The following is a 72089-nucleotide window of genomic DNA, read 5'->3' on the forward strand; positions in this document are numbered from 1 at the left end:
AAAATATAATCTAGCATAAAAATGACTTAATTTTGACCAAAAAAAAAAACGTATTTATAAATGATTTAAATTAATTTTATTCTGCTTTTGGCTTCATTTGGGTGACGACGTCCTTTAGCTTGTAGGCCATGGTAGCCCTTAATGAGGCCTTGTCCACACCCTGAAAACATCTCTGAACATTAGCTGAAAGTAAAATAAAACAAACATTAATAATGACATATTATTAGAATTATTTACGTTCACACTCTTAAATTCATAATCTATGAAAGAAATGTTATGAGAAAGGTTTACATCAAAACTGGAATAAAAAAATGATGTATTGATTTTAAGACTTAGATAATTATAATCATATCAAAAAGAGTGAGCACTTGCTTGACAAAGCTGGTTTTGCCACGGAATCTTGAACAATGTTTTGATTTCCTGCCCGTCATGGAGGACACCACCATCTCCTCCCTGGTGAAGAGCACCTCCATCATGTGTCCTTTTTGGGATGTGTCATTTTTGGGATGTGTCCCAAAATTGACATCTTAACTCAGTCTAAGAAATAAACCTCCCATGCCACTCTGTCAACATCACGGCAAATCTCATGTGGGTGCATACCATCTATTGGCACAATGGACAGTTCTTAACATCTCGTCTCGTGTTTTATGATTCTGATCATCTGGACCAGTCCAGTGACTGCTGTGAAAGGACAGCTGACAACATAGGAAAGTCTGTGTGACAGCTTGGAGAGACAGCTGACCGGAGGGAATAGACCCCACTGGGGCTGTCATGGGCTAGCTACCCATGTTGGCAGTCTCCGACGCTGTTTCCGTATGTTGGAGACACCCGCTAAGTGCTACTGAAAGTCAACAAAGGAACATACCCCTAGAGCATGCGAGAGCTGCGGTGCAAGATGGCTCAATGACTGATCACACGGCTATGGACCCAGGAACGGAAACGACTACGAGTAGGAACACAGCACATGAGACAACCATAACAGCAGCAGGACACACACTTCAGGTGTGCAGCTGTGGTTGGGAGAGAGTAACATCGGCAAGGGGGTTAAGGATCCATCAAGGGAGTAAAAGGTGCTTGGGAGAGCAGAGACAGGGACCTCGCGTTGACCAGTACTTCCTACGAAGCAGCCAGTCAAATCAGTCGAATGAAGCACAGCGACGGGACGCAGAGTTCTCAGAGCATCAGCACCCCTGTAACGGAGGAGGATAACACAAGCACAGAAATGCCGGTGGATGAACTCACCCAACCACAGAGATATCTAAAAGAGGAAAAGATCAAAGGGCACAGACCGAGTGTGAAGTGGCCCAAAGCTGTTGAAAAGAGAGAGTGGGAAACAATCATGGGCGACCTGACAAAAATCTTGGAACAACAGGTAGGAACAGCAGAGAAAAAGCTTGAAATGATGGGAGACATTATCTACCACTACGGAGAAGAGCGCTTTGGAGTAAACGAAAGGAGAAGTGGCAAGACGCCACCCCCGCCAGCCAAATCTAGGAGGCAGCAAGAGATCGAGATACTTGTCAGAGAGAGAAGGCAGCTGAGAAAGCAGTGGAAGAAGGCCTCTGATGCAGAGAGAGAAGGTCTCATGCTACTCCAAGCAGACATCAAATGTCGGCTGGCAACCTTGTGAAGAGCGGAAAACGTAATGAAACTTCATAGCAAGAAGGAACACTCAAGAACACGGTTCTATAAAAACCCCTTTAAGTTTGCCAAAGATCTCTTCTCAAAGGAAAAGTGCGAAATCCTAAAAACGCCAAAGCCTGAACTGGAAGAACACATGGAAAAGGTCCACCAGGACACGAAAAGGCAGATAATCATCCCACATGACATCCCACCTATTCAACCACCAGAATTCAAACTGGACACTGACCCTCCAAAATGGAAGGAAGTAGAGAATGTTGTCCGACGAGCAAGAGCGGCCTCGGCTCCTGGGCCTAATGGAGTACCATACAAGCTCTACAAGAACGCCCTGGATGTTCTACGCTTTCTTTGGAGGCTCATGAGGATAGTGTGGCAGAAGGAAATAATACCAAAGGCATGGCGAAGGGCTGGTGGTGTGCTAATCCCGAAAGAGAAGGATGCGACAGACATCAGTCAATTCCGACCAATCTCCCTTCTCAACGTTGAAGGGAAGATCTGTTTCAGTATAATAGCACAGAGGCTGTCCACTTACCTGGAAAGGAACAAGTACATTGATACATCTGTACAGAAAGCAGGCATTCCTGGTTTCTCTGGTTGCCTGGAACATACTAGTATGATTTGGCACCAGATCCAAACAGCTAAGAAGGACAAGAGAGACCTCTATGTCATCTTCCTTGACCTGGCCAATGCCTTTTGCTCAGTTCCCCATGAACTCCTCTGGGAATCCTTCAACATTTTCCATGTACCAGAACCCATCACTACACTGGTAAAGGCCTATTTCCCAGACCTGCAATTGTGTTTCACAATGGCAGGCTGTACAATTTCACCTCTGGCCTTCACTATGGCCATGGAAGTCATCATCGGGGCATCGAGATGGGTGGTCGGCGGTGAGATAACTAAGGAAGTGCTCCGTCTCCCGAGCGTACATGGATGACATGACTACACTGACCACCACTGCAGCATGCACCAGGTGGCTACTTGCAAAACTGCAGGATAACCTCAAGTGCGCCCGGATGAAAATCAAGCCAAGCAAATCTCGAAGCATCTCCATAGTCAAGGGACAGCTTAAAGATGTGAGGTTCTGCATTGGAGATGACCCGATACCAACGGTGTCTGAGCAACCCGTCAAGAGCCTGGGTAGATGGTACAATGAAAGCCTCTGGGATAAAGATCAAGTGCAGCAAGTAAGGTTAGGACATCGCCGACGGTCTTGAGAACATCAACAAGACCCTACTGCCTGGGAGGCTCAAGCTTTGGTGCCTACAGTTTGGACTTCTCCCCCGGGTAATGTGGCCACTCACCGTCTATGAGGTCCCAATAACAACAGTGGAGAAGATGGAGCGAACCATTACCTCATACGTGAAGAAATGGCTGGGTGTCCCACGATGCCTGAGTAACATCGGCCTCTATGGCAAAGGGGTCTTTGAACTACCTCTTACAAGTCTAACGGAGGAGTACAAGTGCTCTAAAGTAAGACTTCAGATGACATTGAAGGAATCCAAAGACCAGACCATTAGCAAGGCTGCACCTCCCCTACAAACTGGATGGAAATGGACATCATCCAAGGCTGTGCAGCAAGCAACATCAGCCCTTAGGCACCAAGACATTGTGGGGAATATTCAGCATGGAAGAGGAGGCTTTGGCCTGGCTACAAGCAACCCAACGTTCCATAAGGCAACAACATCTGAATGCAGGAAGCTGGTGGTCAAGGAGGTGCGCAGACAGGAGGAGCCTGCAAGAAGTGCAAAGGCTGTCTCTCTTGCTAAACAAGGGCAATGGACGTGGTGGGATGGCCTGGAGAGGAGAAAGATCAACTGGAGTGAGCTTTGGCAAATGGAGGCAATGTGCTTCCATCACCAAAAAACCTACATCAATGGTATGGCGAGGACCCGACCTGCCCCCTCTGCCCAGCTCCAGCGACTCTCAGGCATATAATGACAGGTTGCAAGACCAACCTATCACAAGGCCGCTACACCTGGAGGCACAATCAGGTCCTCAAGAGCCTGGCTGCAGCACTTGAGACCAAGAGGAGTGCAACCAATTCATTACCTCCAAAAACAAGCAATCCCGTCAAAACAACAACATTCATCCGGGAAGGACAGAAAAGGCCCAAGCATCCTCCTACGAAGCCAGAAACTGGACACCTAGCCATGGCCCGGGACTGGAAGATGCTTGTCGATATTGGCCAGCAACTCATTTTTCCACCTGAGATTGCTTCTACCAACCTTATGCCAGACATGGTACTCTGGTCCCTTTCACGAAAGGCTGTGTACATCATAGAGCTCACAGTCCAGTGGGAAAACTCTGTTGAAGAGGCCTACGAGCGGAAGAAACTGCGTTACACAGAGTTGGCAGCAGACGCAACTCAGCGTGGCTGGAATGCAAAAGTCTGGCCAGATGAAATGGGATGCAGAGGATGCGTGGCTTCTTCCACCATCGTTGCTGAAAGAACTTGGAATCCATGGACAGGCTCTGCGGCAGACCGTCAGAGCAGTTTCTCAAGCAGCTGAAAGAGGCAGCCAGTGGATCTGGATCAAACGGAAGGACCCTTGCTTGCCTACAACTTCATGACCCCCCACCCCCACCTGACAAACCAATTTAGATCCCTCCAACTTGAGGAGGGCATATGAGGTATGAGGTCAGCTGTAGGGCTGGCTCAGGGAAGAGGACGCCCTTGCCTTGCATAGTCCCGTGGGAAATCTTAATTGGTCTCTTTGTTATTTTGGTTTTAGTGTTATGTGTTTAATAAATTCATCATGAACACGTACCATGCTGCGCATTGGTCCTCCGATCCTTCATACTCCTCAGACGAGGACAACGCACATTACAGAATCACCCACCGCCAAAGGACCAAGCAGCGTGGTATCGGGCAGCAGCAGAAATCTCAGGACTCATGGACATGGGAGGAGATTCTGGACGGCAAGGGACCCTGGGCACAGGTTGGGGAATATCTCAAATCAAATCAAATTGTATTTGTCAAATACACATGGTTAGCAGATATTAATGCGAACATAGCGAAATGCTTGTGCTTCTAGTTCCGACAATGCAGTAATAACCAACAAGTAATCGAGCTAAATACTACTTTATAGACACAAGTGTAAGGAATAAGAATATGTACATAAAGATATATGAGTGAGTGATGGTACAGAGCGGCATAGGCAAGATACAGTAGATGGTATTGAGTGCAGTATATACATATGAGATGACTATGTAAAAAAGTGGCATAGTTAAAGTGGCTAGTGATACATGTATTACATAAAGATGCAGTAGATGATATAGAGTACAGTATATACGTATACATATGAGATGAATAATGTAGGGTATGTAAACATTATATTAGGTAGCATTGTTTAAAGTGGCTAGTGATATATTTTACATCATTTCCCATCAATTCCCATTATTAAAGTGGCTGGAGTTGAGTCAGTGTGTTGGCAGCAGCCACTCAATGTTAGTGGTGGCTGTTTAACAGTCTGATGGCCTTGAGATAGAAGCTGTTTTTCAGTCTCTCGGTCCCAGCTTTGATGCACCTGTACTGACCTCGCCTTCTGGATGATAGCGGGGCGAACAGGCAGTGGCTTGGGTGGTTGTTGTCCTTGATGATCTTTATGGCCTTCCTGTGACATCGGGGGGTGTAGGTGTCCTGGAGGGCAGGTAGTTTGCCCCCGGTGATGCGTTGTGCAGACCTCACTACCCTCTGGAGCGCCTTACGGTTGTGGGCGGAGCAGTTGCCGTACCAGCGGTGATACAGCCCGACAGGATGCTCTCGATTGTGCATCTGTAGAAGTTTGTGAGTGCTTTTGGTGACAAGCCGAATTTCTTCAGCCTCCTGAGGTTGAAGAGGCGCTGCTGCGCCTTCTTCACAATGCTGTCTGTGTGGGTGGACCAATTCAGTTTGTCTGTGATGTGTACGCCGGAACATAAAACTTACTACCCTCTCCACTACTGTCCCATCAATGTGGATAGGGGTGTTCCCTTTGCTGTTTCCTGAAGTCCACAATCATCTCCTTAGTTTTTTGACGTTGAGTGTGAGGTTATTTTCCTGACACCACACTCCAAGGGCCCTCACCTCCTCCCTGTAGGCCATCTCGTTGTTGTTGGTAATCAAGCCTACCACTGTTGTGTCGTCCGCAAACTTGATGATTGAGTTGGAGCGTGCGTGGCCACGCAGTCGTGGATGAACAGGGAGTACAGGAGAGGGCTCAGAATGCACCCTTGTGGGGCCCCAATGTTGAGGATCAGCGGGGTGGAAATGTTGTTGCCTACCCTCACCACCTGGGGGCAGCCTGTCAGGAAGTCCAGTACCCAGTTGCACAGGGCGGGGTCGAGACCCAGAGTCTCGAGCTTGATGACGAGCTTGGAGGGCACTATGGTGTTAAATGCCGAGCTGTAGTCGATGAACAGCATTCTCACATAGGTATTCCTCTTGTCCAGATGGGTTAGGGCAGTGTGCAGTGTGGTTAAGATTGCATCGTCTGTGGACCTATTTGGGCGGTAAGCAAATTGGAGTGGGTCTAGGGTGTCAGGTAGGGTGGAGGTGATATGGTCCTTGACTTGTCTCTCAAAGCACTTCATGATGACGGAAGTGAGTGCTACGGGCGGTAGTCGTTTAGCTCAGTTACCTTAGCTTTCTTGGGAACAGGAACAATGGTGGCCCTCTTGAAGCATGTGGGAACAACAGACTAGGATAGGGATTGATTGAATATGTCCGTAAACACACCAGCCAGCTGGTCTGCGCATGCTCTGAGGGCGCGGCTGGGGATGCCGTCTGGGCCTGCAGCCTTGCGAGGGTTGACACGTTTAAATCACGTCGGCTGCAGTGAAGGAGAGTCCGCATGTTTTAGTTGCGGGCCGTGTCAGTGGCACTGTATTGTCCTCAAAGCGGGCAAAAAGTTATTTAGTCTGCCTGGGAGCAAGACATCCTGGTCCGTGACTGGGCTGGTTTTCTTTTTGTAATCCGTGATTGACTGTAGACCCTGCAGAGCTGGAGGCAGTGAAAGCTGAGCGGCGGTGGTATGAGGAGGCAACATGGCAGCGCGGCTGGGACGAGAGGCAGCCCCAAAAATGTATTGGGGGTGGCACACGGGGGTGTGGCTAAGTCACGTAGGAGACCTGAGCCAACTCCCGTGCTTACCGTGGAGAGAGGTGGACCGGGCAGGCACCGTGTTATGCCGTGAGGCACACGGTGTCCCGGTGCGCAGGCATAGCGCGGTGCGTTACATCGCAGCGCCTCGTATCGGCCGGGCTAGCGTGGGCATCGAGCCAGGTGCCATGAAGCGGCTCAGCGCATCTGGTCTCCAGTGCGTCTCCTTGGGCCGGGTACATGGCACCAGCCCTACGCATGGTGTCCCCGGTTCGCCAGCAGAGCCCAGTGTGGTCTGTTCCACCTCGCCGCACTGGCCTGGCTACAGGGAGTATCCAGCCAGGTAGGGTTGTGCAGGCTCGGTGCTCGAGACCTCCAGTGCGCCTCCACGGTCCGGTCTATCCGGTGCCTCCTCCACGCACCAGGCCTCCGGTGGCAGCCCCCTGCACCGCTGGCAGAGTCTCCAGCCTGTCCAGCGCTGCCAGAGACTCCCATCTGTCCTGAGCTGCCAGAGTCGCCCGTCTGTCCTGAGCTGCCAGAGTCGCCCGTCTGTCCTGAGCTGCCAGAGTCGCCCGTCTGTCCTGAGCTGCCAGAGTCGCCCGTCTGTCCTGAGCTGCCAGAGTCGCCCGTCTGTCCTGAGCTGCCAGAGTCGCCCGTCTGTCCTGAGCTGCCAGAGTCTCCCCTCTGTCCTGAGCTGCCAGAGTCGCCCGTCTGTCCTGAGCTGCCAGAACCGCCCACCAGTCAGTTGCTGCCAAAGCCGCCTGTCAGTCAGGAGCTGCCAGAGTCGTCCGTTACTCCGGTGCTACCCCCAACAACAACTGGTCCCGGTTGCTGATGATGTGGATGTCGGTTAAGTCAGCCCCCTGCACCTTGGGTTAAATGCGGAAGACACATTTCGGTTGAATGCATTCAGTTTTGCAAATAACCAGGTATCCCCTTTCCCTAACTATTATTGTCTTCTGAAGTAATCAAAGAGAGCATGTTCACGAGAGACTACGGTGTTGGGAAAGCTTTTACATAATGAATAGAGTCCTAAGTTGTATAAATACAAAATATCTGACATTGTATTCCCATTTGAACATTGTTGCACTTTTTAAATTCAATTCTGCCTTTTTGTTGGGTGAATTAAGATTTAAATCTCATTGATCAACATCTCAGCCAAATATTACCCAATCATCCACATTGAAATGACGTAGTGTTCCCAGTGGGTTCTGGGTAGACTTGCTGGGTAGATAAAAAAAAACAAGTAGGCTACAGTTTGTTAACACCATTTGCTCTAAAATTCGCTCACTGTAAGCTTACATAATTCACATCACCACTGTTAGTTACATTGACCAATTCAAAAATATCAATTTTCTCTTGAAACTGATTGAGATCAAATGGTTGACATGCAGATTCTGCACTGACGTTTCGCTGATAAAACTTGAAGAATCCGCCTTCCTCGTTTACGATTGACGGTGATAAATGTGAATGGAGGTTGAGCACAAAAATGAAACAGGCAATTAGTTAAAAGGCAATTAGTTAACATTTAATTTCTGCAGCTTAGGCAGTTACAGCATGAATTATGTTAGCAGGAGACAAGGATTTAAAAATGTAACACACCGGTAGAGATATAAATCTGAATGTAACGGATGCCTTACTTGAAAAAGTAACTGTACTAATACCACAATATTTGAACACTCGTTACATGACTACGTACGCTGCATTCGGAAAGTATTCAGACCCCTTGACTCTTTCCACATTTTTGTTACACTACAGACTTATTTTAAATTGGTTTAATGAATACAAATCCACAGCAATCTACACATAATGACAAAGTGAAAACAGTTAAAAAAAATGTTTTGTTTGCAAATGTATTAAAAATAAAAATCAGTAGTACCTTCTTTCCATAAGTATTCAGACCCTTTGCTATGAGACCCGAAATTGAGCTCAGGTGCATCTTGTTTCCATTGATCACCCTCGAGATGTTTCTACAACTTGATTGGAGTCCACCTGTGGTAACATGATTTGTAAAGACACACACCTGTCTACATAAGGTCTCGAGACAGCATTGAAGGACCCCAAGAACACAGTGGCCTCCATCATTCTTCCTAGAGCTGGCCAGCCGGACAAACTGCGTAATTGAGGGAGAAGGGCCTTGGTTTGGGAGGTGACCAAGAACTCGATGGTGACTCTGACAGAGATCCAGAGTTCCTCTGTGGAGATTGGAGAACCTTCCAGAAGGACAACCATCTCTGCAGCACTCCACCAATCAAGCCTTTATGTTAGAGTGGCCAGATGGGAGCCACTCTTCGGTAAAAGACACATGACAGTCCACTTGGAGTTTGCCAAAAGGCACTTAAAGACTCTCAGACCACGAGAAACTCTGGTCAGATGAAACCAAGATTGAACTCTTTGGCCTGAATTTCAAGCGTAACGTTTGTAGGAAACCTGGCACTATCCCTCCGGTGAAACACGGTGGTGGCAGAATCATGCTGTGGGGATGTTTTTCTTCGGCAGGGCTGAGAGACTAGTCAGGATCGAGGCAAAAATGAACGGAGCAAAGTACAGAGAGATGCTTGATGAAGACTGGGGAGAAGCTTCACCTTTCAACAGGACAATGACCCAAAGCACACAGCCAAGACAACGCAGAAGGGGCTTCGGGTCAAGTCTCTGCATGTCCTTGAATGGCCAAGCCAGAGCATGCTTGATCCCGATCGAACATCTCTGGAGAGACCTGAAAATAGCTGTACAGTGTTGTGAGCCATCCAACCTGACAGAGCCTGAGAGGATCTGCAGAGAAGAATGGGAGAAACTCCCCAAATACAGGTGTGCCAAGCTTGTAGCGTCATACCCAAGAAGACTCGAGGCTGTAATCGCTGCCAAAGGTGCTTCAACAAAGTACTGAGTAAAGGGTCTGAATACTTATGTAAATGTAAAATGTCAGTTTTTCATTTTTAATAAGTTAGCAAAAATGTCTGAAACCTGTTTGTGCTTTGTCATTATTGGGTATTTTGTGTAGATTGATGAGAAATGAACACCAATTTAATACATTTTAGAATAAGGCTGTAACCTAACAACATGTTGGAAAAGTCAAGGGGTCTGAATACTTTCCAAAGACACTGCATGTTATATTACCCTGCTAAATTACATTTGTGTCATTTAGCAGACTCTCTTATCCAGAGCGACTTAGTGTATTTATCTTAAGATACATAGCTAGGTGGGACAACCACATATCACAGGCATAGTAAGTACACTTTTCCTCAATAAAGTAGCTAATCAGAGATAGAAAGGGCAAGGGGTCAAGAGTGGAGTCAGGAAAGGGAGGGGGGTTGAGGTGAGGAGGGGATTATTGAAGATACTCTGTGAAGAGGTAGGGTTTCAAATGCTTTCAAAAGATGGGCAGGGACTCTGCTGTCCTAACTTCAAGGGGAACCTAGTTCCACCATTGGGGTTCCAGGACAGAGAAGAGCTTGGAGTGGGCTGAGCGAGAGTTGCCCTCCTGTAGTAAGGTTGGAAGGGCCAAGAGACCAGAGACATCCACTACATCCACTTGTAGTGGATGCGAGCCTCAACTGGAAGCCAGTATAGTGTGCGGAGGAGCGGGGTGTCATGGCAAAACTTGGGCAGGTTGAAACCCAGTTGGGCTGCAGCATTCTGCATACGTTGTAGGAGGTTGATGGCACAAGCAGGGAGCCAACAGCGAGTTGAAGTAGTACAGACGGGAGATGACAACTGCCTGGATTAGGACCTCCGCCGCCACTTCTGTGTGAGGTAGATGTTGTACTCTACAGATGTTGTAGAGCATGAACCTGCAGGACGAGTCACTGGTTTGATGTTTGCAGAGAACGTCAGGATGTTGTCAGGGTCACGCCAAGGTTCTTTGCACTCTGAAAAGGAGACACTGTGGAGAGGTCTTTGAGTGGGCAGGCCTTCCCGGGAGGAAGAGCAGCTCCGTCTTGTCGAGGTTGAGCTTGAGGTGGTGGGCCGACATCTAAGTTGAGATATCTGCCATGCAGGTGTGTCGGAGAAAAGTAGTTGAGTGTCATCCGCATAGCAATGATATGAGAGACCATGTGAGGATATGATGGAGCTACCACGTCACCTGGTAGGAGCGGACTGCCAGGTAGAATGCAATCAAGAATGTGAAGATCCTGAGACTCCCAGCCATGAGAGGGTGTAGAGGAGGATCTGATTGTTCACTGCCTCAGTGGATATATCTTGGATGAGAACAGAGGAGAGAGATTCTTCTTTTGCAGTGCGGAGAGCCTCTATTACACAGAGAAGAGCAGTCTAGGTTAAGTGACCCGTCTTGAAGCCTGACTGGTTAGGGCCACGAAGATTGTTCTGAGAGAGATAACGAGAGAGTTGATCAGAGACAGAATGCTCAAGTGTTTTGGAAAGAAAAGAAAGAAGGTATACAGGTCTGTAGTTTGACTTCAGATGAGCCGAGTGTTGGTTTCTTGAGGAGGAGAGCGACTCTGGCCATTTTGAAGTCTGAGGGGATGCAGCCAGTGGTCAGGGATGAGTTGATGAGGGAAGTGAGGAATCTCAGATGGTCTCCAGATATGGTCTGGAGAAGGGTGAAAAGATATTGTATTTTATACCATCTATTGCATCTTGCCTATGCCGCTCTGTCATTGCTCATCCATATATTTATATGTATAAATATATGGATGATTCTTATTCCATTCCTTACTTAGATGTGTGTGTATTAGGTCATTGTTGTGGAATTGTTAGATTACATGTTAGATTTTGCTGCACTGTCAGATCTAGAAGCACAAGCATTTTGCTACATTTGCAATAACATCTGCTAACCATGTGTATGTGACCAACACCATTTGATTTAATTTGGGATTGGGTCTAGTGGGCAGCTTGTCAGACGGCCAGATCTTACTAATCGCAGGGTTTTATCTGGAGAGAGAAAAGAGAAAGAGGTCAAGGCGTAGGGACGTTCTGTGTGACTGAGACCAGTGTACTCAATAGGCTGAGTGAATAAGGAGCTTCAAACTTATTCTTCAAAGTGGTTGACAAAGTCATCCGCAGAGAGGAAGGAGGGAGGGTGATGGGGTGGAAGATTAAGGAAAGCTGAGAAAGTGGAAAAAGAGTTTACTCGATTTAGAGGCAGAAGCTTGAAATTTAGAGTGATAGTGGCTTTAGCAGTGAATACAGAGGAAGAGAAGGTAGAGAGGAAGGAGCGAAAGGATGAGAGGTCCTCCGGAAGTTTCTCAGCTGCCCTCAGCCCAGTTCTGTAAGCTCGCAATGAGTCACTAGGCTATGGAGCAGGAGGGGAGGGCCGAGCCGGCCAGCCGGGAAGAAAGGGGACGATGTCAGTCATAGGATGAGGAAAGGGAGGAGAGTACGGTCAAAGAGACAGAATCAGGAACAGGAGGGCAAAGGATTTAGCAGCAGGGAGAAATTATAGGATAGAAGAGGAGAGAGTCGTGTGAGAGAGAGAGCAAAGATTGCAAAGGATCATGGCCATCTGGGTAGGGTCTGAGTGGCTAGGGATGGAGGAAAGGGAGACAGAAAATGAAACAAATTAGTGATCAGAGACCTGGAAGGGGGTTGCAGTGAGATTAGATAAAGAAAAAAGAGTTATACTTATCACTCGTGGAGATATCAGGAGTCCTCTAGCTGTAGAATGAAGCATAAAAGTAATGTATTACTCTAACTGTAAGGTCTGCTTCCAACTCACACTCTCAAACACGTAGATCCCCTGAACGCAGCTCACTTTCCAGCCCACTTTCCTGTTCACACACCTGCATGTCATTCATCACACACTATTTAGTTCAGTTCCTTTGCACCCCATCATTGGAAGGTATTGTTTGTTTTGTGACACACTTCTATTCAGACCTCTGATTTCCTGTAATCTATTCCTCCCGTGTATGATAGTTTTGGCCTGCCTCACTAACGACGCCTTTTGCCTATTCCCTGCCTGTACCTCAGCGGATTTCCTGTTATCAACCTATTGTCTGATCTCCCAGATGACGTTACTAGCCTTTTCCCTGCCTGTACTGTTGCCTTGTTGGTCCCCCTGTGTATGACCTTCTGCCTGCCCCTGGACCCAGCTACCTGCCTCCTCCTGTGTATGACCTTCTGCCTGCCCCTGGACCCAGCTACCTGCCTCCTCCTGTTTATGACCTTCTGCCTGCCCCTGGACCCAGCTACCTGCCTCCTCCTGTTTATGACCTTCTGCCTGCCCCTGGACCCAGCTACCTGCCTCCTCCTGTTTATGACCTTCTGCCTGCCCCTGGACCCAGCTACCTGCCTCCTCCTGTTTATGACCTTCTGCCTGCCCCTGGACCCAGCTACCTGCCTCCTTCTGTTTATGACCTTCTGCCTGCCCCTGGACCCAGCTACCTGCCTCCTCCTGTGTATGACCTTCTGCCTGCCCCTGGACCCAGCCACCTGCCTTCTCCTGTGTATGACCTTCTGCCTGCCCCTGGACCCAGCTACCTGCCTCCTCCTGTTTATGACCTTCTGCCTGCCCCTGGACCCAGCTACCTGCCTCCTCCTGTGTATGACCTTCTGCCTGCCCCTGGACCCAGCTACCTGCCTCCTCCTGTTTATGACCTTCTGCCTGCCCCTGGACCCAGCTACCTGCCTCCTCCTGTTTATGACCTTCTGCCTGCCCCTGGACCCAGCTACCTGCCTCCTCCTGTGTATGACCTTCTGCCTGCCCCTGGACCCAGCTACCTGCCTCCTCCTGTGGTCCTTTACCAATAAACACCTGCTTCGCCCTGCGCTTGCCACCAGCTCTCTGTCTCCCATCGTGTTCATTACACTAACACATTAAAGCTTCACACGGGTCCATTACACAGTACTTGCTTTGTTACAGCATTTAGATGCTTTAGTAGGTTTACTGCAATATGATAAACAGTAACTTACTTACCAATGAGCTGCTTGTAAATTACTGTCAAATTCACGGCAACCCCTTTACAGAGATCAAAAGTCTAGTTTTAACCATGTTTTGAAACTATACAGTGTGCATCTACATTGACCTTGTTTACACATGTGGAGTAAACAAGTTTATATTTTGGGTTCTGATGGGGTACGGCTCTTCTGATTGGGGCACGGCCGTTGAACTAAGCTCATGGGGCATTTATAAATGATAATCTTCAAGAATCCACGGCTAATATATGATTAATTTCAAAGTAAAATAATGATGTACCAATTCTGGATTGCCCCTTTAAGGGTTAAACTGCAGGTATGAAAACGTATCAAATATGATTTGATGACCTCAGTCTTATTTGAGTGATGTGACATTTCAAATGAAGATATGATTGTTGCTGTCTGAATGTGGTGTAGTCTCTTCTTTCACAGCACATTCAGTAGACGGGAACAAAAACAAACTACCAGACAGCAAAAACAAGTGTGAAAGTTTATTGTCTACCACATTGAATAATAATAATGAAAACATATCAGATCTGGGGCTCATCACCTGCATGACCAGATGACGTTTCGACCAATGGCTTCCTTCATAGGTGAGAGAACAGGAGATGTATGAAGTCATAATGCCTCCTGTGTGTCTTTATAAGCGGCAGGCTGCCTGAGTGCCTGTCAGCAGGCTATGGGGTGGATGCAGGGTTTGTGATGTGCCTTGGACTGCCCTCGGTTGGCCCACTTGGCCAGGAAAGCCCTGATCTCCTTGGTACGGATGCAGTAGATGAAGGGGTTGAGTAGGGGTGGCAGCAGACTGTAGAATAAGAAGAATACTTTATTAACACACACACACACACACACACACACACACACACACACACACACACACACACACACACACACACACACACACACACACACACACACGGGCTGGAGCAATGGGTAGCTACTAGTGTAGCTAGTAGTGAGGCATTTAGGGGTTAATTGCCTTGCTCAAAGACACAACAGCAGGTGATGGCATCTAGGACACAGACACCAGCAACCCACCACTCCCAACCACATTTTTCCCTGGCAAACATGGGATTCAAACTGACAACCTTCTGGTTGCTGGCCCACTTCTCTAACCTCTAAGCTAGCTGCCTGTAGAGCAGGGTTAGGCCGATAACAAAGTCCTGGCTGATGGAGAAGTTTATGACGCTGCTGGTATAGACACAGCACCGGGGGACGTAGTACAGAGAGATAGCTGGGAACTACAGGTGGAGAAGGTCTTCCACCGACTCTGGATGCCAGGGGGGAGAAGGGAGAGGGCAAGAAAGGGACAGGGATAGGAGGGGAGACAGGAATGAAGGGGAGGGGGAGAAAGGGACAAGACGGGAGGGGAGAGGGGGACCGGAGGGGTTTATTTCAGACGGGGGAGGGAAGAAAGGGAGAGAGGGACAGGGATAGGAGGGGAGACAGGAATGAAGCGGAGGGGGAGAAACAGACAGGAGGGGGAGAGAGGGACAGAAGGGGTTTATTTCAGATGGGGGAGCGCCTGGATGGATAGCTGTTTTTGGGATAAGTGCACAACGGCAGAGGTGGTAATGATCTGACAAAATAGCCGGCATCGCCCGGCCTGGGACTTGAACGAGCAACTTTTGGGTTCCCAGCCCAACTCTCTAATCTGTGGTCTACCTACCTGTGTAAAAGGGTGAGGCCGATGCGGAGGTCAGGGGTCATGGTCAGGTTGGGGTTGATGGGTGTAGCGTTCACTACGAAGCGGGGGATGTAGTAAATAAGGATGATACAGCCCTGAGTAGCACAGGTAGAGAAGGTCTTCATCCTGCCCTGGGTTAGAGAGGGGAGAGTAGTGGGTTAGATGGAAAGTTTAGTTTAGATAAGAATGATACAGCCCTGAGGAGCAGGTAGAGAAGGTCTTCACCCTGCCCTGGGTTAGAGAGGGGAGAGTAGTGGGTTAGAGGAAAGGTTTAGTTTAGATAAGAATGATACAGCCCTGAAGTTATAATTTTTAGATAAAACTGTAGTAAATATATTCACGTCAGCAAATATTTGATTACAGCACACTGTTTTGTAATGAAGGTCTACAGTAGCCTCAACAACACTTTGTAGGGTAGCACCAGGGTGTAGCCGGAGGATGGCTAGTTTCCGTCCTCCTTTGGGTACATTGACTTCAGTACAAAATCTAGGAGGCTAATGGTTCTCACCTCCTTCCATAGAGTTACACAGTAATTATTACAACTCCTGGAGGAAGTCCTCTTGCAGCATGAACTGACATTGTCCACCAAATCAAAGGATCAGAGAATGAATCTAGTACTGAAAGCATAAGCTACTGCTAGCGAGTGCTGCAGTGCATAACATGTGGTGAGTAGTTGACACAAAGAGAAAGAAAGAAAAATCTTGAGCAATTTTGAACAAATGAAGGAGAAGCAAGAGAGAGAGAGAGAGCTAGCTATATTTCATTGTATTTTTTTCACTTTCACTTACTTAGCTAGATAATGAAGCTAGCTACTTTAGCCTACTCAAACACCCAGCTCAAACAAAGAGAGATGGTATGTTAGCTAGCTGGCTATGGCTATCCAACACTGGAACTCTTCCAAGTCAATGTAACCTTTTGATCTTATTAATTTATTGCCACCGGGTCCCTCCGATGTAACTGCTAAACTGCTTGCTGACTGTAGACTGTTGTGCATGATTGTACCGGGTTTACTAGCGTGTAAAATCTAGTAGCTATGTTGACTATGACATTAGCTAATATGGTGACAATAATGTAGGCGGTGTGTAGCAGTTAATGGTTATCAAATGAAGGATGGCTTGGATTTTTTTTTCCCCGTCTGGTCACAGACAGCTGATGTGTTGTGCAAGTGAAGGAAAAGGATGAGAGGAAGAGAGCATGTAGATGCGAGAAGGAATTATACAACAAGCAAAGTGATCATGCTGTTTGTATGTGGCTGCTATGAAAGTGATCTGTGTTTGCGTGTGATCAGGGATGTATTCATTACGTAGATTCTGTTGAAAAACATTTATTAAAAGGAAGTAAATGGAACGAAATGGGGATGAACATGGCTGAACTTGTCCAATAGAAACTCTTGTTTACAACAGTTGGACTAATGATTACACCCTAGATCAACTAGACGCAGGCAAGAGTGTGCAAGGTGGTATTTAATGTCACTGTCAGCTTGATTACTCCTATTTTTCTCTCGACCTGTGTAAACTTTCATTCATAGGCTATGTGGTAGCAACCTCCTGTTGGGTATAGGGAAAATTAGAGTATCATGTGTAGTAGCCTAAACCTATTGATGTTACGTTGAGCTCGTAATAGAAATAAGACCATGCTCATAAACATTTAGTGGTGGGGTCACACACCCCTCCTCACACACCCCTCTTCACACACCCCTCCTCACCCCTCCTCCAAACCAGCCCTCCTGCACCCCACACCCATCCTTACCCCTCCTCACACACCCCTCCCTACATACCCCTCCTTACCCCTCCTTACCCCTTCTCCCAACCAGCCCCCCTGCACTCCCCACCCCTCCTCCCACCCAGTCCCCCTGCACTCCCCACCCCTTCTCCCACCCAGCCCCCCTGCATCACCCACCCCTCCTCCCCATGCACACCCCACCCTCACACTCCACACCTCCGGAATTCTGACCTGTCCGTTAGCCATGCGCATCACGCTGACGATGATGTTGACATATGAGAAGACGATGAAGCTGAAGGGGAGGAAGAGGACGAACATGGATAGTGAGACGGATACTGTGCTCTGGGACGAGATGTCAGCACACGACAGCCTGTTGAGTGAGTGAGTGGGTGGTTGATTGGTTGACTGAATTTATTTGATCATTTAAAAAAAATACATATAGTGTATATACATCAAGTATAACAGTAAAGTCACTAGGAGTCAAAAGTAGTGCACTTTAAAGAGAATAGGGAGCAATTTGGGATGTGGGCACTGACTGGTTCATTGACACGGTGTTGCAGTAGAAGTGGATGATGCGGTTGGGCCCACAGAAAGGCATCTGGGATGTCTGGATGGTGGTGATGCCTGGTACTATCATGGCTGACACCCAGGACAGGGCTGTTAGGAGAGACATGGTCCTGTTGGTCATCAGCTCTGTGTACCTGGTAGAGAGGGAGGGAGGGGGGAGAGATGGGTGGGAGAAGGGGGCGAGGGGGCGAGGGGGCGAGTGGGGGAGAGGGGGAGAGATGAGTGGGAGAGGGGGCGAGGGGGAGAGGGAGGGAGAGGGGTGGGAGAGGGGGAGAGATGGGTGGGAGAGGGGGCGAGGGGGAGAGTGGAGGGAGAGGGGTGGGAGAGATGGGTGGGATAGGGGGTGAGAAAGAGAGAAAGAGACAGAGTTATCTGTGAGTTGCCTTCTGTAAAAGGTTGGTCGTTATCATATGAACACCTGAGAGGGAAATACAGATAGTTACAGGTAGATATATCTACAGGAGACTGAACAAGAGTATAAATGCAAAATGCAACAATTTCAAAAATGTTACAGTTCATATAAGGAACTGAATCAATTGAAATAAATTAATTTGGCCCTAATCTCTTCTCATGACTGGGCAGGGGCACAGCCACGGGTGGGCATAGGTGGGCATTGGCCCACCCACTTGGGAGCCAGCTCCACCCACTGGGGAGGCAGGTCCAGCCAATCAGAATACGTTTTTCCTCAAGAAAGGGCTTAATTACAGACAGAAATACTCCTCAGTTTCATCAGTTGTCTGGGTGGCTGGTCTCAGACGATCTCGTAGGTGAAGGAGCCGGATGTGGAGGTTCTGAGTCGGCGTGGTTATACCTGGTCTGTGTTTGTGAGGACGGTTAGACGTAATGCCAAATTCTCTAAAACAACTTTGTAGATGCCTTATCGTAGAGAAAATAACAATCAATTCTATGGCAACAGCTCTCCCTCTCCCTCAACACACTCCCTCAAAACTTGAGACATTGTGCTGTGTGACAAAACTGCACATCATAGAGTGGCCTTACATTGTCCCCATTGTCCCCAACACAATGTGCACCTGTGTAATGATCATGCTGTTTAATCAGCTTCCTGATATGCCACACCTGTCAGGTGGATGGATTATCTTGGCAAAGATGAAATGCTCACTAAATGGGATATAAGCACAAAATATGAGAGAGATAAGCTTTTTGTGCGCGCTCTCCATAGCAGATGTGAGCAAGACCTTTAAACAGCTCAACATTCGGGGCCAGATGGATTACCAGGACATGTACTCAGAGCATGCACGGACCAACTGGCAAGTGTCTTCACTGACATTTTCAACCTCTTCCTGACTGAGTCTGTATTACCTACATGTTTCAAGCAGACCACCATAGTCCCTGTGCCCAAGATAGCGAAGGTAGCGTAAATGACTACCGCCCCGTAGAACACACATCGGTGGCCATGAAGTGCTTTGAAAGGCTGGTCATGACTCACATCAACACAATCATCAAAGAAACCCTAGACACACTCCAATTCACATATCGCCCAACAGATCCACAGATTACACAAACTCAATCGCACTCCACACTGCCCTTTCCCACCTGGACAAAAGGAACACCGACATTTTGTGAGAATGCTGTTCATTGACTACAGCTAAGCGTTCAACATCATAGTGCCCACAAAGCTCATCACTAAGCTAAGTACCCTGGGACTAAATACAACACTCTGAAACTGGATCCTGGACTTCCTGATTGGCCGCACCCAGGTGGTCATCTGCAACAACAGATCTGCATTGCTGATCCTCAACACTGGGGCCCCTCAGGAGCCCCTCAGGGGTGCATGCTCAGTCCCCTCCTGTACTCCCTGTTCACCCATGACTGCGTGGCCAAGCACGACTCCAACACCATCATTAAGTTTGCTGACAACACAACAGTGGTCTGAACCCCGACAACAATGAGACAGCCAACAGGGAGGAGGTCAGAGACCTGGCAGTGTCGTGCCAAGACAACAATCTTTCCCTAAATGTGAGCAAGACACACCAAGACAGTCTTGAAGAGGGCAACACCTTTTCCCCCTCAGGAGACTGAAAAGATTTGGCATGGCTATCCAGATCCTCAAGAAGTACTACAGCTGCAGTATCGAGAGCATCCTGACCGGTTGCATCACTGCCTGGTATGTTAACTGCTCGGCATCCGACAATAAGGCGCTAGAGAAGGTAGTGCGTACGGCCCAGTACATCACTGGGGCCAAGCTTCCTGCCATCCAGGACCTCTATACCAGGTGGTGTCAGAGGAAGGCCCTGAAAATGGTCAAAGTATAGACAATTACTATTTTTTTTTACTAAACTATTTTTTCATCACATAAAAATAAAAAAATATTACGTTTCAAGGGGTCTTAAAATTCAAAATCAAACAGTAAATTGATCCTTGGTATGACCTTCTGAAAACAATACGATATAGCTCAGACAGGGTTTATACTCTTATGAGTCAAGGTTAGGGTTAGGTACAGTGAGGGAAAAAAGTATTTGATCCCCTGCTGATTTTGTACATTTGCCCACTGACAAAGAAATGGTCAGTCTATAATTTTAATGGTAGGTTTATTTGAACAGTGAGAGACAGAATAACAACAGAAAATCCAGAAAAACGCATGTCAAAAATGTTATAAATTGATTTGCATTTTAATGAGGGAAATAAGTATTTGACCCCTCTGCAAAATATGACTTAGTACTTGGTGGCAAAACCCTTGTTAGCAATCACAGAGGTCAGATGTTTCAGACTCAGTTTTTTTGTAGTTGGCCACCAGGTTTGCTCACATCTCAGGAGGGATTTTGTCCCACTCCTCTTTGCAGATCTTCTCCCAGTCATTAAGGTTTCGAGGCTGACGTTTGGCAACTAGAACCGTCAGCTCCCTCCACAGATTTTCAATGGGATTAAGGTCTAGTCTAGAGACTGGCTAGGCCACTCCAGGACCTTAATGTGCTTCTTATTGAGCCACTCCTTTGTTGCCTTGGCCGTGTGTTCTGGGTCATTGTCATGGTGGAATACCCATCCACGACCCATTTTCAATGCCCTGGCTGAGGGAAGGAGGTTCTCACCCAAGATTTGACGGTACATGGCCCCATCCATCGTTCCTTTGATGCGGTGAAGTTGTCCTGTCCCCTTAGCAGAAAAAAACCCCCAAAGCATAATGTCTCCACCTCCATGTTTGACGGTGGGGGTGGTGTTCTTGGGGTCATAGGCAGTATTCCTCCTCCTCCAAACAAGGCGAGTTGAGTTGATGCCAAAGAGCTCCATTTTGGTCTCATCTGACCAAAACACTTTCACCCAGTTGTCCTCTGAATCATTCAGATGTTCATTGGCAAACTTCAGACGGCCATGTATATGTGCTTTCTTGAGCAGTGGGACCTTGCGGGCGCTGCAGGATTTCAGTCCTTCACTGCGTAGTGTGTTACCAATTGTGTTCTTGGTGACTATGGTCCCAGTTGCCTTGAGATCATTGACAAGATCCTCCCGTGTAGTTCTGGGCTGATTCCTCACCGTTCTCATGATCATTGCAACTCCACGAGGTGAGATCTTGCATGGAGCCCCAGGCCAAGGGAGATTGACAGTTATTTTGTGTTTCTTCCATTTGCGAATAATCACCTTCTCACCAAGCTGCTTGGCGATGGTCTTGTAGCCCATTCCAGCCGTGTGTAGGTCTACAATCTTGTCCCTGACATCCTTGGAGAGCTCTTTGGTCTTGGCCATTGTGGAGAGTTTGGAATCTGATTGATTGATTGCTTCTGTGGACAGGTGTCTTTTATACAGGTAACAAGCTGAGATTAGGAGCACTCCCTTTAAGAGTGTGCTCCTAATCTCAGGTCATTACCTGTATAAATCCTTTTGTGACTAGGGGGCAGTATTTTCATTTTTGGAAAAATAACGTTCCCGTAGTAAACGTGATATTTTGTCAGGACAAGATGCTAGAATATGCATATAATTGACAGCGAAGGATAGAAAACACTCTAAAGTTTCCAAAACTGTAAAAATATTGTCTGTGAGTATAACAGAACTGATATTGCAGGCAAAAGCCTGAGAAAAATCCAATCCGGAAGTGCCTCATGTTTTGAAAGCGCTGCGTTCCAATGCGTCCCTATTGAGCAGTGAATGGGCTATCAACCAGATTACTTTTTCTCCGTATTCCCCAAGGTGTCTACAGCATTGTGACGTAGTTTTACGCATTTATGTTGAAGAATACCCGTAAGCGGCTACATTGCGCAACTGGTCACCTGATGGCTCCCAGAGTGAGTCTCGTGTAAAATACAGAGGTAGCCATTATTCCAATCGGTCCTACTGAAAAACCAATTGTCCCGATGGATATATTATCGAATAGATATTTGAAAAACACCTTGAGGATTGATTATAAACAACGTTTAGCATGTTTTTGTCGATATTATGGAGCTAATTTGGAATATTTTTCAGAGTTTTCGTGACTGCAATTTCCTGCCGATTTCTCAGCCAAACGTGAAGAACAAACTGATCTATTTCGCCTACAAAAATAATATTTTCGGAAAAAAGGAACATTGGCTATCTAACTGGGAGTCTTGTGAGTGAAAACATCCGAAGCTCATCAAAGGTAAATTATTTAATTTGATTGTTTTTTTGATTTCCGTGACCAAGTTACCTGCTGCTAGCTGGACAAAATGATATCCTAGGCTATTGATAAACTTACACAAATGCTTGTCGAGCTTTGGCTGTAAAGCATATTATGAAAATCTGAGATGACAGGGTGATTAACAAAAGGCTAAGCTGTGTCTCAATATATTTCACTTGTGATTTTCATTAATAGGAATATTTTCTAGGAATATTTATGTCCGTTGCGTTATGCTAATTAGTGTCAGTCGATGATTACGCTCCCCCATGCGGGATGGGGAGTCACTAGAGGATAACAGACACCTGGGAGACAGAAATATTTCTGATTGAGAGGGGGTCAAATACTTATTTCCCTCATTATAATGAAAATCAATTTTTGACATGCATTTTTCTGGATTTTGTTGTTGCTATTCTGTCTCTCACTGTTCAAATAAACCTACCATTACAATTATAGACAGATCATTTCTTTGTCAGTGGGCAAATGTACAAAATCAGCAGGGGATCAAATACTTTTCCCCCTCACTGTAGAATAGATCTATGTTACCTGAGAGGGTAGCAGATAGCCAGGTATCGATCCAAAGCCATGGTCATCATGATGAGAGAGTTAGGGTAAGGGTTAGGGTTAGGGTTAGGGTTAGGTTTAGGGTTAGGGTTAGGGTTAGGGTTAGGTAGATCTATGTTACCTGAGAGGGAAGCAGATAGCCAGGTATCGGTCCATAGCCATGGTCATCATGATGAGAGAGGTGAGTGTTCCAAAGTAGTGGATGAATTGTTTCTGTATCAGACACGTATAGAAAGAGATGCCAGCGTCGTCCCACCAGTACCGAGCTATCACTTTGGGAAGGGACACCGTGCATACGCCTGGGACATGGACAAGCAGCACAACATTTCAACATTATTAAAGAAACATGAACCAATTGATTAGTGAATGTTTTGGTGCAGATTAGAGAACAGGCCACACATTTGAACAGGAAGTTTTATGGTCACATGTCATTACAGACACACATTTTAACAGGATAACCTTTCCTTTCTCTCTTCTGTCTGCCTATATCTGACAGAACCAGGCTGAGTATCTTACCTATATCTGACAGAACCAGGCTGAGTATCATACCTATATCTGACAGAACCAGGCTGAGTATCATACCTATATCTGACAGAACCAGGCTGAGTATCTTACCTATGAGTATCTTATCTATATCTGAAAAAAACAGGCTGAGTATCTGACAGAACCAGGCTGAGTATCTTATCTATATCTGACAGAGCCAGGCTGAGTATCTTATCTTATCTATGGGTATCTTATCTATATCTGACAGAACCAGGCTGAGTATCTTATCTATATCTGACAGAACCAGGCTGAGTATCTTACCTATATCTGACAGAACCAGGCTGGGTATCTGACAGAACCAGGCTGGGTATCTTATCTATATCTGACAGAACCAGGCTGAGTATCTTACCTATATCTGACAGAGCCAGGCTGAGCATGATGATGTACATGGGTTTCTGCAGGCTGCGCTCCAGGGCAAACAGCACCACCAGCAGGATGTTCCCCACCACCGTGATCACATAGACGAAGAAGAATAACCAGGCCACCAGCTGGTTGAAGGATGGATGGAGCCCCGGGAAGCCCACGATCACAAACTCTGACACACGCGTGTAGTTCTCATTCACCTCAAACATACTGTACTGGGGAAGGTGGGGGGGATGGTGGAGGAGATACAGAGCGTCTTACAATCAATACCTCCCAAGTTAGAGAGATAATGAGTGAGAGAGAGAGAGCTACACAAGAGAGAGAGAGAGAGAGAGATAATGAGTGAGGGAGAGAGATAATAAGTGAGAGAGAGAGATACACGAGAGAGAGAGAGATACACGAGAGAGAGAGAGATACACGAGAGAGAGAGAGAGATACACAAGAGAGAGCGAGAGATGCTGAAGACTCAGGAGGATCCCTCTTCATCCTTACCTCCCAGGTTAGAGAGAGAGAGACTGAGTGACACACATATATATATATATATATATATATATATACAGCATATATATAAAGAGAGAGATCCATCTCTCCATCATGCTATATAAAGAGACCCTACATCCTCCATTCTTACTTCCACCTAAGACGGAGAGAGTAAGAGAGAGAGAGAAAGAAATATACATAAAAGAGAGAGAATCTGGTGACCCTCCATCTCTCCATCATTACCTCCACCTAAGATGGAGGGAGTAATAGAGAGATAGTTAGAGAGAGTTACATAAAAGAGAGAGATGTTGAAGACCCTGGAATATCTCGCTCTCGCTCTCTGTCCATCCTTACCTCCTTCCCAACCAGTGGCCCCAGAGGTGTGTGATGTTAGTCACTTTGTAACTCCCAACTTTATAGCCAACATGCCCTCTGACAAGACAGCCAACAGCCAATCAGAGACCTCCACCCTGGTGATGTCATCATTGTCACATTACTCATGATGTCGATTACAGAACATTTTCATCCCTGGCCACCCCTCTCTAGTGCTATGCATGTTCTCTCTATATTTTTGTGTACAAAAGTATGTGGACCTTTCAAGTTAGTGGATTTGGCTATTTCAGCCACACCCATTGCTGACAGGAGTATAAAATTGAGCACAGCCACAGACAAACAGTAGAATTGGCTTACTGAAGAGCTCAGTGACTTTCAATGGGACACCGTCATAGGATGCTACCTTTCCAACAAGTCAGTTCGTCAACTTTCTGCCCCCGTGACCTGTAAGTGATGTTATTGTGAAGTGGAAAAATCTAGGAGCAACAACGGCTCAGCCACGAAGTGGAAGGCCATACAAACTCACAGAAGGGGGCCGCCGGGTGCTGGAGTGCGTTAAAATAGACTGTCCTTGGTTGCAACACTCACTACCGAGTTCAAAACTGCCTCTGGAAGCAACGTCAGAACAATAACTGTTTGTCTTTTTTGATTGATTTTCCACCATAATTTGCAAATAAATTCATAAAAAATCCTACAATGTGATTTTCTGGATTTTTTTTCTTCTAATTTTGTCTGTCACAGTTGAAGTGTACCTATGATGAAAATTCTCTCTCATCTTTTTAAGTGGGAGAACTTGCACCATTGGTGGCTGACTAAATACTTTTTTGCCCCACTGTATATATCTTTACGGTTTATGTCATGGTTGTCTTCACTGTTGGAATCTGGTCTGCGGGAGAGTTCATCCGATTCTCTCTCTCTCTCTCTTTCTGTTTCCCTGAAGTCTTTCGTAGTTAGGATGGATACTTCAGAGTACCGTTCAGCAATGTTCTCATAGAATAAATGTTTCTGCGGTTGTCGGTATTCTCAATCACAGGTTTAAATCATTTTTAGCTGCAGACTAGTAATTAGTATCTAAGATTGCTCTTATTCTGTAGGGATTGATGGTCTCAGAGTGTAACCATTGCCAGTCGTGTAGCCAACGCTCCACGTGGTTTGGTTTTCGAGTCTTGGTACTTAATTATTCGCAATCACAGCTCCAGCTGTGGGTTTGCTTAGTCTCTGTACTCAACCTGTGCCACCTTGGCGGACACCGAGGTATGCATAGTCTGAAGAGGATTTCCTCAGGAAGAGGTTTTATTCGTAACAATAGAAAAGCCGGGTCAATGACGCCAGATCATGTCTGTGCTCACGTGGGCGTGGCCGGTGACTAGTTCAACTTTACAGGGAACACAATTCTCTCACAATTAAAGGTTAACATCACATTACATCAGTTCACAAATAGTTCCATCTTTACTCATTCATTTTATACAAGAATTAGATGCAAACACCATAATTGAGAAATGTACTCATTCAGAGACATAGTTATGTGTGTTTCCTATCCTTCGGTAAGGTCACCAAATGAAACAAAATGGACCGGGTCATAGCTGGCTTCTCCACCGACCGTTTACACATTCTCCAGTGTAAGTGAGAGAGAGAGGGACGCCATGATATATACATAGGAAGGGCCACGTCATGACAGTCCCTCCTGGTGGTTTGGATCTTGTGATTATCCTGCAAGTTACAAATCAACATACAAATTATGACCACGTGATGTCCTGTTTGTAGATCATCGTTGAAGTCCCCCACTGGTGGTTGAACTTGGTAGGCTCTCTGAATGTGGAGCAATCTACCACAAGGATGGGCAGTGGATGTCCATTTGGTGATCGCCGTTGTGGTCCCCCTCTAGTGGTTTACTTTGGTAGGTTTCCTGGAAGCTGCAAAGTACCACAGGAATAGCCAGGGGATGTCCTGGTTGGTGATCGCCGTTGTGGTCCCCCTCTAGCGGTTTACTTTGGTAGGTTTCCTGGAAGCTGCAAAGTACCACAGGAATAGCCAGGGGATGTCCTGGTTGGTGATCGCCGTTGTGGTCCCCCTCTAGTGGTTTACTTTGGTAGGTTTCCTGGAAGCTGCAAAGTACCACAGGAATAGCCAGGGAATGTCCTGGTTGGTGATCGCCGTTGTGGTCCCCCTCTAGTGGTTTACTTTGGTAGGTTTCCTGGAAGCTGCAAAGTACCACAGGAATAGCCAGGGGATGTCCTGGTTGGTGATCGCCGTTGTGGTCCCCCCCTAGTGGTTTACTTTGGTAGGTTTCCTGGAAGCTGCAAAGTACCACAGGAATAGCCAGGGGATGTCCTGGTTGGTGATCGCCGTTGTGGTCCCCCTCTAGTGGTTTACTTTGGTAGGTTTCCTGGAAGCTGCAAAGTACCACAGGCATAGCCAGGGGATGTCCTGCTTGGTGATCGCCGTTGTGGTCCCCCTCTAGTGGTTTACTTTGGTAGGTTTCCTGGAAGCTGCAAAGTACCACAGGAATAGCCAGGGGATGTCCTGGTTGGTGATCGCCGTTGTGGTCCCCCTCTCTGGTGTTTACCTTGGTAGGTTCTCTGACAGCGGGACAGGCCATTACAAGGATGGGCCGTGGATGTCCGGATTTGGGATCGCTGTTCCGGACCCGTCGCCTGGTCGTCCAGACTGGAAGATCTGGGCAGTAACTTAATCAGATGTTAACAACGCACGCACACTCACAAAATGTATATAATTACATCCATTCCCCAATGAAGTGGCTTTGTGACACTAAGTGATGGTTGTATGTGGACTTTGTTTATGGCTCTATCACTTCAAACTGCACTGTCCAAGGAACTGAACTGAATAGGAATGAAAGCATAAACAACCAAAATCATCTAATTGGACTGAATTCTATATACAACCGAGGTCCTGGTAAAATGACTATCATGGCATTGTCTTTAATGTCATGTCTCGGGTTTTCCATCTTGGTGTGTTGCTTAGGCACTAAGTTGATAACTATATGATAAGTCTACAGCCATAAGGCCCTAGTTTTGGGTAGTCTACAGGGATAACCTATGGACTTCTGGAAAGAAAACTAGTGAGTGCTGTCGCTGAAGCGTCAAAGGCCTCAAAATAAATGTTCAACTTTACTAAGGCTGGTATTTTGCTCACACCCTGAAGTGATCCTAGTATAAATCCTAATTGGATGTTCCGTTGTACATTTGCGTTTATGCTTACAAGTTGCGTTTATATATACTATATTATATAATATATATATAATACTATATATAATAATATATAATATATATATAATACTATATTATACTAGTATCCTGGTAGACTACAACTTGTTCAGAATGAGTCTGATGTAATCAGGTCATTTTCAGGTCAATGCCTTGAGGTCATTCAGAATTGGTGTCGAAGGGGTCTGTTGTGGTTTTACTACAAGTCACTACATCTTCCACTATTTTGGTGGCGATAGGTATGTGGCGATAATTTTGAAGAAGTCTATTTCATATCTATGTTATCCACGGAGGAGCTAACCTCACAACGGAAGTACTCTATTTGCATTGTGTGCCTCCCCCCATCCCCCCTTTCTACGCTGCTGCTACTCTCTGTTTACCATATATGCATAGCGTCATGACATGGCCCTCTTTGGGTATAGCGTGCCTCCCCCCCCTCTCTCTCCTACACCCAGGCTGCTGTTATCTCAGGTCATAAATTTCTGAAGGAGATTCTTCCTCATGGCCAGACAGTATAGAGAGAGAGTGAGTTTTCATAGAGAGAACAAAGGAACTTCTTCCACCTCACAGAATTTGAGAACTGAACAATATTCATGTTCTGGAGAATGTATAAACGGTCGGTGAAATAGCCAGCTATGAACTGGTCCGTTTGGTACAATTTTGTGAAACTCATGAGAGACAATACAGCCACATTACCATAACTCTGTTTATACAAGAGTCTCAGTTGTGAGGCTTTCATCTAATTGTTGTATAAATTGTTCTAATTGTTGTATAAGATACCCTCTGGAGTTTAACTAAATCATTGATCCACCCCATGAGCACATACATTGTATCTGGCGTCATGGGAGAGCCCCTTTCTGCTCTTCCGAATATAACCCCTACCTTGAGAATTTATCTTCAGACCAAGCTTACCTCAATTATGAGAGGGCTGAGGTTTGAGCCCAGACCAGCTTACCTCGATAACCGAGAGGGCTAAGGTTTGAGTAGATTTCTGTGGTTAAACTCTGAGACTATCGATCCGACAGAATAAGAGCTACTCTTCGAAAATAATTACTAGTCTGTAGCTATGAATTATGTACCCGTGAACGTGAAGGCCGACAACCGCCGAAACATCGATTCTATAACAACATTGCTGAATGTTACTCTGAACTATCCATTCTAACCACGACACAGAGAGAGAGAGAGGGCGGACAAACTCTCCAACAGAAACAAACTTCCAACAGAGATCACACTGAGCGTAAATATATATATATATAGCATAGCATTAAGCCTAGCATTCAGCAGGCAACATTTTCACAAAAACAAGAAAAGCATTCAAATAAAATAATTTACCTTTGAAGAACTTCGGATGTTTTCAATGAGGAGACTCTCAGTTAGATAGCAAATGTTCAGTTTTTCCAAAAAGATAATTTGTGTAGGAGAAATCGCTCCATTCTGTTCATCACGTTTGGCTAAGAAAAAAAAACGAAAATTCAGTCATTACAACGCAAACTTTTTTTCCAAATGAACTCCATAATATCGACAGAAACATGGCAAACATTGTTTAGAATCAACCCTCAAGGTGTTTTTCACATATCTATTCGATGATAAATCACTCGTTGCAGTTTGGTTTCTCCTCTGTTCAAAATGGAAAAATGCACGCACCTGGAGATTACGCAATAGTTTCGACGGAGGACACCGAGCGGACACCTGGTAAATGTAGTCTCTTATGGTCAATTTTCCAATGATATGCCTACAAATACGTCACAATGCTGCAAACACCTTGGGGAAACGACAGAAAGTGTAGGCTCATTCCTTGCGCATTCACAGCCATATAAGGAGACACTGGAACACAGCCCTTCCAAAAATCTGGCTCACTTCCTGTATGAAATTTCATATTGGTTTCGCCTGTAGCATTAGTTCTGTGGCACTCACAGACAATATCTTTGCAGTTTTGGAAACGTCAGAGTGTTTTCTTTCCAAAGCTGTCAATTATATGCATAGTCAAGCATCTGTTCGTGACAAAAAATCTTGTTTAAAATGGGAACGTTTTTCATCCAAAAATGAAATACTGCCCCCAGAGGTTCAAGAGGTTAATAAATAAATGATTGAGACAATTGATGTATGGATGACTCATAGTGAAGACTGGGTTCATGCAGATAACAAACTAAAATAATAATTCATTAATTAGAAGACTAAATTATCAGTAAAACAAGCTTTTAATTTGGTTCTGATTGGGCACGGCCTTTGAACTAAGCTCATGAGACATTTATAAATTATAATCTTCAAGAATCCACGGCTAATATATGATTAATTTCAAAGTAAAATAATGATGTACCAATTCTGGATTGCCCCTTTAAGGGTTAAACTGCAGGTATGAAAACGTATCAAATATGATTTGATGACCTCAGTCTTATTTGAGTGATGTGACATTTCAAATGAAGATATAATTGTTGCTGTCTGAATGTGGTGTAGTCTCTTCTTTCACAGCACATTCAGTAGACGGGAACAAAAACAAACTACCAGACAGCAAAAACAAGTGTGAAAGTTTATTGTCTACCACATTGAATAATAATAATGAAAACATATCAGATCTGGGGCTCATCACCTGCATGACCAGATGACGTTTCGGCCAATGGCTTCCTTCATAGGTGAGAGAACAGGAGATGTATGAAGTCATAATGCCTCCTGTGTGTCTTTATAAGCGGCAGGCTGCCTGAGTGCCTGTCAGCAGGCTATGGGGTGGATGCAGGGTTTGTGATGTGCCTTGGACTGCCCTCGGTTGGCCCACTTGGCCAGGAAAGCCCTGATCTCCTTGGTACGGATGCAGTAGATGAAGGGGTTGAGTAGGGGTGGCAGCAGACTGTAGAATAACAAGAATACTTTATTAACACACACACACACACACACACACACACACACACACACACACACACACACACACACACACACACACACACACACACACACACACACACACACACACACACACACACACACACACACACACACACACACACACACTCTTGATGCCAGGTGGGAGAAGGGAGAGGGCAAGAAAGGGACAGGAGGGGAGACAGGAATGAAGGGGAGGGGGAGAGGGACAAGACGGGAGGGGAGAGGGGGACAGGAGGGGAGGGAAGAAATGGAGAGAGGGACAGGAATGAAGGGGAGGGGGAGAAACAGAGGGGGAGAGGGACAGGACGGGAGGGGAGAGGAGAGGGGGACAGGAGGGGAGGGAAGAAAGGGAGAGAGGGACAGGAATGAAGGGGAGCGGGAGAAATAGACAGGAGGGAAGGAGAGGGACAGGACGGGAGGGGAGAGGGAGAGGGGGACAGGAGGGAAGGGAAGAAAGGGAGAGAGAGACAGGAATGAAGGGGAGGGGGCGAAACAGACAGGAAGGGGGGAGAGGGGGACAGAAGGGGAGAAGAAGGAAGACAGGGACAGGAGGGGTTTAGTTCAGATGGGGGAGCCCCTGGATGGATAGATGTTTTTTGGACAAGTGCCTTTCTCAAGGGCACAACAGCCAGATCAAAATAGCCAGATCATTCCACACTTTTGCATCGCCCGGCCCGGGACATGAACTAGCAACCTTTGGGTTACCAGCCCACCTCTCTAATCTGTGGTCTACCTACCTGGAGAAAATGGCGAGGCTGATGCGGAGGTCAGGGGTCGTCGTCAGGTTGGGGATGTAGGGTGTAGCGTTCACTATGAAGCGGGGGATGTAGTAAATAAGGATGATACAGCCCTGAGTAGCACAGGTAGAGAAGGTCTTCACCCTGCCCTGGGTTAGAGAGGGGAGAGTAGTGGGTTAGAGGAAAGGTTTAGTTTAGATAAGAATGATACAGCCCTGAGTAGCACAGGTAGAGAAGGTCTTCACCCTGCCCTGGGTTAGAGAGGGGAGAGTAGTGGGTTAGAGGAAAGGTTTAGTTTAGATAAGAATGATACAGCCCTGAGTAGCACAGGTAGAGAAGGTATTCACCCTGCCCTGGGTTAGAGAGGGGAGAGTAGTGGGTTAGAGGAAAGGTTTAGTTTAGATAAGAATGATACAGCCCTGAGGAGCAGGTAGAGAAGGTCTTCATCCTGCCCTGGGTTAGAGAGGGGAGAGTAGTGGGTTAGAGGAAAGGTTTAGTTTAGATAAGAATGATACAGCCCTGAGGAGCAGGTAGAGAAGGTCTTCATCCTGCCCTGGGTTAGAGAGGGGAGAGTAGTGGGTTAGAGGAAAGGTTTAGTTTAGATAAGAATGATACAGCCCTGAGGAGCAGGTAGAGAAGGTCTTCATCCTGCCCTGGGTTAGAGAGGGGAGAGTAGTGGGTTAGATGGAAAGGTTTAGTTTAGATAAGAATGATACAGCCCTGAGGAGCAGGTAGAGAAGGTCTTCACCCTGCCCTGGGTTAGAGAGAGGAAAGTAGTGGGTTAGAGGAAAGGTTTAGTTTAGATAAGAATGATACAGCCCTGAAGAGCAGGTAGAGAAGGTCTTCATCCTGCCCTGGGTTAGAGAGAGGAAAGTGTTCTCAGTGGGTTAGGGTTAGTAGAGAGTAGTTACAATTAAGGACAGAGACAGGACAGGACAAGCAATGTGTGATGTAAAGTTGAAATGGTGAACCTGGCAGTCCAGGTTTAATGCAGAGGAGGCTCCTCAGATGAGGATGGGGAGGAACATACTCCCTCAGTTAATTTCTAAAAATAAAATAGTGAAACATAAAAAAGTTATATTTTTTAGATACAACTGTAGTAAATATATTCACGTCAGCAAATATTTGATTACAGCACACTGTTTTGTAAGGAAGGTCTACAGTAGCCTCAACAACACTTTGTAGGGTAGCACGGAGGATGGCTAGTTTCCGTCCTCCTTCGGGGTACATTTACATCAATACAAAATCTAGGAGGCTCATGGTTCTCTCCTTCTTCCATAGAGTTACACAGTAATTATTACAACTCCTGGAGGAAGTCCTCTTGCAGCATGAACTGACATTGTCCACCAAATCAAAGGATCAGAGAATTAATCTAGTACTGAAAGCATAAGCTACAGCTAGCAAGCACTGCAGTGCATTAAATGTGGTGAGTAGTTGACTCAAAGAGAAAGATTGACAATACTTGAGCAGTTTTGAACAAATGAAGGAGAAGCAAGAGAGAGAGAGAGCAAACTATATTTCATTGTATTTTTTTCACTTTCATTTACTTAGCTAGAAAATGAAGCTAGCTACTTTAGCCTACTCAAACACCCAGCTCAAACAAAGAGAGATGGTATGTTAGCTAGCTGGCTATGGCTATCCAACACTGGCACTCTTCCAAGTCACGGTAACCTTTTGATCTTATTAATTTATCGCTACAGGGTTCCACCGATGTAACTGCTAAACTGCTTGCTGACTGTAGACTGTAGTGCGGGTTTACTAACACGTGAAATCTAGTAGCTATGTTGACTATGAGATTAGCTAATATGGTGACAAGGATGCAGGCAGTGTGTAGCAGTTAGCGGTTATGAAATGAAGGGTGGCTTGAAAGCAAAGTGATCATGCTGTTTGTATGTGGCTGCTATGAAAGTGATCTGTGTTTGCGTGTGATCAGGGATGTATTCATTACGTAGATTCTGTTGAAAAATATACATTAAACGGAAGCAAACAGAATGAAATGGGGATAAACATACCTGAACTTGTCCAATAGAAACTCTCGTTTACAACAGTTGGACTAATGATTACACCCTAGATCAACTAGACGCAGGCAAGAGTGCAAGGTGGTATTGAATGTCACTGTCAGCTTGATTACTCCAATTTTTCTCTCGACCTGTGTAAACTTTCATTCATAGGCTATGTGGTAGCAACCTCCTGTTGGGTATAGGGAGAATTAGAGTATCATGTGTAGTAGCCTAAACCTATTGATGTTACGTTGAGCTCGTAATAGAAATAAGACCATGCTCATAAACATTTAGTGGTGGGGTCACACAACCCTCCTCCTCACACACCCCTCCTCACACACCCCTCCTTACCCCTTCTCCCAACCAACCCCCTTGCACCCCACACCCTTCCTCCCACTCAGCCCCCCTGCACACCCCACCCCCACACTCCACACCTCCAGAATTCTGACCTGTGCGTTAGCCATGCGCATCACTGTGAAGATGATGTTGACATATGAGAAGACGATGAAGCCAAAGGGGAGAAAGAGAACGACCATGGCTAGTGAGAAGGATAGTCTGCTCTGGGACGAGATGTCAGCACACGACAGCCTGTTGAGTGAGTGAGTGAGTGGTTGATTGGTTGACTGAATTTATTTGATATTTAAAAAAAATACATATACTGTATGCACATCAAGTATAATACAGTAAAGTCACTATGGAGTCAAAAGTAGTGCACTTTAAAGAGAATAGGGAGCAAATTGGGATTCGGGCACTGACTGGTTGAGAGACGTGGTGTCGCAGTAGCAGTGGTTGATGCGGTTGGGCCCACAGAAAGGCATCTGGGATGACTGGATGGTGGTGATGGCTGGAGATATCATGGCTAACACCCAGGACAGGGCTGTTAGGAGAGACATGGTCCTGTTGGTCATCAGCTCATTGTACCTGGTAGAGAGGGAGGGAGGGAGGGAGGGAGGGAGGGAGGGATGGGGAAGGTGAGAGGGGTGGAAGTGGGGGGAGAAGGGGGAGAGATGGGTAGGATAGGGGGGAGAGATGGGTGGGAGAGGGGGGCGAGGGGGGAGAGATGAATGGGATAGGGGGTGAGAAAGAGAAAAAAAGACAGAGAGTTATCTGTGAGTTGCCTTCTGTAAAAGGTTGGTCGTTATCGTATTAACACCTGAGAGGGAAATACAGATAGTTACAGGTAGATATATCGACAGTATACTGAACAAGAACATTAATGCTAAAAAAAACATTTCAAAAATGTTACTGAGATTCAGTTCATGTCAGGAAATAAATAAATTGGGCCCTAATCTCTGCTTTTCACATGTCTGGGTAGGAGTGCAGCCTTGGGAGGGCATGGGCCCACCCATTTGGGAGCCAGGTCCACCCAGCCATTTTTCCCCACAAAAGGGCTTTATTACAGACAGAAATACTCCTCAGTTTCATCCGTTGTCTAGGTGGCTGGTCTCAGACGATCTCGCAGGTGAAGAAGCTGGATGTGGAGGTCCTGGGCTGGCGTGGTTACACCTGGTCTGCGGTTGTAATAATAATAATATAATAATATATGCCATTTAGCAGACGCTTTTATCCAAAGCGACTTACAGTCATGTGTGCATACATTCTACGTATGGGTGGTCCCGGGGATCGAACCCACTACCCTGGCGTTACAAGCGCCATGCTCTATCAACTGAGCTACAGTTGTGAGGACGGTTGGACGTATTGCCAAATTCTCTAAAACATCTTTGGAGGTGGTTTATGGTTTAATAAAAATCAATTCTATGGCAACAGCTCTGGTGTAAATTCCTGCAGTCAGCACGTCAATTGCACACTCCCTCAAAACTTGAGACATCTGTGGTATTGTGCTGTGTGACAAAGCTGCACATCATAGAGTGGCCTTATATTGTCCCCAGCACAATGTGCACTTGTGTAATGATCATGCTGTTTAATCAGCTTCCTGATATGCCACACCTGTCAGGTGGATGGACTATATCTGCAAATTATAAATGGTCACCAAATGGAATGTAAACACATTTGTGCACAAAATATGAGAGAGATAAGCTTTTTGTGCGCGCTCTCCATAGCCGATGTGAGCCAGACCTTTAAACAGCTCAACATTCGGGGCCAGATGGATTACCAGGACGTGTAATCAGAGCATGCACGGACCAACTGGCAAGTGTCTTCACTGACATTTTCAACCTCTTCCTGACTGAGTCTGTATTACCTACATGTTTCAAGCAGATCACTGTAGTCCCTGTGATCAAGAAAGCAAATGTAACCTGCCTAAATGACTACCACCCCCCGTAGCACTTACGTCGGTAGCCATGAAGTGCTTTGAAAGGCTGGTCATGACTCACATCAACATCATCATCTAAGAAACCCTAGACCCACTCCAATTCACGTACTGCCGCAACAGATCCACAGATTACACAATCTCAATCACACTCCACACTGCCCTTTCCCACCTGGACAAAAGGAACATCTATGTGAGAAGGTTGTTCTTTGACTACAACTCAGCGTTCAACACCACAGTCACAAATCACAAAGCTCATCACTAAAGCTAATGGCCCTGGGACTAAATACCTCGTTCTGCAACTGGGTCCTGGACTGTCGCCCCGCAGATTGTAAGGGTAGGCAACAACACATCTGCTATGCTGATCCTCAACACTCGGGGCCCCTCAGGGGTGCGTGCTTAGTCCCCTCCTGTTTACCCACGACTGCATGGCCAAGCACGACTCGAAAACCATCATTCAAATCAAATCAAATCAAGTCAAATGTATTCATATAGCCCTTCGTACATCAGCTGATATCTCAAAGTGCTGTACAGAAACCCAGCCTAAAACCCCAAACAGCAAGCAATGCAGGCGTAGAAGCACGGTGGCTAGGAAAATTCTCTGGAACAGTGCGAGGAGGGATACCGGAGAATGGAGTTGGCACGGCGGTCAAGGAAGCCCGTGAGGCAGCCCCAAAAATGTATTAGAGGGGGCGCACGGAGAGTGTGGCTAAGTCAGGTAGGAGACCTGAGCCAACTCCCCGTGCTTACCGTGGAGAGAGGTGGACCAGGCAGGCACTGTGTTATGCCGCGAGGCGCACGGTGTCCCCGGTGCACAGGCATAGCCCGGTGCGTTACATCGCAGCGCCTCGAATCGGCCGGACTAGAGTGGGCATCGAGCCAGGTGACATGAAGCCGGCTCAGCGCATCTGGGGTTGTACAGGCTCGGTGCTCGAGACCTCCAGTGCGCCTCAACGATCCGGTCTATCCAGTGCCTCCTCCACGCACCAGGCCTCTGCTGGCAGCCCCACGCACCAGGCTGTCTCTCCGTCTCCTTCCTCCAGAGTCTCCCTCCTGCCCAACGCTGCCAGAGTCTCCCTCCCGTCCAGCGCTGCCAGAGTTTCCCCTCTGTCCTGAGCTGCCAGAGTCGCCCGTCTGTCCTGAGCTGCTAGAGTTGCCCGCCTGTCCTGAGCTGCCAGAGTCGCCCGTCTGTCCTGAGCTGCCAGAGTCGCCCGTCTGTCCTGAGCTGCCAGAGTCGCCCGTCTGTCCTGAGCTGCCAGAGCCGCCCGTCTGTTCTGAGCTGCCAGAGCCGCCCATCAGTCAGGAGCTGCCAGAGTCGCCTGTCACTCCGGCGCTGTTGGAGTCGCCCTTCACGCCGGCGCTGCCGGAATCTCCCGTCTGTCAGGTGCTGCTGGAATGCTAGGGTCCCGGAATGCTAGGGTCCCACTGCTAGGGTCCCCAGTCCGAGGTCGGCGGCGAGGGTCGGCGCTGTAAAGGCGCCACTGAGACGGGGAAAGAAGCGGGCAAAGACTATGGTGGAGTGGGATCCACGTCCCGCGACAGAGCCGCCACCGCAGACAGACGCCCACCCAGACCCTCCCTATAGGTTCAGGTTTTGCGGCCGGAGTCCGCACCTTTGGGGGGGGGGTACTGTCACATTCTGACCTTAGTTCTTTTGTTATGTCTTTGTTTTAGTATGGTCAGGGTGTGAGTTGGGTGGGCAGTTTATGTTCGTTTTTCTAGGTTGTGTTTATGTGTTTGGCCTGGTATGGTTCTCAATCAGAGACAGGTGTCGTTCGTTGAGAATCATACTTAGGTGACCTTTTCCCACCTGTGTTTTGTGGGTGATTATTTTCCATTTCAGTCTTTGCACCATTCGGGACTGTTTCGGTTTTCATTTTGATTCTCTTGTTCTTTTTGTATTTTGTATTCATTCTCATTAAAAGACATTATGGATACGTAGCACTCTGCGCATTGATCCGATCTCTCCTACTCCTCCTCAGAAGAGGACGAGGAAATCCGTTACACCTGGTACCAGTCAAACAATTTATGTAATTATATATGGAAACTTTTTAGTGACAAAAATAAAGGGGTTAAATGCATGTAAAAAAAATATATATATAAAAATGTTGCCTGATCTTTCTTTAATCTCTAAGACACTTTGTTTTGGGAGGGGGACTCGCTGTTGTTCCAGGTAGTGAATCTGTTATTCAATGCGTTTGTAGATTATAATAACAGTAAGGACTATCTGTTATTCAATGCGTTTGTAGATTATAATAACAGTAAGGACTATCTGTTATTCAATGCGTTTGTAGATTATAATAACAGTAAGGACTATCTGTTGTTCCAGGTAGTGAATCTGTTATTCAATGCGTTTGTAGATTATAATAACAGTAAGGACTATCTGTTATTCCAGGTAGTGAATCTGTTATTCAATGCGTTTGTAGATTATAATAACAGTAAGGTCTATCTGTTGTTCCATGCAGTGAATCTGTTATTCAATGCGTTTGTATGGGCTAATAACAGTAAGGACAAAACTAGGTTTTTCATCACATAAAAAAATAACTTTTACAATGTTTCAAATTCTTAAAATTCGAAATCAAATAGTAAATTGATCCTTGGTATGACCTTAAAACAGTTCGACATAGCTTAGACAGGGTTTACACTCTTATGAGTTAAGGTTAGGGTTAGGTAGATCGTTACCTGAGAGGGTTAGGGTTAGGGTTAGGGTTAGGGTAAGGGTAAGGGTTAGGGTTAGGGTTAGGGTTAGGTAGATCTATGTTACCTGAGAGGGAAGCAGATAGCCAGGTATTTGTCCATAGCCATGGTCATCATGATGAGAGAGGTGAGTGCTCCAAAGTAGTGGATGAATTGTTTCTGTATCAGACACAGAAAGAAAGAGATGCCAGCGTCGTCCCACCAGTACCGAGCTATCACTTTGGGAAGGGCCACCGTGCAGAAGCCTGCGATATGGACAAGCAGCACAACATTTCAAAATTTAAATAAATATAAATCAATTGATTAGTACATTTTTGGTGCTATGCAGATTGAAGAAGAGGCCACACATTTGAACAGGCAGTTTTATGGTCACATGTCCTTACAGACACACATTTTAACAGGATAACAGGATAACCTCAGGCTGATTATCTAACCTATATCTGACAGAACCAGGCTGAGTATCTAACCTATATCTGACAGAACCAGGCTGAGTATCTTACCTATATCTGACAGAACCAGGCTGAGTATCTAACCTATATCTGACAGAACCAGGCTGAGTATCTAACCTATATCTGACAGAACCAGGCTGAGTATCTTACCTATATCTGACAGAACCAGGCTGAGTATCTAACCTATATCTGACAGAATCAGGCTGAGTATCTAACCTATATCTGACAGAACCAGGCTGAGTATCTTACCTATATCTGACAGAACCAGGCTGAGTATCTTACCCATATCTGACAGAACCAGGCTGAGTATCTTACCTATATCTGACAGAACCAGGCTGAGTATCGTACCTATATCTGACAGAACCAGGCTGAGTATCTTACCTATATCTGACAGAACCAGGCTGAGTATCGTACCTATATCTGACAGAACCAGGCTGAGTATCTTACCTATATCTGACAGAACCAGGCTGAGTATCTTACCTATATCTGACAGAACCAGGCTGAGTATCTTACCTATATCTGACAGAACCAGGCTGAGTATCTTACCTATATCTGACAGAACCAGGCTGAGTATCTTACCTATATCTGACAGAACCAGGCTGAGTATCTTACCTATATCTGACAGAACCAGGCTGAGTATCTAACCTATATCTGACAGAATCAGGCTGAGTATCTAACCTATATCTGACAGAACCAGGCTGAGTATCGTACCTATATCTGACAGAACCAGGCTGAGATCTTACCATATCTGACAGAACCAGGCTGAGTATCTTACCTATATCTGACAGAACCAGGCTGAGTATCTTACCTATATCTGACAGAACCAGGCTGAGTATCTTACCTATATCTGACAGAACCAGGCTGAGTATCTAACCTATATCTGACAGAACCAGGCTGAGTATCTTACCTATATCTGACAGAACCAGGCTGAGTATCTAACCTATATCTGACAGAACCAGGCTGAGTATCTTACCTATATCTGACAGAACCAGGCTGAGTATCTTACCTATATCTGACAGAACCAGGCTGAGTATCTTACCTATATCTGACAGAACCAGGCTGAGTATCTTACCTATATCTGACAGAACCAGGCTGAGTATCTTACCTATATCTGACAGAACCAGGCTGAGTATCTAACCTATATCTGACAGAACCAGGCTGAGTATCTTACCTATATCTGACAGAACCAGGCTGAGTATCTAACCTATATCTGACAGAATCAGGCTGAGTATCTAACCTATATCTGACAGAACCAGGCTGAGTATCGTACCTATATCTGACAGAACCAGGCTGAGTATCTTACCTATATCTGACAGAACCAGGCTGAGTATCTTACCTATATCTGACAGAACCAGGCTGAGTATCTAACCTATATCTGACAGAACCAGGCTGAGTATCTAACCTATATCTGACAGAACCAGGCTGAGTATCTTACCTATATCTGACAGAACCAGGCTGAGTATCTTACCTATATCTGACAGAACCAGGCTGAGTATCTAACCTATATCTGACAGAACCAGGCTGAGTATCGTACCTATATCTGACAGAACCAGGCTGAGTATCTTACCCATATCTGACAGAACCAGGCTGAGTATCTTACCTATATCTGACAGAACCAGGCTGAGTATCGTACCTATATCTGACAGAACCAGGCTGAGTATCTTACCTATATCTGACAGAACCAGGCTGAGTATCGTACCTATGACAGAACCAGGCTGAGTATCTTACCTATATCTGACAGAACCAGGCTGAGTATCTTACCTATATCTGACAGAACCAGGCTGGGTATCTTACCTATATCTGACAGAACCAGGCTGAGTATCTTACCTATATCTGACAGAACCAGGCTGAGTATCTTACCTATATCTGACAGAACCAGGCTGAGTATCTTACCTATATCTGACAGAACCAGGCTGAGTATCTAACCTATATCTGACAGAACCAGGCTGAGTATCTAACCTATATCTGACAGAACCAGGCTGAGTATCTTACCTATATCTGACAGAACCAGGCTGAGTATCTTACCCATATCTGACAGAACCAGGCTGAGTATCTTACCTATATCTGACAGAACCAGGCTGAGTATCGTATCTTATCTGACAGAACCAGGCTGAGTATCTTACCTATATCTGACAGAACCAGGCTGAGTATCTAACCTATATCTGACAGAACCAGGCTGAGTATCTTACCTATATCTGACAGAACCAGGCTGAGTATCTTAGAATCAGGCTGAATATCTAACCTATATCTGACAGAACCAGGCTGAGTATCGTACCTATATCTGACAGAACCAGGCTGAGTATCTTACCCATATCTGACAGAACCAGGCTGAGTATCTTACCTATATCTGACAGAACCAGGCTGAGTATCTTACCTATATCTGACAGAACCAGGCTGAGTATCTAACCTATATCTGACAGAACCAGGCTGAGTATCTTACCTATATCTGACAGAACCAGGCTGAGTATCTAACCTATATCTGACAGAACCAGGCTGAGTATCTAACCTATATCTGACAGAACCAGGCTGAGTATCTGACAGAACCAGGCTGAGTATCTTACCTATATCTGACAGAACCAGGCTGAGTATCTTACCTATATCTGACAGAACCAGGCTGAGTATCTTACCTATATCTGACAGAACCAGGCTGAGTATCTTACCTAGGAACCAGGCTGAGTATCTTACCTATATCTGACAGAACCAGGCCAGGCTTACCTATATCTGACAGAACCAGGCTGAGTATCTTACCTATATCTGACAGAACCAGGCTGGGTATCTTACCTATATCTGACAGGGCTGAGTATCTTACCTATATCTGACAGAACCAGGCTGAGTATCTTACCTATATCTGACAGAACCAGGCTGTATCTTACCTATATCTGACAGAACCAGGCTGAGTATCTAACCTATATCTGACAGAATCAGGCTGAGTATCTAACCTATATCTGACAGAACCAGGCTGAGTATCGTACCTATATCTGACAGAACCAGGCTGAGTATCTTACCCATATCTGACAGAACCAGGCTGAGTATCTTACCTATATCTGACAGAACCAGGCTGAGTATCGTACCTATATCTGACAGAACCAGGCTGAGTATCTTACCTATATCTGACAGAACCAGGCTGAGTATCTAACCTATATCTGACAGAACCAGGCTGAGTATCTTACCTATATCTGACAGAACCAGGCTGAGTATCTGTATGACAGAATCAGGCTGAGTATCTAACCTATATCTGACAGAACCAGGCTGAGTATCGGACAGAACCAGGCTGAGTATCTTACCCATATCTGACAGAACCAGGCTGAGTATCTTACCTATATCTGACAGAACCAGGCTGAGTATCGTACCTATATCTGACAGAACCAGGCTGAGTATCTTACCTATATCTGACAGAACCAGGCTGAGTATCGTCCTATATCTGACAGAACCAGGTTGAGTATCTTACCTATATCTGACAGAACCAGGCTGAGTATCGTACCTATATCTGACAGAACCAGGCTGAGTATCTTACCTATATCTGACAGAACCAGGCTGAGTATCTTACCTATATCTGACAGAACCAGGCTGGGTATCTTACCTATATCTGACAGAACCAGGCTGAGTATCTTAGACAGAACCAGGCTGAGTATCTTACCTATATCTGACAGAACCAGGCTGAGTATCTTACCTATATCTGACAGAACCAGGCTGAGTATCTTACCTATATCTGACAGAACCAGGCTGAGTATCTTACCTATATCTGACAGAACCAGGTTGAGTATCTTACCTATATCTGACAGAACCAGGCTGAGTATCTTACCTATATCTGACAGAACCAGGCTGAGTATCTTACCTATATCTGACAGAACCAGGTTGAGTATCTTACCTATATCTGACAGAACCAGGCTGAGTATCTTACCTAATAGGCTCTGACAGAGCCAGGCTGAATATCTTACCTATATCTGACAGAACCAGGCTGAGTATCTTACCTAATATCTGACAGAGCCAGGCTGAGTTCTTATCTATATCTGACAGAACCAGGCTGGGTATCTTACCTATATCTGACAGAACCAGGCTGAGTATCTTACCTATATCTGACAGAACCAGGCTGATATCTTATCTATATCTGACAGAACCAGGTTGAGTATCTTACCTATATCTGACAGAACCAGGCTGAGTATCTTACCTAATATCTGAGAGCCAGGCTGAGTATCTTATCTATATCTGACAGAACCAGGCTGAGTATCTTACCCATATCTGACAGAACCAGGCTGAGTATCTTACCTATAACAGAACCAGGCTGAGTATCACCTATATCTGACAGAACCAGGCTGAGTATCTAACCTATATCTGACAGAATCAGGCCAGGCTGAGTATCTAACCTATATCTGACAGAACCAGGCTGAGTATCTTAGCTTCGTACCTATATCTGACAGAACCAGGCTGAGTATCTTACCCATATCTGACAGAACCAGGCTGAGTATCTTACCTATATCTGACAGAACCAGGCTGAGTATCTTACCTATATCTGACAGAACCAGGCTGAGTATCTTACCTATATCTGACAGAACCAGGCTGAGTATCTTACCTATATCTGACAGAACCAGGTTGAGTATCTTACTATATCTGACAGAACCAGGCTGAGTATCTTAAATCTATATCTGACAGAACCAGGCTGAGTATCTTACCTATATCTGACAGAACCAGGCTGAGTATCTTACCTATATCTGACAGAACCAGGCTGGGTATCTTACCTATATCTGACAGAACCAGGCTGAGTATCTTACCTATATCTGACAGAACCAGGCTGAGTAAATATCTGACAGAACCAGGCTGAGTATCTTACCTATATCTGACAGAACCAGGCTGAGTATCTTACCTATATCTGACAGAACCAGGCTGAGTATCTTACCTATATCTGACAGAACCAGGCTGAGTATCTTACCTATATCTGACAGAACCAGGCTGAGTATCTTACCTATATCTGACAGAACCAGGCTGAGTATCTTACCTATATCTGACAGAACCAGGCTGAGTATCTTACCTATATCTGACAGAACCAGGCTGAGTATCTTACCTATATCTGACAGAGCCAGGCTGAGTATCTTACCTATATCTGACAGAACCAGGCTGGGTATCTTATCTATATCTGACAGAGCCAGGCTGAGTATCTTATCTATATCTGACAGAACCAGGCTGGTATCTTACCTATATCTGACAGAACCAGGCTGAGTATCTTACCTATATCTGACAGAACCAGGCTGAGTATCTTATCTATATCTGACAGAACCAGGTTGAGTATCTTACCTATATCTGACAGAACCAGGCTGAGTATCTTACCTAATATCTGACAGAGCCAGGCTGAGTATCTTATCTATATCTGACAGAACCAGGCTGAGTATCTTATCTGACAGAACCAGTACCCCATATCTGACAGAACCAGGCTGAGTATCTTACCTATATCTGACAGAACCAGGCTGAGTATCGTACCTATATCTGACAGAACCAGGCTGAGTATCTTACCTATATCTGACAGAACCAGGCTGAGTATCTTACCTATATCTGACAGAACCAGGCTGAGTATCTTACCTTATCTGACAGAACCAGGCTGAGTATCTTACCTATATCTGACAGAACCAGGTTGAGTTCTTACCTATATCTGACAGAACCAGGCTGATATCTTACCTAATATCTGACAGAACCAGGCTGAATCTTATATATATGACAGAACCAGGCTACTTACCTATATCTGACAGAACCAGGCTGAGTATCTTACCTATATCTGACAGAGCCAGGCTGATCATGATGATGTACATGGGTTTCTGCAGGCTGCGCTCCAGGGCAAACAGCACCACCAGCAGGATGTTCCCCAACATCACATAGATGAAGAAGAAGAACCAGGCCACCAGCTGGTAGAAGGATGGATGGAGCCCCGGGAACCCCACGATCACAAACACTGACACACGCGTGTAGTTGCTTGGGAGCATACTGTATGGGGAGAGAATAGTATGGGACGATCCCACATCTGCCACCAATGTACTGAGGAGAGAATAGTATGGGATGATCCCACATCTGCCACCAATGTACTGAGGAGAGAATAGTATGGAGCGATCCCAGGGGCGTCATGCACTCTAAAAATCTGAGGGGGCACAAAGTACTTGAGGGTTGTCTGGAGGGGTGCTAGATTTCTTTATTTTTCAAACACCTGAAACAGCTTTTTCCTACAATCTAGAGCCATAATAATTTCTCTGCATATCTAAGCATACCTCTTGAGCTGTCTGTTTCCTCACTGGTGGTTATATTTATAAAGAATCAACATATGCTTCTTTCACCTCTGCTAAAATCTATGTAGAAGATTGAAAGGAATGTGATTCTTATTCAGCACATCATTTAGTTATTACTTGCTTTTCTAAAGTGTATCACCCTTGGCAGCAGGCATGCCAGCTCAGATAGTTACACAAGCTATCTACTCTAACTTGATTGTTAGCCTGAAAGGGCTTCTTGGTAGCTAGTTATGAGGTTGGAAAATCTGGGCCAGCTAAAGCCAACTTCGTAACATTGATAGGTGGCTCGGTGGTATTAAAAAGAAACAACAACGACAATGAATAAAACCACAAATTATAATAATAATTATTACTACAGGACAAATCTTGAGGGTGCCCTGTGGCCCTGTGGCCCCTATGATGCCTCTGATCCCACTGCTGCCACCAATGTACTGAGGAGAGAATGATTGACAATACAACTCCATTATGATAAAGAACATGCCATGGACCGACAGGTAGCCTAGTGGTTAAGAGGTTGTGCCAGTAATCGTAAAGGTGTGTGTGTGTGTGTGTGTGTGTGTGTGTGTGTGTGTGTGTGTGTGTGTGTGTGTGTGTGTGTGTGTGTGTGTGTGTGTGTGTGTGTGTGTGTGTGTGTGTGTGTGTGTGTGTGTGCGTGCGTGCGTGCGTGCGTGCGTGTGATACTCTTACTGTACAGAATGGGGATAATTTTGTGACTGGTACAGTAGGTGCCTTCTCTGAAGTTACAGTCCATGCCTCCTCTCCCATTACAAGAAATACATGTGTGTTGGTTTGTTTATGTGTGTGTGTGTGTGTGTGTGTGTGTGTGTGTGTGTGTGTGTGTGCGTGCGTGCGTGCGTGCGTGCGTTTGTGCGTGCGTGCGTGTGTGTGTGTGTGCGCGTGCGCGCGCGTGTGTGTGTGTGTTTGGTAAATATCTGATTCCTTGACCGTGTAGATTATGTACATGTATTGTATAATGCTAGAATGAATAGTCCCTGTAAAATAGTCATATTCAAAGTCGAGGTCGCAACCCAAATTGCAGTGGGGTTGCCAAAATATACTGAACAAAAATATAAACGCAACATGTAAAGTGTTGGTCCCATGTTTCATGAGCTGAAATAAAAGATCACGGAAATGTTCAATACGCACAAAAAGCTTATTTCTTTCAAATGTTGTGCACAAATTTTGAGGGAGCAGGAATGCCCACCAGAGCTCTTGCCAGACAATCTAATGTTAATTTCTCTACCATAAGCCACCTCAAATGTCGCTTTAGAGAATTATACAATACGTCCAATCGGCATCACAACTGCAGATCACATGTACAGTGTTGTCTGGGCGAGTGGTTGGCTGATGTCAACGTTGTGAACAGAGTGCCCAATGGTGGCGGTGGGGTTATGATATGGGCAGGCAGTCATAAGCTACGGACAACGAACACAATTGCATTTTATCGATGACAATTTGAATGCATAGAGATACCTTGACTAGATTCTGGCTCATTGTGACGCCAATTGTTTTTAAGGTATCTGTGACCAACAGATGCATGTCTGTATTCCCAGTCATGTGAAATCCATAGATTAGGACCTAAATTGACTGATTTCCTTATATGACCTGTAACTCAGTAACATCTTTGAAATTGTTGCATGTTGCGGTTATATTTTTGACAGTACCAGTCAGTATTTATATTTAAGATTCTTCAAAGTAGCTACCTTTTGCCTTGATGATAGCTTTGCACACTCAACCAGCTTCGTGAGGTAGTCACCTGGAATGCATATCAATTAATAGGTGTGCCTTGTTAAAAATGAATTTGTGAAATGTCCTTCCTTCTTAAAACCTCTTTGGGATAGGCGGGACGCAAATGCCAGGGAAAATGCAGAGCGCCAGATTCAAATAAAATACTATAAAATTCAAACTTTAAATCATCCAGCCAACATGTCAGATTTTAAAAACGCTTTTCGGCGAAAGCATAAGAAGCTATTATCTGATGATAGCACCAGTAGTAAACAAAGGGGTTAGCATATTTCAACCCTGCAGGCGCTACAGAAAACGATGAAATAAAATATAAAACAGGCATTACCTTTGACAAGCTTCTTTTGTTGGCGCTCCGATATGTCCCATAAACATCACAATTGGTCCTTTTGTTCGATTAATTCTGTCCATGTAACGGCGTTCTTCGTTTGTCAAAAGAGAGTCGGACCGAAATGCAGCGTGGTTGTTACTCATGTTCTTTAATGAATTAAATGACGATACATGAAATAACTATACAATACAAAACAACAAACGGAACGAGAAACCTAATTACAGCCTATCTGGTGAAACTACACAGAGACAGGAACAATCACCCACGAAATACACAGTGAAACCCCGGCTACCTAAATACGTTTCCCAATCATAGACAACGAGAATCACCTGACTCTGATTGAGAACCGCCTCAGGCAGCCAAGCCTATACAACACCCCTACTCAGCCGCAATCCCAAATACTACAAACCCCAATACGAAAATACAATAAACCCATGTCACACCCTGGCCTGAACAAATAATCAAAGAAAACACAAAATACTAAGACCAAGGCGTGACAGTCCATATATATCCAAAATGTCCATTGATAAAGCGCGTTTGATCCAGAAAAAAACAGCTTACAAAAAACGCAACGTCACTACAAAATATTTCAAAAGTTGCCTATAAACTTTGCCAAAATATTTCAAACTACTTTTGTAATACAACTTTAGGTATTTTTAAACGTTAATAATCAATCAAATTGTAGACAGGGAAATCTGTGTTCAATACAGGAATGAAAGCAAACCAGCACAGCTTTTTTTGTCTTGCGCAACTCACAAAAGTGTTACCCAGTTCCTAGTTGGCCTACTTCTTCATTGCACAAAGGAATAAGCTCAACCAAATTCCAAAGACTGGTGACATCCAGTGGAAGCAGTAGGAACTGAAAACAGGTTCCTAAGAAATATCCCTTGGCAATGACAAGGCAGGGAACAGAGAGGCAAAAAAATACAAATCTGAACAGTTTGTCCTCTGGGTTTTGCCTGCTACGTAAGTTCTGTTATACTCACAGACATGATTCAAACAGTTTTAGAAACTTCAGCGTGTTTTCTATCCAAATCTATGAATAATATGCATATCTTATATTCTTGGCATGAGTAGCAGGAAGTTGAAATTGGGCATGCTCTTTATCCAAAAGTGAAAATTCTGCCCCCTAGCCCCAAGAGGTTAATTAATGTGTTTGAGCAAATACCGTGTTGTGAAGTGCTATCATGAAACTGGCTCTCACGAGGACCACTACAGGAAAGGAAGACCCAGTGTTACCTCTGCTGCAGAGGATAAGTTCATTAGAGTTACCGGCCTCAGAAATTGCAGGCCAAATAAATGCTTCACATTGTTCATCTCAACATGGTCGAATTGCTGCAAAGCAACCACTACTAAAGGACATAATTAAGAAGAAGAGACTTGATTGGGCCAAGAAACACAAGGAATGGACATTAGACCAATGGAAATCTGAGATTTTTGGTTCCAACTGCCGTGTCTTTGTGAGACACATAGTAGGTGAACGGATGATCTCCGCATGTGCTGTTTCCACCGTGAAGCATGGAGGAGGAGTGATGGTGTGGGGGTGCTTTGCTGGTGATACTGTCAGTGATTTATTTAGAATTCAAGGCATACTTAACCAGGATGTCTACCACAGCATTCTGCAGTGATACGCCATCCCATCTGGTTTGCGATTAGTGGGATTATCAATTGTTTTTCAACCGGACTCTGACCCAACACACCTCCAGGTGATGTAATGGCTATTTGACAAAGAGGGAGAGTCATGTAGTGCTGCATCAGATGACCTGGCCTCCACAATGACCCGACCACAACCTAATTGAGCTGGTTTAGGATGAGTTGGACCGCAGAGTGAAGGAAAAAGCAGTCAACAAGTGCTCAGCATATGTGGAAACTCCTTCAAGATTATTGGAAAAGCATTCCAGGTGAAGCTGGTTGAGAGAACGCCAAGTGCGTGCAAAACTGTCATCAAGGCAAATGGTGGCTACTTTGAAGAATGTCAAATGTCAAATATATTTTAATTTGTTTAACACATTTTTGGTTACTACATGATTCCATATGTGTTATGTCATAGTATTGATGTCTTCTCTATTATTATACAATGTAGTAAATAGTAAAAATACAAAAAAACTTGAATGTGTAGGTGTGTCCAAACTTTTGACTGGTACAGTATATATTTACAGTATTCAGACCCCTTGACTTTTTCCATATTTTCTTACGTTACAGCCAAATATATCATCATACACACAATACCCCATTTCAGCCAACATTTTGGGAAATGTACTAAAAATTTAAAAAACGAAATAATGTATTTACACAGGTATTCAGACCCTTTACTCAGTAATTTGTTGAAGCATCTATGGCAGTGATTACAGCCACAAGTCTTATTGGTTATGGCGCTACAAGCTTGGCACACCTGTATTTGGGGAGTTTCTCCCATTCTTCTCTGCAGATCCTCTCAAACTCTGTCAGATTGGATGGGGAGTGTCGCTGCAGAGCTATTTTCGGGTCTCTCCAGAGATGTACGATCGGGTTCAAGTCCGGGCTCTGGCTGGGCCACTCAAGAACATAGGATATTTGTCCTGTTGGAAGGTGAACCTTCACCCCCAGTTTGTGGTCCGGAGTGCTGTGGAGCAGGTTTTTATCAAGGATCTCCCTGTACTTTTCTCTGTTCATCTTTCCCTCGATCCTGACTAGTCCCCCAGTCCCTGCCGCTGAAAACCATCCCCACAGCATGATGCCACCAACGCCATGCTTCACCGTAGGGATGCTGCCAGGTTTCCTCCAGACTTGACATTCAGGCTAAAGAGTTGAATCTTGGTTTCAGCAGACCAGAGAATGTTGTTTATCATGGTCTAAGAGTCCTTTAGGTGCCTTTTGGCAAACTCCAAACTGGTTGTCATGTACCTTTTATTGAGGAGTGGCTTCAGTCTGGCCACTCTACCATAAAGGCCTGATTGATGGAGTGCTGCAGAGATGGTTGTCGTTCTGGAAGGTTCTCCCATCTCTACAGAGTAATTCTGGAGTTCTGTCAGAGTGACCATCAGATTCTTGGTCACCTCTCTGACTAAGAGCCTTCTACCCCAATTGCTCAGTTTGGCCAGGTGGCCAGCTCTAGGAAAAGTCTTGGTGGTTCCAAACTTCTTCCATTTAAGAATGATGGAGACCACTGTGTTCTTGGGGACCATTAATGCATAAATGTTTTGGTACCATTCCCCAGATCTGTGCCTTGACACAATCCTGTCTCAGAACTCTACGGACAATTCCTTTGACCTCTTGGCTTGGTTTTTGCTCTGACGTGCACTGTCAACTGTGGGACTTGATGTAGACAGGTGTGTGCCTTTCCAAATCATGTCCAATCAATTGAATTTACCACAGGTCGACTCCAATGAAGCTGAAGAAACATCTCAAGGAGGATCAATGGAAACAGGATGCACCTCAGCTCAATTTCGAGTCTCATAGCAAAGAGTCTAAATAATTATGAAAATAAGATATGTGTTTTTCATTTGTAATACATTTTCTAAAATGTCTAAAAACTTGTTCGCTTTGTCATGATGGGGTATTGTGTGTAGATTGCTGAGGATTTTAAAATAATCAATTTTAGAATAAGGGTGTAACGTAACAAAATGTGGAAAAGTGGAAGGGATCTGAATACTTTCAGAAAGCACTGTATGTATATATACAGTGGGGAGAACAAGTATTTGATACACTGCCGGTTTTGCAGGTTTTCCTACTTACAAAGCATGTAGAGGGCTGTAATTTTTAACATAGGTACACTTCAACTGTGAGAGATGGAATCTAAAACAAAAATCCAGAAAATCACATTGTATGATTTTTAAGTCATTCATTTACATTTTATTGCATGAAATGTGTGAAATAATAGGGGTTGACATTTTTTTGAATGACTAACCAAAGACCAAATTTGGAGTGAATCTGACTTTTAGTCCATGACAAGAAGATTCTTTATGATTATTTTAAGCATTAGCGTTATAGTCAAAAAAGTTAATTTGTTAATAGTTTCTTTATTTTTGAAGATATCAATTTCAAACTTGTTTCATCATGTTAATGTCTTTGATGAACGTAGAAAGTTGATCGGCCATTGTGGAGTGGATTTACAAAAGATTTAAATGGTTAATGAGAATATATTTTTCAAAAAAAATAAAAATAATTGAAGATGGAGGAAAATTTATCGTGACGGACGTAATTGGTGCTTGTGGCAAATTGGAGTAACGCGAGGAAATACACCGACAGTACATACAGTTTCAAGACTCTAGATCAAATGGGGCGACGGATATGAGGGTTTAAATTGAACTGCTTACAACAGCACCACGTATAGGCCAATCAGTGCCATTCGTTTTGACCAAGTTACACATGGCCTCAGGCTTCTGTGTGTCAAATTAGAAAAAAGTTACAAATCTATGTTTTAATTATTTGTCCATGTAAAAAAAAAAATCAAGCAGAGAAGGTTTCACTGTGAACCCCTAATTGAGTACCACAGTATGAGTCATAATACCCATAAACCTAGCGGTAAAACCCAATCGTTATTTCATCATTAATTTTTGCGTCTGGGATTTTAGAACTATTTGACATAAGGTCTGTGTTTCATGTAGGCTTACCCTGGGGGGACGTTTTGATAACCCGCAAATCGCTCTTGAACAAGGTAACTTTTATCAATATATTAGCTTGTAATTACCACTGCTAACAAGCAGGTCAAATATCTGTGGTTAACTAGGTGCTTAAGAAAATTAGTTAGATACCCACCGACTGTAGTTTAATTTTTTTAATTTAAATTTTACCTTTATTTAACCAGGCAAGTCAGTTAAGAACACATTCTTATTTTCAATGACGGCCTGGGAACAGTGGGTTAACTGCCTGTTCAGGGGCAGAATGACAGATTTGTAACTTGTCAGCTCAGGGGTTTGAACTCACAACCTTCCGGTTACTAGTCCAACGCTCTAACCACTAGGCTACGCTGCCGCCCCCAGTTAGGATCACCACTTTATTTGTTACATGTACAATGCACATTACGTGTACAATGCACATTACCTTCCTTAAAAAGAAAACCAGCATAGACTAGCATAAAGACTGTTGTGACCTTTTAGTATTTAGTGAGCTAGCCAGCTAATTTTTCACATGGTGACATGCTAGCTACCGTTAGCCCAACAGGGAATGGATATTTAGCTAGCTAGTTAATATTTAGCCAGCTTGTTAACCATTTGTCTCGTCAGACTTGCTAGCTAACGTTAGACGGTGTCATGACGTTGCTCTCTTTGGGTACAGCAAGCCTCATCCCCCTCTCCCTGTCTCCTACATCCATGCTGCTGTGGTCAGAGAGAGGTCGTAAATTCCTGGAGGAGATTATCTCCTCATGGCCACCGTATAGAGAGAGAGTAGAGTTTTCATAGAAGAGAACAACGGAATTTCTTCCACCTCACAGAACTTGAGGTTCGAACAACATTTATGTTCTGGAGAAGGTATAAAAGATTGGTGAAAAATCCAGCTACGAACTGGTCCGTTTGGTACAATTTTGTGAAACTCATGGGAGACAATCCGGCCACATTACCATAACGCTGTTTATATAATAGCCTCAGATATGAGGTTTACATCTAATTGTTGTATAATAATAATAAGATGAATGACTGAAAATGATACTGTTTGTAAAATTGTGTATTTTGGACTGTTTAATGAAGGAAACTCCAATTCCCTTTTGAGTTTAACGAAATCAGAGGACCGCCCATGAGCACAGTTAGGACCTGGCGTCATGAGACAGCCTTTTTCTGCACTCCTGAATAAAACCCCCATTTTTAGAATTTCTCAAGAGACCATGTTGCTCTCAATTACTAGAGGACAAAGGTTGCAGACCAGCTTACCTCGAGAACGAGAGGACCAAAGTTTGAGACCAGACTGCTGAATCTTTTAACCATCCCACGTGGTTAAACTCTTCTACACCTGCATTGCTTGCTTTTTGGGGTTTTAGGCTGGGTTTCTGTACAGCACTTTGAGATATCAGCTGATGTACGAAGGGCTATATAAATAAATTTGATTTGATTTGATTTATACTATCGACACCGACAGAATAAGAACAAGTCTTTGATATTAATTATTAGTCATCAGCTACGTTTTCGGTATCATTGAACGCGAAGCCCGACAACTGCCAAAACATCTATTCTATAACGACATGAATGAATGTCACTCTGAACTATCCATTCTAACCATGACAGAGAGAGAGAGAGGACGGACACTCTCCAACAGAAACAAACTTTTCAACAGAGATCCAGACGACACACTGAGCGTATATATATATACCGTCTTGACCTGTCGTTTTGCCTGCCCCCAGTTCTAGTAATACACTTTTATTACTTCGACACTGTCTGCATCTGGGTCTTCCCTAAAACGTGATAGTATGAACTGGCCCTGACCGACCCAGCAGACTCAGACCAGCTCCACAATGCTGTCTCCCTGCAATAAGGTACCTGTTAGAGTTGCGTAAATTCGAATCTGGTATCAGGATAAATATAACAATGAGTCACCGATTTTATACTATGTATTTTTTATTAGCTAAGTAATAAATGGCAAATGCATCTTTCGTATATACGGGCTCACTGTAATACCACGCAGGGCAGAACAGAGAACTGACAAGACGTATGTAAAACAGTATTCTTTATACTGTGATAGACAGTTCCAACCCATCTGTTGGCCTATCACAGTAGAGACTGGGCGTGGTTTAAACTTGCTCAGCCTATTGCAGGCGCTCAGGTGGGTCCCCGCCTCTTGGCGCTTCTGTTGATAGATGTAACTGCTGCTTGTGAAGAACATCCAGGCTCTCATGCTCCATACTCGCACCTGGCTCCTGTTATCTAACAAAAGACCACTTGTTCTTGCAACACCCCGCTCTGAATGTGCCCCCCCAACTCATTGCGTCTTCTGTATTTTTCCATCCCAGTTAAACCTCGTGATGACCACCCCTCCCTATCACAACTTTGTAAGATACAGCAAGTCACACCATGTGCTCAATATTGTTACATACAAACACAAGGACAAAGCATCTGCTGGGCTGTTATCTACAGTTTTGCAACATGCAGGTCACACCATGTTCTTGTCACACACAAACAGGCAAGTAGCAAGCAGTTGTTTAATCTCATATAGATGCTCCAGTGCACAAATGCAGACACCTCACACAACCAACATCAGATAATATTTAATCATATATATCTAATGGCTATAATGTAAAATACAGGATCCATTATACCATAGGATGACACGAGGAGTTACTGCAATGTCTTATGGAGGGACTCCATACCTGGGCAGAACGCCATGACCAGAACGCAATTCCCTGGATTCCCCACTGGGCAGCGGGTCACACCAATAATCTCCCAGCCTACCCCAGTGTCCCAAGAACCCTGTTTACCTCCTCCGGAGCGCTACGCTGGAGATTCCAGAACCTGCTGGGATTTTCTCTCCCAGTGCTCCCTTATTTTCGATCTGAAGCCTTCTTCGTTTCCCTCAGACCGCTCGAGGATAGAGTACATTATAATGCTGATGTCCGGGAGGGCACTCGCCCTGAGCTACGGTGGTGTGTGAGCAACAGTCCTCCGTCTGCCTCAGACTAGAGGAGTTTGTGGTGGAATTTCAGAAGGTGTTTGATACTCTGTTGTCCGGGAGAGAGACTGCACGTAAGCTGTCCGATTAAACCTGACGTCACCCGAGTTCTCTCTGGAATCACAGAGGGCTGCCAACTCACCTCCTTCGAAGTTCAGGCACCTGGGAAGGGCTAGATTGACTCCGGCTGAGCGCTTACACCGAGAGCTGTCTATATTGTGGAGCAACGGGACATTTCGTAGCTACCTGCCCATTACAAAAACAGGCTCATCAAGAAGGGGCGAGCACTCTGGTGGGCCTTATGGAGAACTTTTCCTCTCCCCTTACTCACACCCCTTTCCATGCCAAACTGCTATGGGGGAACCAGTCAACATTTTTCCAGGTACTCAACTCTGGGGTCGATGAGAGTTTTTTGGACCATACCCTGACCAACATCCTTGTCTTCTCCCACTCAGCCTAATAACACGTGCTCCATGTCCGACAGGCTCTCCGACGCTTCCTGGAGAACCGGCTTTTAGAAAAGTAAAAAGCAGAAAAAGCGGAAAATTCCATCGCTCCACCATCCCCTCCCTGGGTTACAGTGCCTTGCGAAAGTATTCGGCCCCCTTGAACTTTGCGACCTTTTGCCACATTTCAGGCTTCAAACATAAAGATATAAAACTGTATTTTTTTGTGAAGAATCAACAACAAGTGGGACACAATCATGAAGTGGAACGACATTTATTGGATATTTCAAACTTTTTTAACAAATCAAAAACTGAAAAATTGGGCGTGCAAAATTATTCAGCCCCCTTAAGTTAATACTTTGTAGCGCCACCTTTTGCTGCGATTACAGCTGTAAGTCGCTTGGGGTATGTCTCTATCAGTTTTCCACATCAAGAGACTGAACATTTTTCCCATTCCTCCTTGCAAAACAGCTCGAGCTCAGTGAGGTTGGATGGAGAGCATTTGTGAACAGCAGTTTTCAGTTCTTTCCACAGATTCTCGATTGGATTCAGGTCTGGACTTTGACTTGGCCATTCTAACACCTGGATATGTTTATTTTTGAAACATTCCATTGTAGATTTTGCTTTATGTTTTGGATCATTGTCTTGTTGGAAGACAAATCTCCGTCCCAGTCTCAGGTCTTTTGCAGACTCCATCAGGTTTTCTTCCAGAATGGTCCTGTATTTGGCTCCATCCATCTTCCCATCAATTTTAACCATCTTCCCTGTCCCTGCTGAAGAAAAGCAGGCCCAAACCATGATGCTGCCACCACCATGTTTGACAGTGGGGATGTTGTGTTCAGGGTGATGAGCTCTGTTGCTTTTACGCCAAACATAACGTTTTGCATTGTAGCCAAAAAGTTCAATTTTGGTTTCATCTGACTAGAGCACCTTCTTCCACATGTTTGGTGTGTCTCCCAGGTGGCTTGTGGCAAACTTTAAACAACACTTTTTATGGATATCTTTAAGAAATGGCTTTCTTCTTGCCACTCTTCCATAAAGGCCAGATTTGTGCAATATACGACTGATTGTTGTCCTATGGACAGTGTCCCACCTCAGCTGTAGATCTCTGCAGTTCATCCAGAGTGATCATGGGCCTCTTGTCTGCATCTCTGATCAGTCTTCTCCTTGTATGAGTGAAAGTTTAGAGGGACGGCCAGGTCTTGGTAGATGCAGCCAAGAGGCCCATGATCACTTCATCCGGACGTGAAAATACTGCCCCCTGTCACCAAGAAGTTAAGAGCTACATGTGGTAGAGAGAATCTCCTGGTCACCTATACAGACCTGCTAACAGGTAGGATGTTAAGTGCCACATGACTTTCAATGCATGACTTTGAACACCTTGAAATGCATTCAATGTAAGAAATGTGCTATATAAATAAAGTTTGATATGATTGATGATATGGTATCCGGGTAATCTGGTTAATGATTATATAATTGTCTCTTTCCTTGCAGAACGTTGACAGCTGTATAGAACACATTGTATTGCTAAGATACTCAAAGTTAACTTAATTGCTACACTCACCAACACAAGATAAACTTTATCCCTCATGCTGGCGCTTTCTAAACCGGTAAGTTTACCCTCACTATAGCTGCACTTCTCCACATGACCAGACTTCTAGTGGTCTTCTCCCCTTTTAATGGTCTAATGCTCATCCTTGAAAAATGCCATAAGGTCTGAAAAAGACACCAAAGTCGACATATTGTTCAAACTATCTATTTTTTAAATTGTATCTACTGCTCTAGTAACTAGCTAGCTAAAGTGTAGTCAGTGGCTCGCTAAGACAGAGAAAGGGGGACTTCATGGATTGGGCACAGACGGTCTCTGGGCACAAAGGTCTCTGATCGCACTGGTGAACAGTAGCTCACGGTGTCGGCTAGAGATGACATGCATGGGCTTCCTGCAGGAATTTGTAGTCTCTTGTAGTGGAGGTCTCCGTGCTTCTACTGTACACCTGCATTGCTTGCTGTTTGGGGTATTAGGTTGGGTTTCTGTATAGCACTTTGTGACATCTGCTGATGTAAAATGGCTTTATAAATACATTTGATGGATTGATTCTTGTTTGCTAATGAAAAAAGTGGAGTAAATTGAGGCGAATACATTGAGAAAATCACCTTGTCCTAGAGAGAATTACACTTTTATCAAAACTTCACGCCAGGGTAAGCCTACACGAAACACTTACCTTATATGTAGTAGTTTAAAATACCAGATGCAAAAATGAATGGGGAAAAAAAGGTTGGAACCATTACTGGGTTTTACCTCTAGGTTTATTATGGAAATGAGAGAGTGAATGAGAGGAGGGGGAGTGACTAATACCCCCAAATATGGGGCTGGTGAGTGAGAGTGTGAGTGTTACTCAAAAGTGCAAGAAATCTTTCCTTGGGAGAAATATTTCCTAATGTTGTTATATTGCACCCCAGGTTCCAATATAGAACCGTCATGGTGGCCTAGAGTCAGTTGAAACTGCCTCTGACTGCCAAGTTTACTTCTAAGTGACCTGGCAGACAGTAAAAAAATATTTTCACAACTTTTTACCTGTCAATCAATCGCGCCGTTGTTTTCTACGACGGCGTGCCGCACGACAATGGTTCTTATCAGATCCTAAAAGGCCTGTGATGAGTCTTGTGATGTGCTTGCATGACACGGAGGGCTCTCTCTCTTTTCTTCTTTGTGCATGTAGATCCATTTTTCGAAAAGCTCTGTTTACATATGAATCTTAATTTTAAACATCACAGACAAACTGAATTGGTCCACCCACACAGACAGCATTGTGAAGAAGGCGCAGCAGCGCCTCTTCAACCTCAGGAGGCTGAAGAAATTTGGCTTGTCACCAAAAGCACTGCCTGTTCACCCAGCTATCATCCAGAAGGCGAGGTCAGTACAGGTGCATCAAAGCTGGGACCGAGAGACTGAAAAACAGCTTCTATCTCAAGGCCATCAGACTGTTAAACAGCCACCACTAACATTGAGTGGCTGCTGCCAACACACTGACTCAACTCCAGCCACTTTAATAATGGGAATTGATGGAAATTGATGTAAAATATATCACTAGCCACTTTAAACAATGCTACTTAATATAATGTTTACATACCCTACATTATTAATCTCATATGTATACGTATATACTGTACTCTATATCATCTACTGCATCTTTATGTAATACATGTATCACTAGCCACTAAACTATGCCACTTTGTTTACATACTCATCTCATATGTATATACTGTACTCAATACCACCTACTGCATCTTGCCTATGCCACTCTGTACCATCACTCATTCATATATCTTTATGTACATATTCTTTATCCCTTTACACTTGTGTGTATAAGGTAGTAGTTTTGGAATTGTTAGTTAGATTACTCGTTGGTTATTACTGCATTGTCGGAACTAGAAGCACAAGCATTTCACTACACTCACATTAACATCTGCTAACCATGTGTATGTGACAAATAACATTTGATTTGATTTTGATTTAATATATTACAACATGAATGGAAATGACATATATATGGATGTTGCAACAAAAAAAAGATTGATAAATGTTGAATTAATATGGAAATGACTAAAAGTAACTCCACTACATGTAACTGTTTTTCTTAAAGAGTCTTGGCCAGTGTCTTGCCTTGCGTTTGGTGTGGCTTTCTATTGACTGACTTTTGGAAATCATGAGATGAAAGCCTTATTACCTTATTAAGGTAAGGTTTGAGTGACTAATGAGCACCTGTTGTCTAATTAGCCTCTATTCCCAGAGTATCTGAGGAGCGTAGGGAGAAGGAAGAATGGAGTGTACAGGTGTGTGTGAATAACACACTACAGGTGGACAATACAGGGCAGGTAGTAAGAGAGAGAAACAGTTGAGGGAGAAGTGATGATGTCACAATGGGGAGCTTGAGAATCTTGTTAGTTTGAACAGTGTTTATGAGGAGGAGGGTAACTAGACTAACAGGTCCTCAGGTGAGCTCTCCCTCCCCAGGCTCAGCTTGTTGTTGAGATGACAGACAGACAGGTGAGTGTCGCTGCTGCAGGTGAGACCAGTCAGTATGAGCTTTTAGATCACAATGAATGTAAGATTATGTGGACGGGGGTGGGGGGACTGATCTTAGATCAGCGCTCCTACCTAGCGATGCTTTATTTGTTATTGTGTCTAGTGTCATTGTGTCTGTAGTGCTGTAACTCAGATGGACGGATGGGTGATGACATCACCATGCTTAACCTCTCTCCTCCAGTGCTCCATACTGTTACCCTTTGATCAAACATACCAGGCAGTCACATGCTGCTCTGTATTACTGGTACCAGACTGCACACTGTTTACCTGGGCCTGTATTCATGAAGTGTCTCAGAGTAGGAGTGATGATCTAGGATCAGGTCCCTGCTGCCCATGAATCCTATTAATTATGATCTGAAAGGCAAAACCTACTGAGTTGCTTTGTGACTATGTGCCTTTAGCCTGCTGAATCTCCCCCTCTGGGTTTAATTTACATCAGTCAAAGGGGACTAATCCAAACTCCCTGTAAATGGCCCAGTGTATTACAGACCCAGTGGGTGACTAAAATGTAGCTTGTTATTAATTCAATGAAAATTGCCCTAATGCTAATACTGCTCCCTAATGATGTGTATTAGTTCGAGCAGTGGTGAGCCATGTTACTCCTGGGGAACTACAGGTGTTACTCCCAGGAGGTGCAGGGACACCCCTACTCCTGGGGAACTACAGGTGTTACTCCTAGGAGGTGCAGGAGACCCCTACTCCTGGGGAACTACAGGTGTTACTCCTAGGAGGTGCAGGAGACCCCTACTCCTGGGGAACTACAGGTGTTACTCCCAGGAGGTGCAAGGAGACCACTACTCCTGGGGAACTACAGGTGTTACTCCCAGGAGGTGCAGGAGACCACTACTCCTGGGGAACTACAGGTGTTACTCCCAGGAGGTGCAGGAGACCACTACTCCTGGGGAACTACAGGTGTTACTCCCAGGAGGTACAGGGAGACCACTGTTCCTGGGGAACTACAGGTGTTACTCCCAGGAGGTGCAGGGAGACCACTACTCCTGGGGAACTACAGGTGTCACTCCCAGGAAGTGCAGGAGACCACTACTCCTGGGGAACTCCTCCCAGGAGGTGCAGGGAGACCCCTACTCCTGGGGAACTACAGGTGTTACTCCCAGGAGGTGCAGGGAGACCACTACTCCTGGGGAACTACAGGTGTCACTCCCAGGAAGTGCAGGAGACCACTACTCCTGGGGAACTACAGGTGTTACTCCCAGGAGGTGCAGGAGACCACTACTCCTGGGGAACTACAGGTGTTACTCCCAGGAGGTGCAGGGAGACCACTACTCCTGGGGAAGTGCAGGAGACCACTACTCCTGGGGAACTACAGGTGTTACTCCCAGGAGGTGCAGGGAGACCACTACTCCTGGGGAACTACAGGTGTTACTCCTAGGAGGTGCAGGAGACCCCTACTCCTGGGGAGGTGTTACTCCTAGGAGGTGCAGGAGACCACTACTCCTGGGGAACTACAGGTGTTACTCCCAGGAGGTGCAGGAGACCACTACTCCTGGGGAACTACAGGTGTTACTCCCAGGAGGTGCAAGGAGACCACTACTCCTGGGGAACTACAGGTGTTACTCCCAGGAGGTGCAGGAGACCACTACTCCTGGGGAACTACAGGTGTTACTCCCAGGAGGTGCAGGAGACCACTACTCCTGGGGAACTACAGGTGTTACTCCCAGGAGGTACAGGGAGACCACTGTTCCTGGGGAACTACAGGTGTTACTCCCAGGAGGTGCAGGGAGACCACTACTCCTGGGGAACTACAGGTGTCACTCCCAGGAAGTGCAGGAGACCACTACTCCTGGGGAACTACAGGTGTTACTCCCAGGAGGTGCAGGGAGACCCCTACTCCTGGGGAACTACAGGTGTTACTCCCAGGAGGTGCAGGGAGACCACTACTCCTGGGGAACTACAGGTGTCACTCCCAGGAAGTGCAGGAGACCACTACTCCTGGGGAACTACAGGTGTTACTCCCAGGAGGTGCAGGAGACCACTACTCCTGGGGAAGTGCAGGAGACCACTACTCCTGGGGAACTACAGGTGTTACTCCCAGGAGGTGCAGGGAGACCACTACTCCTGGGGAACTACAGGTGTTACTCCCAGGAGGTGCAGGAGACCACTACTCCTGGGGAACTACAGGTGTTACTCCCAGCAGGTGCAGGAGACCACTACTCCTGGGGAACTACAGGTGTTACTCCCAGGAGGTGCAGGACACCACTACTCCTGGGGAACTACAGGTGTCACTCCCAGGAGGTGCAGGGAGACCCCTACTCCTGGGGAACTACAGGTGTTACTCCCAGGAGGTGCAGGAGACCCCTACCCCTGGGGAACTACAGGTGTTACTCCCAGGAGGTGCAGGAGACCACTACTCCTGGGGAACTACAGGTGTTACTCCCAGCAGGTGCAGGAGACCACTACTCCTGGGGAACTACAGGTGTTACTCCCAGGAGGTGCAGGAGACCACTACTCCTGGGGAACTACAGGTGTTACTCCCAGGAGGTGCAGGACACCACTACTCCTGGGGAACTACAGGTGTCACTCCCAGGAGGTGCAGGGAGACCCCTACTCCTGGGGAACTACAGGTGTTACTCCCAGGAGGTACAGGAGACCCCTACTCCTGGGGAACTACAGTTGTTACTCCCAGGAGGTGCAGGAGACCACTACTCCTGGGGAACTACAGGTGTTACTCCCAGCAGGTGCAGGAGACCACTACTCCTGGGGAACTACAGGTGTTACTCCCAGGAGGTGCAGGAGACCACTACTCCTGGGGAACTACAGGTGTTACTCCCAGGAGGTGCAGGAGACCCCTACTCCTGGGGAACTACAGGTGTCACTCCCCAGACACACCATATATTTAGCCTGTTTCCAGATCTGTTTGGGCTGTCTTGCCAACACATGCTGTGACAATGACCATAGTAGTTTGCAAAATAGCACCAACAGATCAGGGACCATGCAAAGTCAGCTTACCATAGCTCCATACCATCTCACTCTAGTTAAAATATGCTAATTCTTCCCCCTCTCTTTTTATGATATGAGCTATACATTTTGTTAGTATTTTTGCATTACAAAACAGAAGAGTAACAGGTATCCATTATTCTTTGTAATCCATTGGTTCTTGTAAGTTTGAGGTTTAAAGAGGTTTAAAGGGCTCATACTGCCATCCAGGTTACTCAACAGGTTTGAGGTTTAAAGAGGTGGGCTCATACTTCCATCCAGGTTACTCAACAGACAATTGTGAAATGATTATACATTAGTTTTGTAGATGATTTGCTTTCTGCAGTTTAATTTTTTAAATTTGTTTTAAATGCAATGGATATTGCTTGCTCTGATATAGACAATAGCATAAAAATGAAGCAGATACATTTAGTAAATGAGCCCCCTTTAACCAACAACTTTGTGGATACAGGGCAAGCACTGTGCCGACAGTCTGTGCCATAAAGCTCCAGATCTCTTTTCAGAGAACCCAATGTGGCAGTTTCCTGGACACAGATTAAGCGTAGTCATGGACTAAAATGTATACCCGATGGAGATTCTCAGTTGAAAGTGCTTTTTAGTCCAGGGCTAGACTTAATCTGTGTCCAGGAAACCAGCCCAATGAGTTTACAGACACTGAGGCTATATACAGTTGTGGGACAGTCTCAGCAATAATCCTTATGCAATAAGGGGATATTTCTGACAAAGGCCTAAGAGACAGTAAAACAATTGCCGCCAGTGTAGCGAATGAGGATGAAAATCTGGTGTCTCCCAGAAGGCACCCTGGTCCTTTTATAGCGCACTGCCTTTGACCAGGTCTCACTGCCTTTAACCAGGTCTCACTGCCTTGGACGAGGGCTCACTGCCTTGGACCCGGGCTCACTGCCTTGGACCAGGGCTCACTGCCTTTGACCAGGGCTCACTGCCTTTGACCAGGGCCCACTGCATTGGACGAGGGCTCACTGCCTTTGACCAGGGCTCCACGCCTTGGACCAGGGCTCACTGCCTTGGACCAGGGCTCACTGCCTATGACCAGGGCTCACTGCCTTTGACCAGGGCTCAATGCCTTGGACCAGGGCTCACTGCCTTTGACCAGGGCTCAATGCCTTGGACCAGGGCTCACTGCCTTTGACCAGGGCTCACTGAATTTGACCAGGGCTCACTGAATTTGACCAGGGCTCACTGAATTTGACCAGGGCTCAATGCCTTGGACCAGGGCTCACTGCCTTTGACCAGGGCTCACTGCCTTTGACCAGGGCTCAATGCCTTTGACCAGGGCTCAATGCCTTGGACCTGGGCTCAATGCCTTGGACCAGGGCTCACTGCCTTTGACCAGGGCTCACTGAATTTGACCAGGGCTCATTTCCATAGAGAGGGAAATGAATGCACAGTAGGAACAGCTAAAAAAGTGTATTGTATGAGTTGCAATAAGGCACTTGTTAAGGATTTGTCAAAAAATATATTATTAAAAAACATGAGCTGGCGCACACCCAGTGTCATGCTCTGACCTAAGATATCCCTGTTTTCTTTATATTTTGGTTAGGTCAGGGTGTGACTAGGGTGGGTACGCTAGTTTTTGTATTGTCTAGGGTTTTTTGTATGTCTAGGATTTTTGTAGGTCTAGGTGATTTGTATGTCTATGTGTCTATATGGTTCTCAATCAGGGACAGCTGTCTATCGTTGTCTCTGATTGGGAACCATACTTAGGTACCCTTTTCCCACCTGTGTGTGTGGGAGGTTGTCTCTGTTTAGAGCACTTTGCTTGTGTGCTTCACGGTTTGTTTTTGTAGTGTTTTTTGTTTTGTTTGGTGTAATTTTGCTTAAAATAAAGAAAATGTAGGCTCACCACGCTGCGCCTTGATCCTCATCCTTCAACAGCCGTGACATGCACACATGACATCCAAGTAAAAATTCCCTGTCGTAGGTCAGTTAGGATCACCACTTTATTTTAAGAATGTGAAATGTCAGAATAATAGTAGAGAGAATGATTTATTTCAGACTTTTTTTATTTCATCACATTTCCAGTGGGTCAGAACTTTACATACACTCAATTAGTATTTGGTAGCATTGCCTTTAAATTGTTTAACTTGGGTCAAACGTTTTGGGTAGCCTTCCACAAGCTTAACACAATAAGTGAGCTCAATCCTCCTGACAGAGCTGGTGTAACTGAGTCAGGTTTGTAGGCCTCCTTGCTCGCACACACTTTTTCAGTTCGGCCCACAAATTTTCTATAGGATTGAGGTCAGGGCTTTGATGGCAACTCCAATACCTTGACTTTGTTGTCCTTAAGCCCTTTTGCCACAACTTTGTAAGTATACTTGGGGTCATTGTCCATTTGGAAGACCAATTTGCAACCAAGCTTTAACTTCCTGACTGATGTCTTGAGATGTTGCTTCAATATATCCACATCATTTTCAATTCATCATGATGCCAACTATTTTGTGAAGTGCACCAGTCCCTCCTGCAGAAAAGCACAAAAAAAAGCATCAATACTTCTACTGCTACTGGTACCTGTAGTTAAATAATTATACATATATTCCTAATTTCCTATTTCTTCAAGGGCTGGATTTTCAACCACAGAATGAATCCACCATTCATTCTGATCTTAACCCTCCGATGTCCACAAATTAACCCATCTTTCCCAGTATAATGCTATTTCCTTTTGCAATACCAGCACTAGAAATACTCTTTTACTCAAGTAGAAGAATAATGACTGACTTTGATAAATACTGAAAGGACAAGTACTTGGAAAAGCTTCTCAATTACAGCAATGCGAGTAGTTTTACACGTCTGTCCATTTACTACAGCTTGACGTTATAAATAAAGTTGTATTTAAAAAGTATGGGAATTTCTTATCAAGAAATGGGGACATATCTCTGGACTGCGCATATTTGAATAGTGTAACTTAATCAAGTCCATCGTGATTGAGTTACAGAAAAGTATTCAGAACCATTCCCCTTTCCACAATTTGTTACATTACAGCCTTATTCTAAAATTGATTTTCACATTTTTTCCCATCATCAATATACACACAATACCCCATAATGACAAATATATATATATATTTTTTAAATGTTTGCAAATGTATCAAAAATAAATACTTATTTACATAAGTATTCAGACCATTTGAGACTCGAAATGAACTCGGGTGCATCCTGTTTCCATTGATCATCCTTGAGTCCACCTATGGTAAATTCAATTGATTGGACATTATTTGGAAAGCCACACACCTGTCAATACAAGGTCCCACAGTTGACAGTGCATGTCAGAGCAAAAACCAAGCCAAGAGGTCGAAGGAATTGTCTGTAGAGCACCGAGACAGGATTGTGTCGAGGCACAGATCTGGGGAAGGGTACCAAAACATTTCTGCAGCATTGAAGGTCCCCAAGAACACAATGGCTTCCATCATGTTTAAATGGAAGAAGTTTGGAACCACCAAGATTTTTCCTAGAGCTGGCCACCCGGCCAAACTGAGCAATTGGTGAAGGGCCTTGTTCAGGGAGGTTTCCAAGAACTCTATGGTCACTCTGACAGAACTCCAGAGTTCCTCTGTGGAGATGGGAGTAGCTCCTAGAAGAATAACCATCTCTGCAGCACTCCACCAGTCAAGCCTTTATGGTAGAGTTGCCAGTCGGAAGCCACTCCTTTGTAAAAGGCACATGACAGCCCGCTTGGATTTTGTCAAAAGGCACCTAAAGGACTCTGACTATGAACAAATAAGATTCTCTGGTTTGACGAAACCAAGATTTTCCTGAATGCCAACCGTCACTTTTGGAGGAAAACCTGGCACCATCCCTGGTGATGCATGATGGTGGGGGCATCATGTTGTTGGGATGTTTTTCAGCGGCAGGGACTGGGAGACTAGTCAGGATCGAGGGAAAGATGAATGGAGCAAAGTACAGAGAGATCCTTGATAAAAACCTGCTCCAGAGTGCTCAGGACCTCAGACTGGGGTGAAGGTTCACCTTCCAACATGACAATGACCCTAAGTACACAGTCAAGACAACGCAGGAGTGGCTTCGGGACAAGCCTCTGAATGTCCTTGAGTGGCTCCCCATCCAACATGACAGATCTCGAGAGATTCTGCAGAGACGAAAGGGAGAAACTCCCCAAATATAGGTGTGCCAAGATTGTCGCGTCATACACAAGGAAACTCAAGGCTGTAAAAAGTGCTTCAACAAAGTACAGAGTAAAGGGTCTGAATACTTATGTAAAGGTGATATTTCAGTTTTTATTCTTTATAAATGTGCAAAAAAAATGTATAATCCTGTTTTTTCTTTGTCATTATGGGCTATTGTGTGTAGATTGATGAGTGGCGGAACAAATACAATTTAATCAATTTTAGAATAAGGCTGAAGAGTTTCCGTATGCACTGTATATAATCTATATATATTGTTAAATCAAATGTAGTCTAATAAAGTTATTTCAAATAGTACATATTATAGAGCAACCTCGGTCCGGTGTAGTCCACAAAACATATTGCATGTAACAAACAGTTACATGACCTACAGCACGGTCAATCAAGTTAATGTTTCGGACATTTTTGGATTACAAAACAACTATTGATTTAGAACCACAGAGAGTTACCGCAAGTCACAAAGGAAACAGGAGCTGCCTCCACTATTCCAGCAACATTTCAACTTCAACATAACCTAATCACCTATCCTTAGTCTAATACAGTGACAACTAAAAGATACCAAAAACGATTTATTCCAATCAACGTTAAACTAAATATGATGTGGCTTGTAGAGAAAAGCCAATACCATCCTCCTCTTTCATGTTGCCTTTGCCTAAACGGTCTATGACTCTATCATAGAGTACATACTTTCAGTTTATGTTTTTCTGGGATACCTGGATAAAAAACTTGCTCGCAAGCCTAACTTCTTTTCATGGGCAACGATGCGTCAGGCCATTAGCATGCTACACCTAGCTACAGTACCAGTCAAAACATTTGGACACACCTACTCATTCAAGGGGTTTTCTTTATTTTTTAAAACTATTTTCTACATTGTAGAATAATAGTGAAGACATTTCAAACTATGAAATAACACATATGAAATCTTGTAGTAACCAAAATTGTTAAACAAATCAAAATATATATATTTTTTTTAGATTCTTCAATGTAGCCACTCTTTGCCTTTATGACAGCGTTGCACAGTCTTGGCATTACCTCAACCAGCTTCATGAGGAATTCATTTAAATTAACAGGTGTGCCTTGTTAATGAGTAGGTGTGTCCAAACTTTTGACTAGTACTTTATGAATATATAATGGTGTACATAGACTGTATGGTGGAAAAGTACTCAATTGTTATACTTGAGTAAAAGTATAACAATTAATAACAATTACCCCAAGTAAAAGTGAAAGTCACCCAGTAAAATACCACTTGTGTAAAAGTCTAAAAGTATTTGGTTTTAAATACACTTAAGTATTTAAAGTAAAAGTATAAATCATTGCACATTCCTTATATTGAGCACACTAGACAGAATAATTTTCTTGTTTTTTAAATGTATTTACAGATAAATGTTCAGAGCAGGGTACTGGTGTTAGCCTGCGAGTGACAGTGTCTAAGGTGCAGGGCAGGGTACTGGGCGGAGGCCGGCTAGTGACTGTGTCTAAGGTGCAGGGCAGGGTACTGAGGGGCAGTAGGCTTGTGATGACTGTTTACCATACCAGTCTGATGGAATGGAGATGGAAGCTGTTTTTCATTCTCTCTGTTCCAGCTTTGATACACCTGCATTGTCTCCGCCTGCTAGATGGTAACAGGGTGAACAGGCCGTGACTCGGGTGGCTGAGATCTTTGATGGTCTTCTTGGCCATCCTGTGACACCGGGTACTATAGATGTCCTGAAGGGCAGGCATTGTTCACCTGCTAAACTGTAGCGTCTGCTAAACACGACCTATAAACACTGATTTGATATGTTTGACTGACCATAATGATCCCATGCCGTGACCCCAAACTGTCTCAGGGGGGATATGTTTAAAGCACACTTCTATTTCACCAAACACTTGTACATGTGTGAAACAGAACACATGTAAGCACTCCCTAATTTACCCTTTGATAATTAATATCCCTTCAAATTAATTTGACAATATTGTTGCAATTGATTTCATGCACAATTATCAAACCATGCGATAACTAGCATTGTGTATCAACATTTTAACCGTTGGTTTTTTAACTTGTTGATATTTAAAAGAAGAGTGCACTTTCATATATGTTAGTGAGGGTTCATACCTCTTCATACACGACTCTATACATTCATTTTACAATTGAGATTTGATAAAACATGTCATTCAAGTCACATCTGTATTTGATTATGTGTATCCCATAATATATAATAACAAATAAATAACTCACCCTTTTTGACATTTTATTGATACAGTTCTTTTTTTTCTAGACAGTATCTGAACCAATCTCTTTCTAATCTCTTTGGTCTTCAGACAGTAGACTGTAGGGTTGATCAGAGAGGGTAACAGCGTGGCTATAATCATTAAAGCATTACGCTCCGTCAGATTCAGCCTCAGCCCTATCCTCGTCAACAACACAGAGACTAACTTGGGAGCGTAGTAACAGGACACCACAATAATGTGACAAATACAGGTATTAAACCCCTGTGCTCTGCTCTCACTGTTTGGCAGTCTCAGGAGTGTGTAGATGATTTTAACATATGACAGTATAATTAAGGGAAACTGGCCCGCGAGGAGCCATAGAGCCAGAATGGTGGGAATCAGGAAGTAAGGTTCAGGGTTGACACAGGCAGCCCTGATTAAAGCTGGGTAATCACAAAAGACGTACCCAATGATTGGCTGGCAGTATGGAAGGTTGTCAAAGTCTGCCCAAGCAAGAGCAATTCCTAAGCATATTATACCTATGAACCAGGAAGCTATGATTAACACAAATATTCGTGCGTTAGTCAGGATGCTGTGGTACCTAAGAGGGTTGCTGATAGCGATGGTTCGGTCCAAAGCCATCACGGACAGGGCCAGACACCCTGTGATGTCACCCAGGTGGTAGATGTACATGCGTGATATGCAGGAGTAGTAGGAGATGGTTTTGACCTCGGCCAGCAGGACAGAGATCATGGTGGTGCTGGTGCTGGAGGTGAACATGATGTCCACCACGGCCAGGTTACAGATGAGGAGGTACATGGGCGTGTGCAGCCGTCTGTCCGTCAAAATGATGCAGATGTTGGTGCCGCTTCCCAGAAGCACAAGGAAATAGGTGATGAAAATGAGGAAGCCCAGGAGCTTCTGGTGAGAGAGGTGGTCGAAGCCTGTGATGGTAAACTCCTCCACATTCTTCCCCGTGAAATTCACTGAAGACATCCTACACAAGCATCAGCCTACACAGACATAAAGATGATATATAAACACAGTTAAACTAAGACACTAACAAGTGGTGACACAAGTCGCATGATCAAAGCCCTCCATTGAAGCTAGCTGAGTAAACAGAACTCTTAAACCCCTAGGCTGTGTACTGCGACACTGTGAAGCTGTCGGCACTTATACATTGGGTGACCAACCCACGTGGTGAAAAGGATGAGGAGGTGTTTCCCAAATAATAGGTCAGGATCCACTGGGAGGAGACAGCCAATTGGTTTTGAATCATGGCCTAAGTTTTGGTCTTGGATATAATTTTTTGGAAACCTATATAGTTTGACATAAGAACATTTTAACAAAACCATCACAGTTTATAGTAAAAAAAAATAGCTATGCTATGCTACGCTTTCTCTGGGGCTCAACACCTACAGTCGATCAATCAAATGTATTTATAAAGCCCTTCGTACATCAGCTGATATCTCAAAGTGCTGTACAGAAACCCAGCCTAAAACCCCAAACAGCAAGCAATGCAGGTGTAGAAGCACGGTGGCTAGGAAAAACTCCCTAGAAAGGCCAAAACCTAGGAAGAAACCTAGAGAGGAACCAGGCTATGTGGGGTGGCCAGTCCTCTTCTGGCTGTGCCGGGTGGAGATTATAACAGAACATGGCCAAGATGTTCAAATGTTCATAAATGACCAGCATGGTCATATAATAATAAGGCAGAACAGTTGAAATTGGAGCAGCAGCACGGTCAGGTGGACTGGGGACAGCAAGGAGTCATCATGTCAGGTAGTCCTGGGGCATGGTCCTAGTGCTCAGGTCCTCCGAGAGAGAGAAAGAAAGAGAGAATTAGAGAGAGCATATGTGGGGTGGCCAGTCCTCTTCTGGCTGTGCCGGGTGGAGATTATAACAGAACGTGGCCAAGATGTTCAAATGTTCATAAATGACCAGCATGGTCATATAATAATAAGGCAGAACAGTTGAAACTGGAGCAGCAGCACAGGCAGTCAGTTGAAACTGGAGCAGCAGCACGTGGACTGGGGACAGCAAGGAGTCATCATGTCAGGTAGTCCTGGGGCATGGTCCTAGGGCTCAGGTCCTCCGAGAGAGAGAAAGAAAGAGAGAATTAGAGAGAGCATATGTGGGGTGGCCAGTCCTCTTCTGGCTGTGCCGGGTGGAGATTATAACAGAACGTGGCCAAGATGTTCAAATGTTCATAGATGACCAGCATATGCAATGTATACTCTATCTCACCTAAACACCTACAGTCCCAAGGTCCAGAGGTCTAATCATTAGACTAATGGTTTCCCTGTCTTATTAAGGTTAATAAACATCATCAGGGAGCAGTATTACCACTTCCTCATTGAATTGATAGTCCCACTGATCCATCCAACTGGCTCCATGCGGACAAAGATACAGTAGATGATTTACAATGTATACTCTATCTCTAGATATACCCAGGCAATTCACGCAAGAAGGTACAACTTCGATGGCCCCACCTGCTTCATACTGCAAGACAAAAAAACAACAACTATGAGATTATAATGTATCTCAATGTAATGGTAAAAGTCAAAACATACAGTTGAAGAAGGAAGTTTACATACACCTTCGCCAAATACATTAAACTCACAATTCCTGACATTTAACCCTAGTTAAAATTCCCGGTCATGGGTCAGTTAGGATCACATCTTTATTTTAAGAGTGTGAAATGTCAGAATAATAGTAGAGAGAATGATTTATTTCAGCTTTTATTTCTTTCATCACATTGGTGGGTCAGAAGTTTACATACACTCAATTAGTACTTGGTAGCATTGCCTTTACATTGTTTAACTTCTGTCATATGTTTCGGGTAGCCTTCCACAAGCTTCCCACAATAAGTTCGGTAAATTTCGGCCCATTTCTCTTGACAGAGCTGGTGTAACAGAGTCAGGTTAGTAGGCCTCCTTGCTCGCCGACGCTTTTTCAGTTCTGCCCACAAATCTTCCATTTGGAAGACTCATTTGCGACTAAGATTTAACTTCTTGACTGATGTCTTGAGATGTTGCCTCAATATATCAACATCATTTTCCTACTTCATGAGACAGCTATTTTGTGACATGCACCAGTCCCTCCTGCAACAAAGCACCCACACAACTTGATGCTGCCACCCCCGTGCTTCGCGGTTGGGATGGTGTTCTTCGGCTTGCAAGCCTCCCTCTTTTTCCGACAAACATAATGATGGTCATTATGGCCAAGCAGTTGTATTTTGGTTTCATCAGAACAGAGAACATTTCTCCAAAAAGTACGATCTTTGGTCCCATGTGCAGTTGCAAACCGTAGTCTGGATTTTGTATGGAGGTTTTGGAGCAGTGGATTCTTCCTTGCTGAGCGGCCTTGATATGGGTTTGATTTGCAATTTTCGCACCAAAGTACATTCATCTCTAGGAGACAGAACGCGCCTCATTCCTGAGCGTTATGACGACTGCATGGTCCCATGGTGTTTATACTTGCATACTATTGTCTGTACAGATGAATATGGTACCTTCAGGCATTTGCTCACAAGGATGAACCGGACTTGTGGAGATCTACAATTTTTTTCTGAGGTCTTGGCTAATATTCCTTTGACTTTTCCCATGATGTAAATCAAATAGGCACTGAGTTTGAAGGTAGGACTTGAAGCACA

At 44.9% G+C, this 72089-nt stretch overlaps 3 protein-coding genes across 5 annotated transcripts; all 3 read right to left on the minus strand.

The window, feature by feature from the left end:
* Positions 1–14070: 14070 nt before the first annotated feature.
* On the minus strand, positions 14071–24472 carry LOC127930675 (olfactory receptor 10A4-like). 3 transcript variants are annotated; one of them, XM_052520497.1, is made up of 7 exons: positions 24457–24472; positions 23609–23837; positions 22838–23015; positions 17540–17704; positions 17235–17295; positions 15264–15412; positions 14071–14399 (listed from the first exon to the last, which is right to left on the minus strand). In XM_052520497.1, exons 2-7 carry the CDS (start codon positions 23829–23831, stop codon positions 14264–14266), a joined length of 912 nt encoding a protein of 303 aa, XP_052376457.1. In that variant the 5' UTR covers positions 23832–23837; positions 24457–24472; the 3' UTR covers positions 14071–14263. The 3 variants fall into 3 exon arrangements, with proteins under 3 accessions (XP_052376457.1, XP_052376456.1, XP_052376458.1); XM_052520496.1 differs by having other exon boundaries at positions 17235–17373; XM_052520498.1 differs by having other exon boundaries at positions 14296–14399; positions 15264–15407; positions 17235–17373.
* Positions 24473–30172: 5700 nt separating this feature from the next.
* Positions 30173–44685, minus strand: LOC118385611 (olfactory receptor 2AT4-like). The gene is made up of 6 exons (XM_052520499.1): positions 44447–44685; positions 38307–38484; positions 34030–34194; positions 33723–33861; positions 31274–31422; positions 30173–30501 (listed from the first exon to the last, which is right to left on the minus strand). The coding sequence occupies exons 1-6, from the start codon at positions 44655–44657 to the stop codon at positions 30366–30368; spliced, it is 978 nt and encodes a 325-aa protein (XP_052376459.1). The 5' UTR covers positions 44658–44685; the 3' UTR covers positions 30173–30365.
* Positions 44686–67077: 22392 nt separating this feature from the next.
* On the minus strand, positions 67078–69564 carry LOC118385612 (olfactory receptor 10G4-like). The gene has a single exon (XM_035772831.2). The coding sequence runs from the start codon at positions 69431–69433 to the stop codon at positions 68462–68464; it is 972 nt and encodes a 323-aa protein (XP_035628724.2). The 5' UTR covers positions 69434–69564; the 3' UTR covers positions 67078–68461.
* Between the last annotated feature and the right edge of the window lie 2525 nt (positions 69565–72089).

This window comes from Oncorhynchus keta, chromosome 6 (assembly GCF_023373465.1).
Source record: "Oncorhynchus keta strain PuntledgeMale-10-30-2019 chromosome 6, Oket_V2, whole genome shotgun sequence".
Taxonomy (NCBI): Eukaryota; Metazoa; Chordata; class Actinopteri; order Salmoniformes; family Salmonidae; genus Oncorhynchus; species Oncorhynchus keta.

What these genes read in the sequence shown, in the direction of transcription:
- LOC127930675 (XM_052520496.1), bottom strand. Translation starts at nt 23,831, where the DNA reads ATGTTTGAGGTGAATGAGAACTACACGCGTGTGTCAGAGTTTGTGATC. An exon ending in CCTGGCTCTGTCAGATATAG is followed by an intron (nt 23,016 to 23,608) that starts GTAAGATACTCA and finishes TCCATGTCCCAG; the next exon opens with GCGTATGCACGGTGTCCCTT. An exon ending in AACACCGTGTCAATGAACCA is followed by an intron (nt 17,374 to 17,539) that starts GTCAGTGCCCAC and finishes CTCACTCAACAG; the next exon opens with GCTGTCGTGTGCTGACATCT.
- LOC118385611 (XM_052520499.1), bottom strand. Translation starts at nt 44,657, where the DNA reads ATGCTCCCAAGCAACTACACGCGTGTGTCAGTGTTTGTGATCGTGGGG. An exon ending in CCTGGCTCTGTCAGATATAG is followed by an intron (nt 38,485 to 44,446) that starts GTAAGATACTCA and finishes TCCATATCGCAG; the next exon opens with GCTTCTGCACGGTGGCCCTT. An exon ending in TGCGCATGGCTAACGCACAG is followed by an intron (nt 31,423 to 33,722) that starts GTCAGAATTCTG and finishes TCTCTAACCCAG; the next exon opens with GGCAGGGTGAAGACCTTCTC.
- LOC118385612 (XM_035772831.2), bottom strand. Translation starts at nt 69,433, where the DNA reads ATGTCTTCAGTGAATTTCACGGGGAAGAATGTGGAGGAGTTTACCATC.